The 72089-nt window shown below is 30.9% G+C and overlaps 3 protein-coding genes across 3 annotated transcripts; all 3 read right to left on the bottom strand.

The window, feature by feature from the left end:
* Positions 1-3216: 3216 nt before the first annotated feature.
* Positions 3217-6738, bottom strand: LOC112637395. The gene is made up of 5 exons (XM_025407125.1): positions 6506-6738; positions 4084-4323; positions 3840-4002; positions 3641-3726; positions 3217-3399 (listed from the first exon to the last, which is right to left on the bottom strand). Exons 1-4 carry the CDS (start codon positions 6661-6663, stop codon positions 3688-3690), a joined length of 600 nt encoding a protein of 199 aa, XP_025262910.1. The 5' UTR covers positions 6664-6738; the 3' UTR covers positions 3217-3399; positions 3641-3687.
* A 16187-nt stretch (positions 6739-22925) lies between these two features.
* On the bottom strand, positions 22926-28633 carry LOC112637398 (histone-lysine N-methyltransferase SETMAR-like). The gene is made up of 2 exons (XM_025407127.1): positions 28570-28633; positions 22926-23656 (listed from the first exon to the last, which is right to left on the bottom strand). Exons 1-2 carry the CDS (start codon positions 28631-28633, stop codon positions 22926-22928), a joined length of 795 nt encoding a protein of 264 aa, XP_025262912.1.
* A 27095-nt stretch (positions 28634-55728) lies between these two features.
* Positions 55729-57516, bottom strand: LOC112637399. The gene is made up of 5 exons (XM_025407128.1): positions 57163-57516; positions 56819-56909; positions 56475-56643; positions 55994-56159; positions 55729-55907 (listed from the first exon to the last, which is right to left on the bottom strand). The coding sequence occupies exons 1-5, from the start codon at positions 57470-57472 to the stop codon at positions 55729-55731; spliced, it is 915 nt and encodes a 304-aa protein (XP_025262913.1). The 5' UTR covers positions 57473-57516.
* Positions 57517-72089: the final 14573 nt, after the last annotated feature.

Raw genomic sequence — 72089 nt, forward strand, 5'->3', positions numbered from 1 at the left:
TTTAAAAAATTAATTTATTAATTTATTATTAATTTATTATTAATTGATTTATAATAACGTTATTAGTAGAAATAAATTTTTAAATAAAACGCACACACGAAAATATTAAAATTATATTTTTGCGTAATATAGATGATATTTCGAATACTCCTGGAATAACAGAAACAAAATATTATAAATATTATCTACCATTGATGTTAAGTTTTATCGTTATAGTTACTATAATCTGCGTCTACTGCTTTTATCGTTGTAAGTATTGTATATTTTACTTAGATATCAACCTCTGAATTGTAGATTATACATGTATATCTGATATAATATCTAAAAATTTCCTGAAAATAATAATTTACTTATATAACTAAACAAATAAATTTACTAAAAAACACCGTAAATTTTATAATACATATTATTACATAATTAAGTCGAATTTTATAACAGTGTATCGTCAACGCAGAGGTCATAATGAACAATTTTTGTCTTCAACAATGAACGATACAGAATTGGCAATTGTACATGAAGTACCTTGCCGAAACACTCAATTCAATATGATTTACAGTCCTATGTTACATTATAACCCGGATGAATGTGCGATAACTGAAGTCGCACGTAAACAAATTACATTTACAAAACTTCTTGGTAGCGGCGCATTCGGAAAGGTAAAAATTAATTTTTTCAAGCCATGTTTCAAATTAATTTATGGATCATCAAAACAGAGATGTATTTGCTAATAAAGTTATAAATTACATGAATTTTTATAATAAATTATAAGTAATGTAAAATTTAGATGAGACGACAAACATGTACTTTATTATACATTTTTCGTTGAATTATTTAATATGAAGTAAAATATAATATTACTTACATTAAACTACACACATTAAACACTACATACAGACATTAAACTATATACATTTTTTAATGAAGTATGCATGTAAAATATTTCGCAGGTGTTTCAAGGAAATGATAAGATTAATTATTCGCGAAAATTAGAACGTGCACAAGGTATATGCATATATTTTACTTGGTGCATTTACCAAGATATAGATTCTCATTTTTGAAAATTCTATATAAAAATCCCTCTTTACCTGCCTGAAGAGATGTAGATGAGAAAAATATCGGGACGAAGTCGCTGAATCGGGAATAGAATCCGAGTTTTTCGCTTGCCGAGCGACTGCTCTTACAACTGAGCTATTCAGCCCCACATCATTTAATCATCGGTTGAGTAAGATACATGTGGTCGAAAACAATGTGGGATAATAGTAATTTGCTTCTCTAAAAGCAGCTTTTCCTTTGGCATGTATATAAATTTGATTTGCTTGTACGCTAACCGATACTGTTTTAACCATTGATAAATTAGGCCGAAATAGTATTCAGGTGTAAAATTGGAATCGTGTCTGAAAAAAGAATTTATATATTAATTGTAATATTTACATTAATTTATAATGTTAGTGGCAATTTGGTTTATTAAATTTTACCATGATAATTGTCCAGAAATAATTCTATATCATCGAGAACAAAACTATAAATTATAGAATAAATTGTAGAATGTTTAGCTATAGAAAACAGAAATCAATTCAATTCCATTTTTTTGATATTCTGTAAGTTATTGTAAGATTACATTAGTTACACATAATACGATAGTGCTGCCTTACATTTTACACATGCTTCTAAACAGTTAACAAATGTCTCCAATTTGTCTTTGTGCTGTATTCTTTTCGACAAAGAAACGCTAAAATGAAAGGAATATTTTGCAAAAATGTGTTAAACAACAAACATCAGCAATAAATTATAGACAAAATTTATTTTTCAAAATAAACACATATATCGTATTTCTTAATTACATATATACAGGGTGTGTTATTTTAATTATGCACCCTGATTAACATCGCAGAAAGTGGTCCGATGAAAAAATATTTCAGACAAAATTTGCAAAATTCGGAGGGGGACATCTGATGGTGACATTGGTTTGATTTTGAGTGAATGTGTCGAGGTCATGTGCAATTGAACTTTGTTTTATTAAATCGAACTCTATATTTTTTATTACATATTCTTGCATCTATCTCGAAAGCTCTTTCCAAAACACTAGAATAAATTATTTTTTCATTAAGTATTTTTCGAGTTATGAGACTTGAAATAATTTTTTAATTTTACATAAACCATAAAATATATCGTAAAATATTAATTTTTCGATCATCTAACCTCAATATTTTTACGCACAAAATAATGTGAGAAATTAATTGGTGTAAAAAAATACATATTGGTGTAAAAAAATACATAATTGTTTTTAAATATATGCAATTTGAAATTAACAATTACGTATTTAAAAAAAAATTATGTTTTCTTTGCACTAATTGATTCTCTTATTACTTGTGCACAAGTACTAAAATAAGATAATCAAAAAAATAAATATTTTACGAGATATTTTATAGTTTATGTAAAATAAAGAAAATATTTCTCTCATGCCCCAAAACTCGAAAAGTACTTAACAAAAAATATTTTATTATAATGTTTTGGAACACTCTTGAGATGAGCTACAAAAATATGAATTGAAAAATAGAGAACAAGGTCATTTCAGGAGTTTTCTGGACCCAAACAAAATTTACTCTTATTGTTAAAGAGGATTCTCAAGATTCTCAAGAAATTTATCAAGATTCTCCTTGAATTGGTAAAATATTTTAGAATAAAATAATATTTGATTTTTACAATCTACAAATAGATAAAATTGATAGCATATGGTTAGGCTTAATAATATTGTAAAAACCATAAAATTTGAAGAGAAAATTTTAAGAAAAAAATTCATTGTAATATTATGAAATCCACTCCAAAATATTCAATTTATGAAAATTAATTAGAATTATATAAATAAATATTGAAAAATTAATTAGAATTATATAAATAAATATTGAATAAATATAATGAATGTAAAAAAAATATCTTTATAAAATTCTTTAAAATATCTTTATAAATGTTATAGATGTTGACAAACATTGAGCAATCACGTTATTACAAATTTTAATATTAAAATATGAAAAATTGTGACAGTATTTTTATTTAATTTCGTTTCATATATGTTTTCATATATGTTACAAAATAGAGTTCTTCTTAATTACATAATAAGTAAATTTTAAAACATTACAACACAACAAATTTAAAAAAAAATTACGGACACGTAAATAAACTATACTTCTAAACATATGTTTTTAATAATTTAAAATGATCCAAGTTAAAATATATTTTTAGCGTGCTAAAACTGAAGACAATAATAAAAGAAAAAAATATGATTATAATTTAATAATAAGGTGTATGCAAAGAAACGACGACATTTGTAAGATACTTCCCTCGTGGATCGGTGCAAGAATTTATCAATTTATAGAGATCAAACATCAGATTTCGTATTTGCTGAAAAATGATATATATATATATATAAGCAATATTTCAATCACAGAAAAAAAATAAAGGAAAATTAAATTTTATTTATTGCTTATAGAATATATTGATTCATTGACTAACGTATTATTTGTAAGACATATAATTGATTATTATCTTCATTAAATACCTCCTACTAAGATTAGTAAAAAAAACCTCTATGTAAAAAATTGCTTAATAAGTTATATAACAGATCAAGAATACGTAATCCAACCTATTATTCTTTCAATGTTCCAGAAATATCGTCGCACCGGTTTCGCCTTATAAAAATATTGTGTCAGCTGATGATCTTCCGTACAACTAAAAATATTAAAAAATATATATTTGCACATGTATATATATATATATGTATATATATATATATATATATATATATATATATATAGCCACGTATCAATGATTGAGTAAGATACACTTGGTTGAAAATGTTGTGCGATAATAATAATTTGCTTTTTTAAAGGTTGCTTTTCCTTTGGCTTCGGTATAAATTTGATTTGCTTGTACGCTAACCGATACTGTTTTAACAAATGATAAATTCGGTTGAAATAATATTTAAATGTACAATTCCAATTGTGACTGAAAATAAAATTTATATATTAATTGTAATATTTACATTAATTTATAATGTTACCGAAAATTTGATTTATTAAATTTTACCATGATAATGATTGTGCAGAAATAATTCTATTTATATCATGTAAGACAAAACGATAAATTGTAGAATGTTGAGCTATGGAACACAGAAGTCCATTCAATTCCATTTCTTTGATATCCTGTATGTTATTAGAAGACATTAGTGACACATAACGCCGTAGTTCTTCGATATATTTTAGACTTGCTTCCAAATGGTTTTTCTTCAATCTCTTTTTATTATGTATTCTTTTCGTCATGGGAAATCTAAAATTCAAAAGTATGTTTATTGAAAATACATTTGTATTGTTAAACAATATCAACAATAAATATCAACAATAAATATAAATATTGTAGACAATTTTTGTTTTTCAAAGTAAACACATATATTCTATTTTTAATTATACATACATATAGGATGTATTATAATTGTGCACCCCGATTTACATCTCAGAAAGTTATCGGACGAAAAAATATTTTACATAAAAGTTGTAGGGTTTGCAGGAGTACATCAGATTAGTTTATATTTTTTATTACACATTTTTGCACATATATAGAGAGTTCTTTCCAAAACAATATAATAAAAAATTTTTTGTTAAATATTTTTTGAGTTATGAGACTTGTAATTTCTTAATTTTATATAAATCATAAAATATCTCGTAAATTATTCATTTTTCAATTTTCTCACCTCAATACCTTTATGCACAAAATAATATGAGAAATCAATTAGTGTAAAGAAAAGACACAATTAATAATACTTTATTATAATATTTAGGAAAGCTGTCGAGATGAACTACAAGAATATGAAATGAAAAGTAGAGAGCAAGGTCATTTAGCGAGTTTTTTGGCCCCTGTAAAATTTTCAAGAAACAAGATTGAGCTCAATATGATCTTGTCACGTTCATTTAAGGTGATTATCAAATGTCCCCTTCTGAATCCTACAACTTTTATCGAAAATATATTTAATAATATTTAATTTAATGATTTTTTGGCACCATATATATAATTTTAATCCTTGCTAACAATAAGAATAATTTTGTTTTGTCTTGCAAAGTACATGCGTGAACACAGTGGGTTCCGCCCTCTCCCTCCTTTACGTAGACTCTATTTCAGGAAGGTATAAAATCAACTCAAATTTATTTCTAATTAAAAGCTACAATTCGGTTTGAATTACGTTATAGAACCGTTGTATGCCGTAAAATTATTAAACTCTTTTTGTTGATAACTTAATAAACAACTAACGCGAGCTAAAACCGTTATAACATTACTCAGAGTATTGACAACATATGTGAAAAGTATTGAAATCGAAAATGACTCTTTATATCTGCATAATTATCACCTTGTAATATCGAGATGCACGTGCTGCGATAAAATCTTGCATTATTTAATTTTAATTTATTTTATATCATGTTTAAATGAGAAATCAAATGGAAAATAATTGTATAGAGATATTTAGATCTACACAAGCCATTAAGGTAAAAATAAAAATTGATAAAATATTTTAGAATAACACAGTATTGTATTTTTACAATCTACAAATAGATAAAATTGATTACATATGGCTAGGTTTTATAATATTCTCAAAACTATAAAGTTTGAATAAAAAATTTTAAAAATAAAATTCTTAAAATATTATGAGATCCATTATGAATTCCACTCTAAAATATTCCATTTATGAAAATTAATTAGAATATTATATAAATAAATATTGAAGTATACAAGAAGTACTTGAAATAAAAGAATGTAAAAGAAATATCTTTATAAATATTGATATTGACATACACTGATTAATCACGTTATTACAAATTTTAATATTAAAATATGAAAAATTGTGACAGTACTTTATTTAATTTCGTTTTATATATGTTTTATGATATAAAATAGAGTTTTTTTTAATTACATAATAAGATAATTTTAAAATATTAAAAAAATTACTAAACACGTAAATAGACTATATTTCTAAACATATGTTTTTAATAATTTGAAATGATTCAAGTCAAAATATATTTTTAGCGTGGTATAACTGAAGACGATAATAAAAGAAGAGAACCTGATTATAATTTAATAATAAAGTCTATGCAAGGAAATGATGTAATTATAATCTGCGGTAAGAATGAGTCATATATTTCGAATAATAGTAAACTATCATTATCAATACAGTAACTTGAAAATGATTAATAAAATATATTATAACTTGTAGATCCTCTAGACGTAAAATTTTGGCTTTACTAAATTTAGATCCTTTATTACGATCGACTTAAATTGTAACATTAGAAGCTCAATATACAAAAAAGCAACAAACGCGATATAAATTAATAAGATAACAAAGTAATAACTTTAATTTTACTTTTTCATTATTACTTTCACGAAAGTTCGTTGATCGAAGAAATTCGTCCAAATATGAAATAAACACATAAAAAAATTAATAAAAAAATATTTAAAATCATACCTCTGAAAAAGTTTTTTTTCCCAAAATTTGGTGCTAAATGTTATATGCTGCAATCTCTTACATGTGGATTTAAGATTTATGATATCCTCCATGCTAATATTCTTATTTTCCAAAATTGTAGCAATTATTTCATCTGGCAAATATGTTACCGTAGCCATCGTAAAAAATTCAATGGTTCACAAAATATCTTGCAACCGATATTATTTATTTTCGCACCATTAATTTCGTTTATATACTTATATACGATATATATACGAATATGTGCGCACAAATTTTGCTCCTACTTATAACACGTCTATGCACGTCGCATGCATTTCGTTGAATGTTGCACGTTCAGGTTCAGACTAAAGGTGCGTTTTCTTTAGAAATGATTCACATTATGTGCTTTACCAATCAGAACAAAAAGGACATCTCCGTCTTGATTCCTGGTCAAAAAAGGTAGGCCATAGCAGCAGGTACGTATGACAAATTCTTTGGAAAGAATTTCTGGACAACCTTTCTTCCCTTTTTGAGATGTATAATTTTACGGTCTTATTCCAATGTTATTTTAATGAAATTTTTTGCCTTTTTCATCGTTATTTATATATATGCGCTGAACAAAAACGAGAGAGAGAGTGAGAGAGAGAGAGATCATATTTTTCTTATTAGAGTTATAATCGTATGGACATTTTTTGGCTCTTAATTTTATTATTTTTATATTTGTTACAGTATTATATTATATTTATTATAATTAAATATTTAAGAAAAATTAGATAAACTAATAAATCGTATATGATCGCGAAATTTGCAAGGAACTGCGAAGAACCGTCGAAGTAAATTAATATCAGTATTCGAAGGCTTTGCACAGTATAAACTATACCATAGTATAAACTATACCATAAAAATTTTTAATTTTAATTTATGAATATAATAAAACTTTTTTTGAAATCTATATTCAATCTTCTTATATGATTTCTTATATCATTCTTTATATATCGTTTTTCTCTTCAATATGAAGTGAAAACAACTTTATCTTTTTTATATACAAATACTTTGTTTATTTATAGATTTTGAAATATATTATTTTCTTAATTTTAATCATAATTGTTTCCGGCAACTGTAATCACACCGACACGCATTTTAATATTTGCGATCGATCAACGGGCATTATCGCCTTCTAACACACGCATTCACCCTTGTACAATTACGTACACTGCGCACATTTATAAAATCATACACATGCACGTATTACTCATTCACACACGCACTTATACACACTTGTAAATTTAAACATACACACACACATCAAAGGATGTATATAATTTTAGTTTATTTTGATACCAAACAAATCGCGTTTTCTTTCATTGCTGTTTTCCTGAGACCTGATTCCGATTGCGGTTATCCGATTGGGCAGATTTTTATACTTCATTTCGTTTATTTATTTGATAAAAATTAAACTAACTAATAAATGAATCATTTTCGATCGCAAAAATGGAAAAAACTTAATATGAATATTAAATGAATATTATTATCCGAATATTAATATAATTATAATGTTGCCGAATAAATTTTACGATCTAAATATTCAATTTTAACTTAAGAATATATTCGAAAATTTAATTCTTGATTTTATCGATCTTCTCCTTAATTAAGATAAGAAAAAAATCTGATCTTCTTTAATTGTAATTTGAAGTAATATTTGCCATAAAATTAATTTTACATTTACAGAAACATTATACACTGATTTTTTTCCATAAAATTAAAGTGCATTTTATTTTTATCCAGATAGATTTGTTTTTAAAAAAAGTTTAATTAATTTTTGCATGATAAATATTTTGTATAATATATAAAATATCATTATTATGTTATAGGTTTTCTTGCAAATAGTAAATTATAACTTTATTTAACCTTTAATGCGCCATCAATTGCTAATTTTGTATTTAAAACTGTTCTATGCTAAATTGATCGAAATATTTACAATTTTTTGTTTTGAAATTAGACCCTGGACTAAACGAGTTAAGACTGTAGTGACAAATAAAAATTTGGCGTGCCTGGGTCGCATTATAACTCATAAATTTTTATATTATTTATATCAAAAAATACCTTACAAAGGTAAAATAAATACGCTAAGTACATAAATATATTCCACCTTATATGCAATAAAACGTTTAATTAAAAAATATCCTTATAATAAATAATTTATAAAAAAAAAAAATTTTCCCTCAAAAAATATATATAATTTTCCTAAAAAAAATCAGAACTAAATGAAATCAATAATTAATTAGTCAAGTACATTGAAGCAATTGAGAGGGATTTATAATTTGAAATATTTGTCACAAATTCAATCTTGCATTTATGTATTAGATTCTCGACAAAATAAAAATGATTTTCAAAATAAGTTCCAAATAAATTTGGAACTAAAAAAAATTAAGACCAAAACGACTTACAAAAACTTGACGTGCTCGAGTCGGTCACATTATAATACATATAATTTTACAAAGTTTGCAAATTATATACCTGTAATTAATTTTAATTATAGAAATATGTGAATTATAATACGATCCTCTCTCTCTTAATTCCCTCTCTCCTCTAATCCATCCCTCGCGTGCGATCACGAAGTGTGAAAAAATATATCTATTCTATATTTTATATTATATATTTTCATAAATAATTATCTTTATCAAGAATTTATTGTGTAAAATAATGAAAACTTCCAAACATATCGTCCAAACATATCGTCCAAACATATCGTATTATTTGAAATAATTATATTTCCTATTTGACACTAATTTGTATGCAAATTAATATATGAATTTTATTCAATTTGTTTGATGCAATTGAAAAGATTTATGTTCTTCCAAATAATTAATTCCAAAAAATTAATTCTAAATTAATTGAGTTCGAGGATGTTATTCATCTTCGTGATAATATATAATTGCTAATCGATAGATTCATTATGTGTTGTTTACATCAATCGATTAGTTATTATAATGTACAATCGATTAATTATTATAATGTAAAGCAACATACATTAAATAAAAATGAATAAAATATTGATTATTAAGTAGAAAACATCCCACAATTTTAAAGCATTTCTCCCCCCCCTTCCAATTCTACAATTTTCCGTATATAGTTTTTCAAAATAATTCAATTATTTTATGTGAGTTTGTTTGTGTTATGTGATTTTATTTTATACAACAACATTTCGATAATCTAATTTTATTTTAACTTAATATATAAAAATCTATTTTGATTAAAAACTGCCTTAAACAATTATAATTTGCGATTTGGTTCGAGATATAATTACATATGTAATTTTATATTTATAACTTTTTTTGTTATTTAAAATACAAAGAAGTAAAAATATACATATATCCAAATTGAGAATATACATATATATGTATGTTAAACGCATAATTTGAGACATCTTTTATTTTTATCGTAATTGTATACAATATAATTATAATAATACATCTACAATTACCAAATTTTTTATAAGGCAATTATTCTGAAATTACATAACTTTTAATATACAATGCATATTTTGGAGACTTTTATATATATGTAATAAGTAAATACTTCGGGGACAGGTCTCGCATTATACAATTCATATAAATAATAGAAATTTTTACCTTGTCCCCAAAGCATGCGTTTAAATTTGAGGTCTTCCTTATAATAAGCGCATACTTTGAAGACCCTTTTATATATGTAATAAGTAAATACTTCGGGGACAGGTCTCGCATTATACAATTCATATAAATAATAGAAATTTTTACCTTGTCCCCAAAGCATGCGTTTAAATTTGAAGTCTTCCTTATAATAAGCGCATACTTTGAAGACCCTTTTATATATGTAATAAATAAATACTTCGGGGGACAGCTCTCGAATTATACAATTTACATACACAATAGAAATTTTTACCTTGTCCTCAAATGCATTTAAATGCATGCATTTAAATTTAAAGTTTTTCTTATAGTAATTGCATCCTTTGAGGACTACTATGCTACGTTATATACTTTGAGAAATATATTGTATTTTATATATAATAATAATACGAATACGCATTCGAGGAGAGTTCCTGAATTACATAATTATACGATGAAAATATTTGCATTGTCTTCAATACATATTTAAATTGAAAGTTTCCTTATAGCAACCACATATTTACAGGATTATATACAGAATGTTTGATAAAAATTAGATCAATGCCCGTAAGTGGGACGCAATAAATTGGACAAAAATGTTTTTTACAATTTTGCAGTTTCTATAATGACTATTAAAATATAAATTAAAAAGTATCGGCAAGTAAGCACGCGTTTTGCATAGCTAAATGGGATATATATTCTCTAGATGTGCTAGCAATGAGTTGCACAATAATGAAAAAACAAGAGTCGAAAAATGCACGATGAAATTTTTCATGTGACATTTCCTGCTGACATATCTAGAGTCCTAGAAGACACATTCCACAGTCTAGGCACGCAAAACGCGCAATCATTCACTAATCTTTTTAATTAATATTTCAATTATTGCGAAAATTACAAAAAGGTAAAGGATTTTTCTGTTCAATTTTCTATGTTCTATACCCACTCATGAGCGTTGGTCCAATCTTTATCAAACATTCTGTATATAATCCTCTAAGTATGCGATTGCTATCAGAAAACTGTCAATTTAAACAAATATTTTAGAGACAATGTAAATATTTTCATCATATATGCGAATTATATAAACAACTCTCTCCGAAATATGGGTATTCGTTTATTATAATATAAAATACAATAGTATCCCCTCAAATCTATAATATAATATAATAGTCTTCAAAGTATGCGTTTATTATAAGGAAGATCTTAAATGTAAAAATTTCTATTGTATATATGAATTGTATAATTCGAGAACTGTCCCTGAAGTATTTATTATATATATATATATATATATATATATATATATATATATATGTGTATAACCTGTACAGTATAAATACTTCGGAAAGAACTCTTGAATGATATATTTTGCATATACAAAATTTTTACCTTGTTCTTAAAGCATGCGTTTAAATTTTGTATATAATAACTATATATTTTAAGAGCTTTTCTTTCTACACTATTAAAGTTGTCTTTATATTTTTAGTTTAATATTATATTACAAATAGCAATTAATTAATTAATGCTTAATTTCACTTTAAATAAAAATATATTTTAAGTATCTTCTTCGATTAGAACAAATAAAATTTTGAATTTCTTTTTTATTTACAGATCAAAGGTTAATGAAGTTGTAAGAAAAAATAATAATAAAAATTTGTAGTACCTTTATTCAGTATCTTGTATTTAAATTATATAGGAAAGCATTATAAGAAATACAAATGATTGAAACTTAAATTTAAATAATACACATAAGTGTTACGTATATCATTAAACTAACGCTGCGAAATTATTCGTCGTATTATAAATTTTTAAAATAAAAATATATTTAATTATGAAAAAAAATTTATCAATATTACATCAAATATTGCAGTTTTATAAATAAAAGTTAGTAGCATCTTCATAAATAAAAAATTAAAATTTTTTTTACAAATAATTAAAAATGAAACAAACTTTTAATATTCTAATGTATAATACCTAATGTATATAACATTATAAAATAATATAATATGTAAAATGTTCAGTATTGAAGCAAAATGTTGCAAAAACATGTTACAATATACCATATAAAACAATATGTAAATTTCATGCTGTTAGATTGTAATGTTATAAAAATATAACAACAAATTTGCTTGTATAAAAATAAATTTTTGCACTTAAAATATTTTTATATTTAATGTGAAAATATTTTATTTAGTTTAAATATACGTAAAATTAATTATTAAGTAAAAACTTTTCTCTGAGTATGTATATCATTTTCTTATTAATAAACTATTTAATAATTATATTTTTGAAGTTTTCTTAAAATTAATATAATTTGAGTACATTTTATAATGAATTAATCAGATGTTAGAATAGATATAATTTTGAGTAGATAAATAAAATAAATAAATATGCAAAAGTGTAAAATTGGAAAATAAAAATAAAGGGAAAGAAAATTTCATAAAAAGATGTAAAAGCAAAAATAAACACAAAAGGAAATACAAAAGAAAATTTTAAGAAGAGTAAGTATGGAAGAGCGGAAGAACATAAAATAGAAATAATAGAGAAATAGCGAGAGAGAGAGGGGGGGGGAGAGAGAGAGAGAGACAGAAAGAATGAGAGAAAAAAGTTTTAAAGTTTTAAAGTTTTAAAAGTTTAAAGTTTTATTAGAAAAAAATAAAAGAAAAAAAGTATAAAAATAATGAAAAAATGATATTAATAACGAAATATAATAAGTAACAGGACGCAAATATAAGATTATTTCTATCTTTTTGAAATTTGATATGCTTTATGACGATTTTCAGCTCTTCGTTGATTATCAATCCATGTTTTCACTTGTTGTGGTTGTCTCTTTCTTAAAATTTTATATTTATTAATTACATTTTGGCATTCTTGAAGAGATGGCAATTTTGATAATTCAAAAATGTTGCCAAAATGTTTAGAAATTGTTTGTTTTTCTTCTTCATTCCACCTAATACGTTTTGTTTTTCCATATGGAGAAGCTAAATTAAATTAAATTAAAAAATTAATATAATAAAAACTTAAAGTAAGAAATATATTTTAAAAAATTACAAAAATGAAATAAAATTCTATTATATAAATGCATATAATAAAACTTACTACTACGACGTTTAGGACTTATTTGTTCTTTTTCTTCATTATATTTTGTGTTCTCAAATTGAAAATCTAAATAAAATGAAAATATGAATCGATATTTAATTTGTTATAAATAAAAAATAAGTATTTTGAAATTAGAAAAATTAATATGAAATATATAACACATAAAACCTACTAAATATATATAATATAAATGAAAATTGTGTAAGGAAAAGCAAAAGACTCACTATTATGATGTTTAGAATGTGAATTATTTGTAGTGTGATTATCAGAAGAATGCTGTATAGTGTTGTCATCAAAATTATCATTATCGAAATCTGGAATATAATTATTTGTTTGCGCGATCTCTTCGGAGTTGTTGCTTATTTGCGATACACTGTCAGTATCTGAGACATTGTCACAATCTTCATTATCATTGTCATCTAAATCAGTTCCCATTGCAGCTTCCAATAACCGAGATACATCTGTCATTTCTTTTATAGGAATCGGCATTCGATAAATACTTTTGTGTATTTCTTTAGCATGTCCCATAAAATTAGCGAGATTATCAACTTGGACATCTTCAATATTCAACATTGCAGTATATGTAGCAATTTGTTTTCGAAGAGTAGTTCCGCGTAAAGAAGATGGAATGGTTGCACCACATTCGTGAGAAAATTTTCTTATAAGAGGACAGGCTCTTAAATATTTCTTTTTTAATTTATTTGCATTTGGGACGCTAAAGATGTATTCATTATTAGACTTTATTCCAGCTTTTTTTCGATATTTAAGAATTGTATCTATAGATTTTATTATAATTATATTAAGTAAAACAGGTACGGTTCTACCTAACTTGCCGCGAATAGTTATTCGTGCAAATTTTTTAGCATACTGTCGAGATTCTTCAGATAATTTTTCGTAAGGATTTACATTTTTGTCTAAAATTTCTTGATTTTTATAATCTGCTATTGTAAGTCTTTCGATTTCGCCTGCTCTTCTGCGATTAAATATTTGAACTAATATTAACGTACATTTAGTTAAGGTTTTCCACGCTGATAAATCAAAATTCTTTTCTAAAATATGGAGAGAAGCTTTACATTGTTTTTCCAAGTAATTGTATAGTAATTGTATAGTAATTGTATAGTAATTTAATGTCTTGTTTTGATGGAAGAATAATTTGTTTTTGTCTCTTATATTTTATTTGATCTTCAATAGCTTTTTTATTTATTAAAGTTGGAACTTCTTCATGCCATAAAATAAGAAAATCATCAATAGCCTGTTTTTTTTTATAATCTTGTTTTTTTATACACTCAGCTTGTAGTGTAGCAGCACATTTTTTTAATAAAGTAGTGAGTGCATTAGCAACCGCAGGTGTTTTAAACCACATTATAGTTGTATCCCATTTAGCAACAATTCTAAGTGCGTTGACAGCTGTATTAAAATGTTGAGGTTGAAAAATCAATTGAAAATCATCAATTTCTTTATTAATACTTTGAATAGCGAGCTTATAACGTCCCAACAATCTTAAGTGCGCTCTTATCATATCATGTTGATGATTATTTGTATATCTTTCACAAAGTTTATTGCCAAATATTATTAATAACTCATCATATTTAATACATCTTGTAACTGCATCATCTCTTAAAACAGGGAATATAATTTTACGAAGAATTTCATTAGCGGCGGTATGAATATATCCTGTCAATCGTTTACCCATAACAATAATTTCACGCACACCTTTCTTATGTATTGTTTTACATTTACTATAGTGAAGACGTATTGTAAGTTTTGAATAAAAACCTTTACAATTCGTGCAACAAATATAATCGTCTGCAGTTTTTTTATATTTAGCCTGACGCTGTCTAACTGTTATAAGTACACCTGTATTTAGTTCATGATGTGTATTATGTAATAAACTACCATGATTACGGATAGCTGCTATAATTTTTGCTCGTTCATGGGTTCCTTTTTTAATATGTATAAACTTCTGAACATCAATTTCTGTTTTATGTTTTAATTCAAGATGTCGAGCAAATTTTGTCTGTAACTTTTTGCAATATGGACAAAAATATTTTTTAATTGTTCTTCTTTCCGGAGAAGAGTCTTTTGAATATGGAATTTGTACATTACGAATATCAAGAGGTGGTATATTATGGAGAGAGGAATTTTTTGATGAATCTTCATTTGAATGAGATTGTGAAGTTCCATTGGTATTATTAGTACTATTGGTACTATTTTGATTTAGAGAGTAATCTCGTTTTTCTATTAATTCGTCGCTGTTTAAAGAATAATTTGGATCTTTTGCTAATTCGTCACTAGGATTACATATATTACTACTTTCTTGATTGTCATAATTATTATCATTATTATTATTAAGATCATTGTTATTATATTCATTTTCAATTGAAGATGTCATCCCATCATCCTCGAAAACATTTAAAATGTTTGTATTATTGATATTAATTTGAGTTAGAGAATAATTTGAGTCTTTCACTAACTCGGAGCTGTCCTTACATTTATTACTACTTTCTTGATTGTCATGATTATTATAATTGTTGTTATTAAGATGAGAATCATTATCATCATGTTTATTCTCAATTGAAAATGTCATCCAATCATCACCAATAGCATTTAAAATATTTGTAACACCACTAGGTACTGAGCTTTCAGATGTATTATTCTCAATTATATTATTCTTTGTTGCGCTCTTTTCTATAGTTTTAATAGCTTGATTATCAGTAGTATCATATTGTTCATTATTTAATATGCTTGATAATTCAATATCAGAATCATGCAATATTTTATTATTAATAATTTTATTATTAATCGGTGTAGAGGAAGATATTAATTGTACTGTATCTTTTTCTTTAGTAACATAGTGATGAGATTTTCTCCTCTTGACTTGATTTCGAAACGATTCAAATTCCATTTTTTCTTGGAGTTTTTTAAATTTGTTTTCTGATTCTAAAAACGTTAATATCATGTACAAGAATTATAAAGTAAATAAAATAACGAGAATGAGTTGCATGCATTAGTCCATATAAAGATTGTCATACAAATTTACAAAATATAAGGAATTAAAATAGTAAAATAATTAAAACGAATTATTACTGTTTATTACTTATTCAATACGAATAACAATTATAATAACAAATTGTAGTATTAATTATTTTATTGATAGATTTACTTATGATTTATGTTATTTATTGTAAATTTGTACACGATAGTCTTTAATATGCACTACCAATGATACATACTAGTGCATCCAACTAAATTTGCTAATAATAATTAAAATTATTGAAATATTTTAATTATATTTTACTAAAGTTAATATATTATCAATATATATATAAAATAAGAAAAATTTAAAATAATAAAATATAACATTAAAGAATAATAATAAATTTTTTAAAACAAATGTTTATAATGTACATTAAATAAAATTATAATTTATTATATAAACTTATATTTTAACATAATATATCATATTTTCTCCTTTTATATTAATACATACCAGAAATGTCAATTAAACAACCGCTATATTTTGCTCCATTTTTGTATTTAATAACACAGTTTTTTTCTTGGATAATTTTAACCCGTTTTGATGGTAACACATAATGTTCCCCACTATCAAACTTTACTAAAGAATACATTATTTCTGAAATAAAACTATTTTTCAATTATATATCAATATTTATAAAAAATAGAAATAAACATTTAAGTAATTAATATTAAAAATTCATTTTAAAAAAATCAAATAAGAAACAATAAATTAAACATAAGAAAACTAACTTTAAAATATTTTCTTTTTCTGATAATGTGTAATTACTTTCTAAAAAATATTGTGTATTTTATATTTAGTAAAAGTATTCTTTCAAAATTAATGATCAATTATCGATGATATATAAAATATATAATTTTTATCTATTTATATACCATATTATGTTTAACTTAAACAATAATCTCAATTGAGAAATAATATCATGTTATAAATACATCTTTTATAACATATAATAATTTAAACAATAAGCAATTTATCATGTAATAAATATTAGATATTTAAAAAAATATGAAAGCAACAAATAAATTCAAAACATCAATTAAAATTTATGATTTACTAATAATTCAATATAAAAATATATACTATTAAGAAATCTTTAATAATAAATGTTATTAGAAAATTTTAATAATAAATGTTATTATTAATTGTTATATTTGTTCCATTATTAAGTTTATTACCAATAATAATATTAATTTCAAACCAATATATTTCAATATGTTTATATATGATTTTGTACTATGTGTATAATTGTTTTTCTCACATGATGGAAAACTAAATTTTAAATATTATAATAGAATAATGTAAGCAGATAGCACAGAATCTTTTAACACTGTAACAACATTATAACAAGATTACAATCTTGCTGTAATACATTACCACAATGTAATTGAAAGGATCTTGTAATAGCAAGAGTTTTTGTAATAGCAAGAATTATTATGTACATACATTATTCTATTGCCTAATATTTTAAATTTATTTTTTCGTCATGAAGAAAAATAATTAAATATTTTATACAAAAACGTATATAAAAATTTATTAATATCTAACTTAGCTCCTTCTATTTCATCTAAAAGTTTTCATTATACTAGGTTAGGTTATATCTTATTTTTACAACATAAAACGAATACATAAAACCATACCATAAGTAATAATAATCTAATAAAAATGATTATTTGAGACCATATATTTGTGTGACTTTTATACTTTTACATTAATAAGTAAATATAGATAGATATTTAGGACAGATTTTTCTTCCGCATGTATATAACGTCACAGTGCCACTGGTTTGGACATGCTCGTGAAACTGAGGCTACGGCGCACAATGATGCCAGATTTCGGAGCAGATCCGGTAGCATGCGGTATCATGTTTCACAAGCGTATACATACTCATGCGCTCGAGATTTCGGGCATCGTCGGCCAGTGGAAAAACACATCTTTTGTCTTTTTCTTTCTCGAGTTGTATGCGAGATTCGAAATCTCGAACTGGCGAATTGGCGATGCGACGTGAAATATTTACTATTAATCTTTCTCTTATAAACTACTATATATTGTACAACATAGTAACATATGCAAAAATAATTTTTACACAAATAAATAGATTTGATTTTATAATAAAATATTTAAAATTGAAATAAAATATATTTTAAATATGAATTAAATAATTGAAAATAATAATTAATTAAAAGAATGAATAATTTCTTTTTAGCATATTAAATATATTTTTAAATATAAAATCGTACTCTTAGTCTAGCTAATGCTTTTTTTATGTCTTATTGAAATATATTTAAAAATTGTCCAACAAAAATAAAATAAAAGCAAGATTAAAATAATTTCTTTTCAATTAGATCAACATTCTCTCATCATTTTATTTTATAAATGTACGATACACATGTTGTTCGACGAAACCTCAAAAAGATGATAATCTCTTCTATTAAAAAGAAAATATAAAAAAATTGTTATTAATTCAACGTTATTATCTTACGTACACACATACATATACATGTATACATCACATGTATACGTCACATGTATATATCATGTAAACATACATATATTTAATCGTATAAATAATCTCTTTATATGCTTATATCTTATATAAACGAGGTGTTGAGCATCTTTTATAGGCATAGTGTTTTATAGACAGAATTTATTATTTTTTAAAAGAAGGGACTTTTTTTGTATGCTGTATTAATAACATTTGCAACATGTAGCCTTAAAATATTTTTATCAATATAAAATATTTTAGCTTTTTATATTTTATCTTTTTTTATAATAGCAGTAACGTATAATTTGCCCGCCGACATAATAAATAAATGTTTTTCATTAATTTTCATGTTTATAACTGTTTCGCTTCTCATATTCAACGCTGATTTTATCGAAGTAGCATTAATACATGTTGAAGGGCGTTTGTTGCGTTCTTTTTTAGATTTTAAATCAATTAATTAAAATCCAAAATGTTTTTCTTCCGATGTACACTTGAATTAGAAACTGAACAGCACTCATTGTCAGATCAGAATCTGAGGAGTATCTTAATAATGTAACGATGGAAGATTAGGTGAATACAATATATATTATAACTATTCAAAAGAATTGTTTACAATTTTATCTAACTACACAAAAAATACATAAAAGATTGTCCATTACAAATGATTTGTGGTTTGATAAAATTACAAGTTTTTGGACTATCTATATCTTTAGTCGATTATAGAGAAATATTATTATATATTAAATATTTTTTTTTTATTACGGGAATTCTGGATAGCTTCGATGAAGAAGAATTCTTAAAAAAATAATGGCTTATATTACAGCAGATTTAACTTTGGAAAAAAAACAAAATATCAAAATTAAATTTTAATGATATGTGAAAGGAATCTTTTGCAGCGCTAATTGTCAAATAATATAAATATTCCACTTTGAGAAATATATTGATTATTTCCTAATTCAAATGCACATCCAAAGAAGACAGTTTGGATTTTAACTGACTTAAAATCTGAAAAAAATTGCAATAAATTCTCTTTAACATATGTTAATGCCACTTCTTAATTCGATAAAATCAGCGTTGAAAATGAGAGGCGAAATAACTATAAACATGAAAATTAATGAAAAGCATTTATTTCTTATCGGCGGGCAAATTATATGTTACTGCTGCTTAAAAAAAGATAAAATATTTTAAGGCTACATTGTAAATTGTTGCAAATGTTATTGCTATAGCACACACACACGTACAGGTTCCTTCTCTTAAAAAGTAATTCTATTTGTAAAGAACACCATGCCTATAAAAGACATCAAAAACACGCTTATAAAAAATATAAGCGTGTAAAATGATTATCTATATGATTTTATACATATATATACATATAATATGTACATACATATATGTATATAAAGCAATAATATTGAATTAATAACAATTTTTTATATTTCCATCTTGATGGAAGAGGGAAATATAAAACCTACCATCATCTACTACATCATCACCTACCTATCATCTTCTTACGATTTCCATCAAACAATATGTACGTTATACATTTATAAAATAAAATAATGAGAATATTGATCTGATTAAAAAGAAACTATTTTAATCTTACTTTTATTTCATTTTTGTCAAACAATTTTTAAAACTATTTTAATAAGACATTTATTTAAAAAAAACGTTCACGTTAGCTAAATTAAGTGTAGAATTTCATATTTAAAAATATAATATATTAAAACGTAAATATTCATTCTTTTGATTAATAATAATTATTTTAAATTAATTATTATTTAATTAAAAATTAATTATCTAAGAGTTATATTTATTTTTAACTTTTTGTTATCAAATCAAATCTATTTATTTAAAACTTATTTTTGCATATACTACTATGTTGTACAATATATAGTAGTTTATAAGATAAAGATTTATAATAAACATTGCACGTCTCATCGCCAATTCATCTGTTCGAGATTTCGGGATTTGCATAGCTACGTACAACTCGAGAAGGGGAGACAACCTTTTACTGGCCGATGTTGCCCAAAGTCTCGAACGCATACGTACGTGCTTGTGTGCGTCATGATACCGAATGCTATTATATCAGCGACCAGAATCTGACATTATTGACTGCGATCTGGGAAACGCTAGAGATGCTTCGAAGCATTGCGTAATCAAAATAATGAAACTTAAAAAATAATGAAACTTATTCTTTTCGTCCTAAATAAAGCGAACGCTAGACGACTGCTTCTTACAATATTCGGCCTCTAGCACGCACTTGGAATGAGAAAAACGCATCACATATAAAATAGACTGAACATCGCGATAGGCAAACACGCGCCAGCTGTAGAGAGAGAGATATATGATACATAAAAGGCACATGTAACATCTCATTGGTAATTTTCATCGATATAAAAAAAAGTTATCAAGAAGATGTTAGTAAAAGGGACAATATAGGCCCCTCTCTCTCTCTCTCTGCAGCGAGTGCGTATTTGTTTAATACAATGTTCCGTCCACATTTATATGTTGATGCGTTTTTCTCACTCCAGGTGCGTGCTAAAGGCCGAATATCGTAAGAAGTAATACACGTACACGCGATATCTTATAATAAAAATAAAAATTTTAATATTTTTCATTTTCTTTTGAAAATAATCTTAATAAATTAATAAAACTTTTACGATTAAAGTAATATTATGAATATGACATTATTTTCAGTTTTTAATAAAACTATATTGTTATGTATCTCACTGATAGTGAGAGAATATACTAGAATGTTTCAAAAGTAAACGAGACTGTGATTTCAATTAATATATTATACATTGCCCAAATAAAATATAAAATATACAAAATTCATTATCTCTCAAGTGTATGTGTTATATATTGCCTACAAAATAAATAATAATCGATTTAATGATTTCTTTTAAAATTTCTTGCACAAAACACTCTTGTTTAAAATTTAATGATACAATTTATGCATTCTTCAAACTATGCATTTTATACATATTACGATCTTAAAGTATGCAAGTTGCGTACTTTAAGGTCGTAATATATATAAAATGCATAGTTTGAAGCCATAAATTAATGTTTCAAAATTTGTTTATCAAAAAGTTTAAGAAATTTAAATTGTTTAAATCGATATCCTCTAAATATAAATGAAAATTTTATTTTACATATATAAAGTATAATTTGAGGTCTCTCTCCGTGTATCATTATAGTACTAATAGTGCCATTTATCGGTGAATTATATAGGGCTCAAATTATGCATTTAATATATTGGGTTGGGGAAAAAGTTTCTTCGTATTTTATTACAAAAATGAAACAAATTTTATTCATATTTGAAATGAAGCTTATGAAATTAAATATGTGCCGTTTTGTTCGACCACCTTTTGCCATCTTTGAGGTAAAACCATAATCCCGTCACTGTAGAACTTGTGTGATTTCTGGGCGAAAAACTGTGACAAGTGATTTTCACAGACCTCTCTTGAAGCCAACTTCGTACCATTAAGAGAGTTCTGTAGAGATCGAAATAAATCAGAGCTCGGCAAGAACTGCACATTTCGGCCGATTTTCAGCTGGCTCCGCCTAGCGCGTCCCCCCTTACCTCGCCGTCCCGCGCAAAGCCTACGAGCCGCTCGGCGCTCAGGAGCGGGCGTATGGCAATAGCTTTCCACGTCACCCATGAGGTACTATTGTTGACGCGTTTTTTTGAAGTGGTATCCTCAGTAGACCTAATCCACTGATGAAACGACCCTTTAACTAATTGCACGGAATTATAAATAATAATTGATATGATGAATATTTATGACTTTCGGGATTTTTTACAAGCGAGATCAGAAACATTTATTTGCATACGGCATGTAGCGAATCGCATAAGACGTGATAAACTTTATCGTCTTATGTAATTAGTTAAAGAGTCATTTTAGTCATCAGTGGATTAGGCCTACTGGGGATACCACTTAAAAAAAAACGCGTCGATAATAGTATGGGTGACGTGGAAAGCTATTGCCATACGCTCCTGAGCGCCGAGCGACTCGTAGGCTTTGCGCGGGACGGCGAGGTAAGGGGGGACGCGCTAGGCGGAGCCAGCTGAAAATCGGCCGAAATGTGCAGTTCTTGCCGAGCTCTGAAATAAATGGTAGTCTGATGGTGCAAGGTCAGGACTATAAGGTGGGTGCATCAAAACTTCCCAGCCAAGTTCTCTTAATTTTTGACACGTCGACGAGTCGCTATAGATACATGAGGTCTCGCGTTGTCGTGATGAAAGACGACGCCTTTCCTATTGATCAATTCTGGTCGCGTTTTCTCAATTGCCTGGCGTAATCTTTCCAGTTGTTGACAGTAAAGGTTAGAATCAATTGTTTGACCGGACGGCAGCAGCTCGTAGTGAACGATTCCTTTGTAATTCCACCACACACTCAGCATCACTTTTCTTGGCGTCAATTTTGGCTTTGCCACAGTTTGCGGAACTTCATTTCGCTTTGTCCACGATCTTTTTCGTACATTATTGTCATACGTGATCCATTTTTCATCGCCTATTATGAGCCGTTTCAAAAATGGTTCGATGTCGTTTCGTTTTAACAATGATTCGCAGATAGAAAATCGATCCATTAAATTTTTGACTGTTAAATCATGTGGCACCCAAACATCGAGCTTTTTTTTGTATCCAGCTTTCTGCAAATGGTTTAAAACTGTTTTGTGGTCGATGTTCAGTTGCTTACCGATTTCGTGACTGCTAATATGCCGGTCTTGTTCAATTATTTCCATAATTTCATCGACTTTTTCAGTGATCGGTCGACCAGAGCGAGGTGTATCTTTGACGTTAAAATTTCCAGATTGAAAACGCTTGAACCAGATTTGTGCAACACGTATTGATACAGCATCATGTCCATAAACATCACAAATTTTTTTAGCTGCCTGAGTTGCATTCTTCCCTTTTTTAAAATAAAATTTTAAAATGTATCGAATTTCTTCTTTCTCTTCACTCATTTTCAAGATGCAATAACTTTTAACTGAATAGATAAATATCACTACTTTTTTGCTACTTTTTCTTTATGATATGTCACCTTTCAAACGCACACAAAGTATTGACAGATCCGATTAATATTATCAAGGTTATGCGATTCTAATTCCATCTGCCGGAAAATACGAAGAAACTTTTTCCCCAACCCAATATACACATAATGTTCCCAAATCATACATTTGATATATGGATACTTTGAGTCTTGACCCTAAAGTATACAAAAGTCTCCAAAACATTCATTCGCCTGAAATTATGTCCCCGTTGTAAACGTTTAACATATATATATATATATATATATATATATATATATATATATATATATAGTTTATAATTTTATATATATACACGATAAAAAACATTTTGTATTTCTGTTAAAATTTTCTCGTGTAAAAATTTTTGTGTTAAATTTTTAACATAGTTTTATGTTAATGTAACATATTATCATTGCGTTATTTTGACATTTCTGCATTGAGTTAATATTCACCGTGTCTAAGAGTTGAAACAACACAATTAGTATGTAAATGCACGAATTTTTGATGAAATATGTTATATGTTAAAATGAACAGATAAGTTGTGTTATTTTTCTCTCTATAACAATTTTCATATGTTAAAACGATATATCTCTTCTGTTATTTATCGTAAAAATGTAAGAATAACATTTTGTTTTAATTAAATTTAACATTATAAATGTGTTAATTTAACATAAACTTTATTTCCAGATAAAGTTTAAGTGTTACACCTTTGTGTTAATTTTTAAACATATTACTTGTGTTATTTATTTAGATACTTGCCTTCTGTTAAATTAACATTAAAATTAGAATGGATAAATTGGGACATGTGAAATATGTTAAATTTAACACAAAATTTTTTACTGTGTATATACATATACAGGGTGTCCGTCAATTTTCGACCTTAATGAAATAAAGAAGTAGATTGGCTCGAATTAACAAGGAATGACCTGTATTGTTTTGGAATTGTCGCAATAATTAACGAAATATTAAATAAAAAAGATCGGCCAATCTGCGTGAGTAAAAGCGCGCGGCGACGAGAGTCGTCCCACCATAATCCGATACTACGAGCGCGGCGAAGAGGTGGGCGGGTCGCTCTCCGAGACATGATGGTGGTTTGCGATATATCGCAATACCGCGCCGAAAAATGATCCGTCCCCCCTTTTCGTGATGAGAAAATGATGCGCTATCATCTCCACACCACCTTGCGGTAGATAGCATGGTGCGCTTTTTTTATAGTGGTTTCCCCCATAGGCCTATTCCACTCTCAATTTAAAAATTATTCAAAATGCCATTCACTATACGCTGAATATATCGTAAATGTAAAAAATTAATGGACAGTACCTTTACAAAAATTGATTCGTGGTTAAAAATCCCTCGATAAAATGTATTGCACATGTTGATAATGTGATACGATGATAAAATTCTTCAAGAATCCTTTCTTCATCTCGTACACGAAGACGCATTGCTGGACCGGTTATCCCGATATTATGCACGACACTCAGTTTCACATAATTATTGCACAACACGTAAAATTGTACGGCCACTTGGTTTTTGTGCACGCCCGGGAAATCGTTCCGCGTAAATTGCGGCCGCGCGATGAGTATTTTCTTCCGCTAGCCCGTATGCCACAATCATGTCCGTATATTCCTGCGGAATATACTTCATTTTCACTGGTAATTAACTGCGCGAACATAAAATTTTTACTTAGCGTCTTAGCTCTCGCACGTTGTTGCCAGACTGCGTACGCCAGCAGCATGCAACTACAGTTGAGCGGACAGTGAGTGTAATCATAGTGCGCAGGCGTCGAACTCACACGTACGCTTACACTCACATGTCCGCTCAGCTGTCAGCTGTAGTTGCGTGCTGCTGGTGTACGCAGTCTGGTAACAGCGTGCGAGAGCTAGGACGTTTTAATAAAAATCTTGTGTTTGCGTAGTAAATTAACAGAGAAAATGAAGTGTACTCTGCAGGAATATACGAATATGATTGTGGCATACGGACTAGCGGGAGAAAATACTTATGGTGCGGCCGCAATTTACATGGAATCATTTCTCGGGCGTGCACGAAAACCAAGTGGCCGTACAATTTTACGTGTTGTGCAATAATTATGTGAAACTGAGTGTCGTGCATAATATCGGGATAACCGGTCCAGCAGTGCGTCTTCGTGTACGAGATGAAGAATGGATTCTTGAAGAATTTTATCATCGTATCACATTATCAACGTGTGCAATACATTTTATCGAGGGATTTTCAACCACGAATCAATTTTTGTAAAGGTACTGTCCATTAATTTTTTACATTTACGATATATTCAGCGTATAGTAAATGGCATTTTGAATAATTTTTAAATTGAGAGTGGAATAGGCCCCTGGGGGAAACCACTATAAAAAAAGCGCACCATGCTATCTACCAAGTTGGTGTGGAAATGATAGCGCATCATTTTCTCACCACGAAAAGGGGGGACGGGTCATTTTTCGGCGCGGTATTGCGATATATCGCAAACCACCATCATGTCTCGGAGAGCGACCCGCCCACCGCTTCGTCGCGCTCGTAGTATCGGATTACGGTGGGACGACTCTCGTCGCCGCGCGCTTTTACTCACGCAGATTGGCCGATCTTTTTTATTTAATATTTCGTTAATTATTGCGACAATCCCAAAACAATACAGGTCATTCCTTCTTAATTCGAGCCAATCTATTTCTTTATTTCATTAAGGTCGAAAATTAACGGACACCCTGTATATTATTTATTTATATATATTTATATTAATATATTATTACATTACAATATATAGTTTATAATATTAATATATAGTTTATATTTAATATGCATATATGTATGTATAATATAATTATAATAAAGGATTACGTAAATATAATTAATTATATCTATATAAATATTAAATCTGTATTACAAAGAAAGCCAATGCATAATGTGAAAATTACAGTTATATGAAAATAATGATTAATTATATATATATCAATTTAAAAATCTTATCTCAAATATTCATGCTGTATCTTCGACTTCTAAGTAGAGCGACGCATAATATATATCTTTAGATTTTTAATCGATAAAAGAATGAAAATATTCTATCTGTCTTTTGATCTCTGACCAACGAATTTGTATCTTGCGTTCAAAATAATATTCGAACATCAGTTGATACTCTTTTCTAAGGAAGTCTGTTGATACTCTTTTCTAAGGAAGTCTGTAAAGGAGATTATTTTAACAATTAATATCAATAAATGATTTTGTCGCATTATGATACAGACACAATTTTATTACTGACAGAATGTTAGAAAGACAAAATAATTCTATATGAAATGTCGAAAATTATATGTAAAACATATAATATGTACAAATTGTTTCATTCAATATTATAAATTTCTATAGTAGATATAGAGAGGCTAAAATTAAGTATTTTTTGACAATAAATTTAGATTCGCAAATTTGTAGTTTTAACGCGACTGTCTAGAAATGATAGACTTCCATATAGTGGACACACACAACCCCTCTACCTATCATAAAAATTTGTAACATTCGACTATAAAACACCATATATTTAAAAAAATAAACTATAATAGAAATTTAACAAATAAGTACGAAACTTTTTTATTCATGAAAATTACCTCGTCCAACTGTCCCTTAGAATACACATTGTTAATTATGACAATTATTGCTACAATCTCATTGACTTTCCTATTTCAACAAAACAATACATATAGAATTAATTAATATTTGTAATTAATAAGAACAATAAATTTTTGAATCTCTGTATATATTTTTATGAAATAATATCGTTACCCATGTACAATATATTTGAAATTATATAATATGCTTAGAAGTATATTCGTATTTCTCGCAAGAGTAAAAAAGACAATATGAGCAGTTAAGGCATAGCTCGCTCTGTTGGTTTAGAAGTTGTATAAAATATAAACTCAAATAATTGTGTTCGCAAATAATGCATTAGTATTCTATAATCCTCAACATAAGCTAGACATTCTAAAATCATAGGATCAATTTTTTTCATGTTACTAATAACTTGATTCCATGTATTATTATCTGCGAATTTCAAACCATTACAGTATGTCTCTTCCATCCAGGCGACAATCTACAAAAGACAGTCCAAAAAAAAAGTAAAAATTTTCTATCGAAAAATAATGTTATAAGGTTTTTTAGTGTTTTAATAATAAATAATTTTTAATATATATAATAAATAATGTCTCAAAAATATATATATATATATATATATATATATATATATATATACATATTGTTATAGTCCGAGAGACTATAACTTATTATGTCATTATAATAGAATATATAATAGAATATTCGCGAACCGTGCAAAATCGCCATCTCAGCAAACCACGCGTGAAAACGCTCGCCGGAAACGCGAAAGACGCTAACGAAGGGATTCGACTTTGAACCTCCTTCGCTTGCATTTGGACTTTGGACGCCACGAAGAATCCCCATGACCATACATGGTCATGTCGCTAGGCGATCCCCTCCAAAACACCCCCGAAACCGAGGAAATAAAAGCCGTCCACCGCGAATCCGCGGCGGACAGTCGTTAATTATAAATCAAACAACTAGTGCGAGAGGCTAACCATTATATAGTACGACGAAATATCCGACGAAATTGATAAACATCCTAAATCTGAGAACGAAGCGATTTAGAAAAGGACGACGAAGAGAGGGCTCGAAAGAAACTGACTAATGTCGAATAAATGAATATATTTGTATAAAAGAAATTTATAATAAAAGTTGCACAAAAAATCCAGGAATTAACTTGAAATTCCCGGCTACCCCACACCCTGTGCCGCGTCCGGCACAACATTTCTGGTGGCAGCGGTGGGATAGCCGAGATCGAGGACCATCCTGGATCCTTAACGCCTGCAACAAAAAGAAAATACAAAATTAATAAACTGGAGAGAGCACCTGCTACATTAAAGCAGATAGTCTCAACCAGCACGCAACACACACGGACGACAGTGATAAAGAAATCACGGCCAAGCAGCTGAAAGCTGAAGGGAAACACCAGCGCTCAAGGACCAACGTCGATCCACGGCCAAGGCAACGCAACGCAGACGGACAACGCATCGCCGACGGATAGCGCACCAACACGGGACAACGACCCACCAGCAGCATCAACAGTCGAGCGATACGATAAGCGACCCGATAAGTTACGACCATGCGAATCACCGTACTACTACTGTAAGTCGAACTTTATTTAAATGTCAGCACCGTCAAAACAAGTAAAATTTAAGAGTCCGCGATTTCTGAGCGTGCCAGCACGATTGGCGAATAGATTCGGAACTGTAACTCCGATACGAGTAGCAGAAGAGGCTGCTCGCGATATTCGTAGAAGCGTGCGAAAAAATTTAGAAAAACATTATTCGAGTTCTAATTCGTCTGAAGAACACGAACCGAGTAATAACGATAATTCGGTACAAGTCGCGTTACAGTACGGAGAAATTATTCACCGATATCAGTTGATATTAGTTTATTCGAGCCACGTGCGCAAGTGAATATGGAAAACGAAGCCGTCGATAGAGAAATCGAGCGCATGCGAGCGCAACAGGCCGAACTAAACGCAGCCGCGGCCTATGAGGACGCAGGTCAGCCGGCCGAAGGAACGAGTAACGTATTACTCGCCGAATTCGTACACAGTTTCCGCGAAATGCAAACCGAAATGCAGTACATGCGCGAACAAATGCGAGATATACAAATCGCACAAGCAAATTTAAACGAAACGCGAGTAAATGCAAACACTGTCCCACTCGACGTAACGTACGGACGCACTCAACGCGATATACGAAACCGACATAGCGCAGCCCCGCACTATGTATCATTAAAAGAAGCGCGAACAATGATTCCCGAGTTTGATGGGACGACGCGACATAGATTACAGGAATTCTTAAACGCTTGTACGTACGCGGTACAAAATATTAATCCCGCGGACGAAGAATCGTTAATACAAGCAATCTTATATACTAAATTAAGAGGTAAAGCCATGCAAGATTTCGAAACGCGAAATATCCAGACATTTGAAGAATTAAAAACAACTCGAAACTTGCTATCAAGCGAAGCAAAGTACAACACACTTACAGATAGAATTTAATTCTTTAAAACAAAAGTCAAGCGAAACCGCCCATGCATTCGGCCAACGTCGATACGTTAGCCATGAAACTATATGAGTCCATGGTGGAAGGAGAAGAACGGCCTCCTTCATTTAAACAAGCAATACAAGAAACCATTAAAAAAACAAGCGCTAATAAATTTTCAAATCGGATTACGCGATGAATTAAAAAATTCTTGTGCGATCACAAAGATATACTTCGCTCCAAGAAGCGATAAATGGCGCGAGCGCGGAGGAGAAGCTTATCGGCCCGTCTGTAACACGAGCATCCGGCTTCTCCTATAAAAATAAATTCGACATTAAAACGCGACCAACTCGAGATACTAACATACAATGTTATAAATGCGGAAAATCTGGACACTACGGACGCGATTGTCGAAGCAGTAATAAATATACATTACCAAAACCGGAAAAATCCACGCGAATAAATACTTTGAATAAATTTTGTAAATATTGTAAAAAGACAGGACACACCCGCGAGGAATGCTGGAGCCTGAACGGACGTCCTAAAATAAATAACACTAATAATAACCATAATTCTAAGCCGGTTAATCAAATAAAACATAAAGAAAGCGAGCGTGAGCAAAGGACTCCGCATAGACAGAGAAAAAAGAGCACCGACTCCCCAAGTGATAGCGAAGAAGAAGAAGAGGAGGAAGCGAGAAGGAAACAACCGCGACCTGCCTTAGAGTATTGCGTGACGCATATAAAAAACACGCACACAGCCAAAGACGAGCTACTGCAGATATCATTACCAATCCGTGAAGTAAAAGGCGAAACGATAAATATGCTGTACGATTCCGGATCAACAATTTCCCTAATTAAATTGAAAAATCTAAAGGACGATACACCTGTATACGAAAAGAAAATTGCACTCACAGGAATCAGTGGACATAAATTATACACACTAGGGAAAGTGTACGCGACAATTATACTCAACAAATGTGCTATCAAGCATGCATTTTATGTCGTAAAGGATGACATAGCAATAGAGCATGAAGGAATTTTAGGAATAGATTTCCTTAAAAAACAAACAGCAGCCTGCGATTACAAACGAAACCAAATAAAAATAAAGGATAGTATATTGAAATTACATCCATGCAGAAAAATAATTCTGAAACCTCGCAGCGAGACCATCATTAAAGCAGCCGTAAATCAGAATCATATAGGAATAGTCGGAACAAGCGAAGCAGCCCCAGGAGTATATATTGGAAACGGCCTGGTGGAACCAAACAATTTTTCATGTCCTGTGAGTATGATAAACACGACAGACAAAGAGATCGAAATGCCCACTCCAATAGTCACACTAGAAGACATGGAGGAAGATACAGAGCACATAAATAAAATAGAAACAAAAGGGAAGGCTAAAAATGCTATTTCTCGTAAACAACAAATTTGACAACTACTGCGAACTCAACATTTAAATAAAGAAGAAAAACGAACACTGTTAGAAATCTGTGAAGAATACAATGAAATATTCCATCTGGAAGGAGAACCACTGACATGCACCGCGACGGTCGAGCATGAGATAAGCACGCGTGCCGACACCGCGCCGGTGAATGTAAAACCATACCGATTACCCGAGAAACATAAGGCGGAAGTAAATTGGCAAGTACAAAAAATGCTGCAAAATGAAATTATCAGGACAAGCACGAGTCAATGGAACGCACCATTATTAGTAGTGCCAAAGAAAGCAGATGCATCAGGAAAACCGAAACTCCGAGTAGTCATAGACTTCCGGAAATTAAATGAATTAACCATAGGCGACTCATTCCCGTTGCCTAATATTACTGATATTCTAGACCAACTGGGAAATGCAAAATATTTCAGTACATTAGATCTAGTGTCAGGATATCACCAAATCCCAATGGCTGAAAAAGATAAAAATAAAACAGCTTTCTCAACTCCCTACGGACATTACGAATTCAATCGAATGCCGTTTGGATTAAAGAATGCACCAGCGACTTTTCAAAGGCTGATGAATTCAGTGCTAATGGGAATACAAGGACTTAGATGCCTGGTCTACCTTGATGACATCGTCATATACGGATCAAGTTTACAAGAGAACAACAAGCGATTAAAAGAAGTTATGCAAAGACTGCGAAAAACTCACTTAAAATTACAGCCAGACAAATGCGAATTTTTACGCAAGAAGGTAATATATTTGGGTCATATTATTTCCGAAAACGGAATATCTCCAGACCCATCGAAGTTAACAGCAATAAAAGAATTTCCGACGCCGAAAAAAGTCAAGGATATTCAATCCTTCATAGGATTAGCTGGATATTACAGAAAATTCATCGAGAATTTTTCAAAGATCGCAAAACCGCTAACAAAATTAACTAAAAAATCGGAAAAATTTATTTGGACAATGGAACAGCAAGCAGCATTTGAAACATTAAAAGAGAAACTAATGACTGCACCAGTGCTGAAATATCCTGATTTTACAGAAGAATTTATTGTGACCACTGATGCCTCCGACTATGCGATCGGAGCAGTGCTATCACAAGGAGAGGTAGGCAACGACCGACCGATTGCTTACGCCAGCAGAATATTAACAAAGGCGGAGCAAAATTATAACACTACGGAAAAAGAATTATTGGCAATTGTATGGGCTGTTAAACATTTTAGACCATACATATATGGAACAAAATTTAAGATTATCACGGACCATAAACCTTTAATATGGTTGTTCAATGTAAACGACCCCGGATCGAGATTAATCCGATGGAGATTAAAACTCGAAGAATATGATTACGAAATCATACACAAGGCTGGAAGAGCAAACGCAAATGCCGACGCCTTAAGTCGCAACGCGATACCGGGACCATCGCTAGAAAAGGATAAAGAAATTCTAAAGATAGAAGAAGAAGAAACAGATACTGATAATATAACAACATACACAGAAGAAGAGAAAAAACAGATATTATCAGAGTATCATGATGCACCTATAGGAGGGCATCAAGGAATTGAACGAACGATTAAAAGAATCCGCTTACAACATAATTGGAGAGGATTAACTAAAGACGTAGAACAATATATCGCGAAATGCGAATCGTGTCAAAAAAATAAATTATCAAGAAAAAATAAAGTTCCTTTAATAATTACCGACACGCCTAATAAACCATTTGAAAAATGCGCGCTAGATATAGTCGGACCGCTAACTATTACTAATAATGGAAATAAATATTTATTAACCTTCCAAGACAATTTAACTAAATTTAGTAATGCTATTCCGATCCCAAATCAAGAAGCGAATACTATCAGCAAGGAATTTGTTACAAAGATAATTCTTGAACACGGAATACCGGAAAAAATTTTGACAGACCAAGGAACTAATTTCATGAGCGAGATCTTTAAAAACACGTGCAAACTATTAAAAATAAACAAAATACAAACAACCGCGTATCACCCAGAGAGTAATGGCGCGTTAGAACGATCGCATCGAACGCTAGCAGAATATTTAAGACACTATATAAATGAGGACCAAACAGACTGGGACGAATGGATACCGTTCGCGATGTTCACGTATAATACGACGCCGCACACTACTACAGGATATACACCCTTCGAATTGATGTACGGACATCAAGCCGAAATTCCGACAGCGTTAACAAAACCGCCTAAACCAACATATAATTATGATGACTATGCGCAAGAACTAAAAGAAAGACTACGCGCAACAAACCAACTCGCAAAAGAACATATAAAAGAAGAAAAATGTAAAGCCAAGAAACAATATGATAAAAACACAAAAGAAGCACAATTTAAAATAGGGGATAAAGTGTTAGTATACGACGAGACATTACGACGCGGAAGATCAAAAAAGTTAGAATCGTTATGGACAGGACCGTATACGATTTTAGAAAAGAACTCCGACGTAAATTATACAATAAAAAAGGGAAGGAAAATGATACGCATGCACACCAACAAATTGAAACTATTTATAGAACACTATAATATAGAAACTATTAATAAACACAAAAATAAATACACACTAATAATAAATAAACTCACTTACCCATGTGGGCGATCATGTCCACGGCCTGCGGGGGGCAATCGCTCCGGTAAACGCAATGCCGCAGCAAGAGCCCTCCCCCTGGGCACCACGTTCTGGCCACCCCGGCCCAAGCCACCATCCCGGCCCAAACGCAGGAGACGCTCCACACGCTGATGCGCCCGCATAGCGCCCAGATCCTCAAAATTTCGGGCCTCCTCCGCACGAAAGATTTCTAAGAAATCCCATTCCCACTCAAGAGACTCACGAGCGAGAGGAACCATCTCCTCAACTACACGCACGCCGGAGTCAAAATTTACGGTGACCCGTAAAAATAACGGGCCACGCAAATACACCCGCACACAGGCCTGTTCGAACCGGTCGCGCGGTAAAGGCAAGCCACCGGATAAATCCCGCATTCGAGGCAAATCGGCCTCGCAAACCTCAATGTCGTCACACGGAACTTCTTCTGACGAAGATGGATAAGACGACATTACAAAAAATTTTTTTTTTCTAACAAACTGTCCAACGACTAGCGAGAGACTGAAGCTCGCGAAGGGACATAATACATAGCAGAGCTAAGTTGAGAAAGATTAAAACTAATCCCACACTGATAAAATTAGCAAGAAATAAAAAATATGATACTCACAGAGTGTATAATGCAATACCTAACATATATTCTTACAGAGCACTGATATGGGAAATCAGCCCCGTTCTCACTAGGGAAGACGAGAACCGTCTTCCGTTCGAGATCCTAGAATTCAAACACAACCCGGGGATCTACTATGAAAAACTCGGACATCTATATCAAACCGAGCAAACCTGGAAATTAGTCATCAAATTCGACATAACGGAATTAAATGATCGAACCTGGCAAATCAACCAATATATTAAACAAACTAACGAAATGTGCAAAGAAATAAAACCAGAAAATAGCATAAAACAAACGTGCGATAATTTACAAAATATTATTAATAATGATTCAAATAATCTAGATAAAATAATAACATTAATAAATACATTATATAAAGTTAAGTCAGATAAACGTAGAGGCTTAATCAATGGCGTAGGCTCTATCACAAAAATCCTATTTGGAATAATGGATGAAAATGACAGAAAATTAATAAACGAACAAATAGGATTATTAGAAAACAAACAACAAATCTTAGAACACGTCGCAAAAAACCAAATTAAAATTTTAAACTCCACCATAATACATCTAAACAAATTGGAAAATATATTAGATTATAATGGAAAACTAATTAATCACTATATTAGAGATTATACTACACGAGAAGAAATAGACGAACATTTTACGGTAATAATAGCAATGATAAATAATTTAATAAGAGATGCGAAAGATATCTTGGAATATCTAACATATATACGTCAGGGTAAAATGCATCCATTACTAACACCCATAACTGACATTATAAACCAACTAAAGGAAGCCGTACTTCAATTACCACGAGGCTCATATTTCCCCTTTGAAATTAATCAAAATGAATGGGTAAAATTTATAAAATAAGATAGAAAATTTTATAAAAATAAATGCGTATTGCGAAAAATCGAAAATATATACAATATTAAAATTCCCCATCATTACGCAACCTATGTACGAAATTTTTAATGTCATTCCGTTACCAACAACGGACTATAAAAACAAATTTGCTTATATAGAAATAGAGAATAAGCTAATGATTGTAAATAAAGAAATGCGTACCTATTTAAGTTTAACAAAACAAGATCTAACTAATTGTATAAATAAAAATAAACAATACATATGCGAAAGCAATCATCCGATATATCACCTAAATATAAATACGCCGTGCGAAATAAAAATATATGTATACGAAACAGATTATCGAGAATATTGTAACGTAAAACACATAACAGTAAACCATACGATATGGATTGACTTACGTCAACCACACTCCTGGCTATACTCGACAGCATCCGAACAGCAAGCCACAATAAAATGCAATAAGCACCCTGATTATAAGAAAATAATCAGAAATACAGGTCGAATTACCCTACGTGACAATTGTAAATTGACGTCAACCGACATAATATTACAGACTAAAACAATTACATATACTTCAGAAATCGAAGAATTTTAACCCGAATATAATATAACAATCTTTAAAGATAACAACTATACAAACGACACACAAAAACTTAAAAACATAATAAATAATCCAACAGAGCTAAAAGAACTAAATAACAAGTTAGAAAAGATAAATAAAGATTTAAATAATAACGAAAATAACTTCTTTAAACAAAAAACATTTATATATCCAATGGTTTCCAGTGGAATAACCACTATAATTATTATAATAGTAATAATATGGATAATTATCCAATATAAAAAGAAGAAATCTAAAAAACCGACTGTTACAATAATAGACGAAACTGACAAAACATACGGAATGCCTAGACCAATATTAAAACGAACTAAGAGCACACGATTTTAGAATAAATAAGTTTAATTTAAGAAACGATTATAATGAACATTGTACACGCGAAATATATTGTATTTAAAATAAGGATAGGCATATACACATTTAGAAGATAGAAAAACTTCGTTTGCAACCTCCGTTTTTCTTTTCCAACGGGGGAGGGATGTTATAGTCCGAGAGATTATAACTTATTATGTCATTATAATAGAATATTCGCGAACCGTGCAAAATCGCCATCTCAGCAAACCACGCGTGAGAACGCTCGCCGGAAACGCGAAAGACGCTAACGAAGGGATTCGACTTTGAACCTCCTTCGCTTGCATTTGGACTTTGGACGCCACGAAGAATCCCCATGACCATACATGGTCATGTCGCTAGGCGATCCCCTCCAAAACACCCCCGAAACCGAGGAAATAAAAGCCGTCCACCGCGAATCCGCGGCGGACAGTCGTTAATTATAAATCAAACAACTAGTGCGAGACCGAGGGCTAACCATTATATAGTACGACGAAACATCCGACGAAATTGATAAACATCCTTAATCTGAGAACGAAGCAATTTAGAAAAGGACGACGAAGAGAGGGCTCGAAAGAAACTAACTAATGTCGAATAAATGAATATATTTGTATAAAAGAAATTTATAATAAAAGTTGCACAAAAAATCCAGGAATTAACTTGAAATTCCCGGCTACCCCACACCCTGTGCCGCGTTCGGCACAACAATATATATCTTCTTAATAAAATATTCTTAATTAATATATGTCTATATTTTTCTAAAATATTCCTATAAAGAGAATTACTTGTTTTTTTCAGGATTTATCAGATGCTCTTGCAATCGATTATAGGCTAGTGTTTTACATGAATCATCATCCGCAATACATTTCCACTTTGCAACTTCTTGGTTTAAACATTCAATATGATCATTATGTTTTCTAAATAGATTCCACAATGTTAAAAATTCCATTTGTTTTAGCACTTTCTAGTATTAAAATAAGAAATATAGTATATCTCTTTATTTAATCCTTTCACATTTAAAGAATAGATATTATATATATGTGCAAAACAAAAACACATTTTTACTAGAATTTTATTTTAATAAATTCATGACGTTATAGCCTCAATTATTATTATGTTATATACAACTATTTTGTATTAATCAAATTAGCCGATCTTATTTAAATAATTGTATACGTATTTTATATCCAAATGTATCTACATTCTTAATACATATATTTCAGTCTATATATCACTCGCTCAAATATCAAGTGGTATAAGTCAGAAAAATAAAAGTTTGAGAAATAAAGACTTTTGTATTTTCTTTTATACATATATAGGTATGCATAGATATAAATGATAGATTTGATTCACTTTAAATGTAATTACATGATGCAATAGATCGTATTATCTACATCTAAAATTTAGTATAATCTAATATTTAGTATTACTAAAATCAAGTTTAGATAGTCTTGTATCACTTAGTATCTGAACTATATCTCATATATCGATGACTAAAGTCTCTTATATATCGACGAATTAACTATATTATAATCAATTATTTTCTTAATTTGAATCTATTGCATATATCAAATATCGATTTTAAATTTCAAATCTGTAAAATATCTCAATTATTATAAAACAAATATTTACAAATGGATTATTACAAGCTATACAATGTTACAAAATTATCTAAAAATTATAAGCCAATTTTCGTCAAATGTTTACAAATTTTTAATATTTGTCGTAAACATTCTACTGCGCAAAAAATTGATATAAAGTAGATAATTGTTACCGTATTTTATAATACTCTAAAATTGAATATAAATTATACACACACACACACACACACACACACAATATTGAATATAATATAAATCCAAAAGTTCTAGTATTTTAGGAAAATAACAACATAAAAATTTCTAAATTTATAAAACATGACTATTTAAAAAGGAAAACGTACAAATCATTTCAAATTTTTGATATTTGATACATAAATAAAGTTAAGTAAAAGCATATAATTAAATTGTTTCCTTTTTATTTAAATCATTTAATATATTTTCAAACATATATATGTTTAGTATTTTTATAAAGTCACTACATACCTATTTTTCAATTATTTCACTGCTGTGATATGAAATCGTTGTATTAAATTATAATTAATTAGCTTAGTAGGTAATTTCTTGATAAAATTTATTATGTTTACCTGGAATTGCGGATAATAGTATGAGAATACGAAAATATTCGACATAAATTCAAAAGCTTTGATCATAGGATACCATGCTATGTAATCACTTTCTTTTGACAAATATTTCGCAATTTCACAAAATACTGAGAATTTAAGTTTCTTCTCTACCACAAAATGGAATGCATCATCGATGATTTGTGCTCGATTGAGAACATGTATATTCTCATATTCTTTAGAATTCAAGTATCGCCCAATTTTTTGCCAATTTTCAGTATCATAATAGACGCGATAGTACCCTATTATACAACAAATTTTTGTCGGTTATTAGATTCTTATAATTGATTTATGTTGATTAAATATATTTCGAAATATTTTCTTTCTCATATTTATCATTTATGATAAATATGAGAAAGAAGATATTTCGAAATATATTTAACAATACGGTAAAATTGCGTATCATAGTAAGACATAAAAATATATCGATTATATTGCATTTGATGAAATTTTAGTATTATCATAGTATATTTTCTCATATCATATATGATATATGATAATTGAGTTAGAAGCTCGTATCTTTAAGGAATTTTGTATAAATTCAAAAATTAATATTGGCTACAAACATAATGTGTACATTATGTTTAATATATATGTAGAAAATATAAGTGTTTATTTAATATTTACCAACTTGTTGTAAATTGAAAATATATAGAAAATATAAATATTTATTTAATATTTATCAACTTGTCGTAAATTGAAAATAATCCACTGATCTTCTTCAAAAAAGAATTTAATTTCTTGAGGATGCCATGGTGTTAGCCAAGTAATATTTGTCCAAGTTATAGTAAAATTGAGTTCTGACTCCGTGGTGTAAGTAACAGGTATATAATATTGTTCCTCTTTCAATTTGTTATGAAATCGTATAGATGTAATTGAAGTATTGCTAGAATAATTTCGCATTACTTCCAATACGAAAGAATACCTCTGTGTAGCCCTTGAATCTATCATGGTTTTTATATTAAACTCTAACTTGTAATTTAATGCGTTTATTACAGATTGCATAGCGCTCCATAAATGACTGGAAGTTGTTGCATTAGCTTCACTGAATCTATAGGATTTAATATGGCATAACTTTTTATAATTATTAAATCTAAGAAAAAGCTTATAAAGGTAAAAAAAGTACGCCAAGTACATAAAAAATATTACACCTTGTATACCAAAAATTTATATTTAATATATTTTATAAAAATATCCCTAAAAATAATTTACAGAAATTTTCCCTAAAAAAATAGTTCTCGTAAAAGAAAAACAAAACTAAATGTGAAATCAACAATTAACTAGTCAAGTACATTGAAGCAATTCATAGAGATTTGTAGTTTGAAATATTTGTCACAAATTCAATCTTACATTTATGTATTATAAATTTTCGACAAAATATTAAAATAATTTTCAAAATAAGATTTCAATGCTTTATATGATATATAAAAATATATTATTATGATCCAAATTCAAATAAATATTTGTAGAATATATAAAATAGCACTAATATATTGCGAATTTTATCATAAACATAAATAATAAATCATAAAATTACTTAATCTTTATTTTACCTTTAATAACGTTGATTACATTAATTGGCAATTTTAAATTTAAAAGTGTCTCGTGAAAAACTAATCGATTTGTTTTAAGATCATCAAGTTTTACCAAGTAAATCCGGAACTAAAGAAACTAAGAAAAGTTACATAAAAAAACTTGATTCGAATAGCATTATAATATATTTATTATTAATAAACATTTAATTTCGAAATTAAACCTAAGTTTTACCAAGTAAGCTTGCAATTAAAATAGTTAAAATCAAAATAACAAAAACTTGGCGCGCTCTCCTCGTAATATTCATATTGTTATAATTAGTAAATATTATAATTACAGATATATAATTAACAATTGCAGAAATATAACTTGCGAATCTTAATTTTAAATATTTACTAAAATAAAATTATGTGAATTATGTGATATGAGGAGAGCACGCCAAGTTTTTGTTATTTTGATTAATGTAATCAACGTTATTAAAGGTAAAATAAAGGTTAAGTAATTTCATGACTTATTATTTATGTTTATGATAAAATTCGCAATATTAGTGCTATTGTGTTTATGATAAAATTCGCAATATTAGTGCTATTTCATATATTGTACAAATATTTATTTGAATTTGGATCATAATAATATATTTTTATATATCATATAAAGCATTGAAATCTTATTTTGAAAATTATTTTAATATTTTGTCGAAAATTTATAATACATAAATGTAAGATTGAATTTGTGACAAATATTTCAAACTACAAATCTCTATGAATTGCTTCAATATACTTGGCTAGTTAATTGTTGATTTCATACTTAGTTTTGTTTTTCTTTTACGAGAACTATTTTTTTAAGGAAAATTTCTGTAAATTATTTTTAGGGATATTTTTATAAAATATATTAAATATAAATTTGTTGTGGTTGATGTTTATTAAGATAGAAATATAATCGAGAATACACGTTGAAGCACAGTGTTACAACAAGACGTACAGTAACTCAAGCACGAGAGAGCGAGTCAAGCAAGTCGAGACAACTACCCTTTTTGTCCGTTCTTAAGTACGCGACATCTGTCGAAAGGACCACAGAAAAAACTAGACCTAATATGGCCGCAACCGGCATAGATATATATGTAGGCATAGATATATATGAGAGATGATTGCACACTCCCAACACCCCCTCTTGCAATCAGCTTATTTTAGATTCAATAGTTCGCAACAGTTTTTGAGTTTAACACTAGGGAGGGGTTTGGTAAACATGTCTGCAGGATTTTCCAGTCCTGAGACATGTTTCAGCAGTTCCATCCTTGACAGCTTCTCTGAGGAAATGAAATCTGACGTTCACATGTTTGGTACGTTTCTTGTGATCTTCAGAGTTTGATAGCTTCACTGCTGCCTGATTGTCGCATCAAATCGTAGTTGGTCCTTCTAGTATAGATAACTCGCCAATCAAATCTCGTAACCAGATTGATAGCTTCGTGGCTTCGAAAGCAGCCTGATATTCAGCCACTGTAGTTGAGTCTGCTACGATGTTGCTCTTCCTTGATTCCCAAGCAACTGCTCCATTATTGAATAGGAAGACATTACCGTATGTACTTTTAGCAGTTTCATAGCAACCAGCGTAGTTAGAGTCGTAGAATCCTTCTAATATTAGCTTGCCATCTCCTATCTTTAAACGAGTGTTCAATGTTCCTTTAATGTAGCGCATAATATGTTTTACAGCTACTACATCCTCATGGCTTGGATTTTGAACTTTTCTTGCAGCTTTTCCAACTTGAAACGCAATGTCTGGTCTAGTCATCATAACGGCGTATAGTAAAGAACCAATAGCTTGTTGATAAGGAAAACTGACTTCATTTATTGTTTTCTTGGTTTCATCAGTCTTCTTTAATGACTTTTCTTCTCCTAGGGTTGATGACTGATTGCAATTACTCATGTTGAAGCGTTCCAATACCTTTCTCAAGTATCCGATTTGACTTAAGCTGATCGTCTTGTTAGCACGATCTCGCTCCAGCTCAAAACCAACAAAGCAATTCGGTTCGAATACCTTGATTTCGAATTCATTCTTTAGATGATCAACTATTTCATTGATCACCTTGTTGTTACTGCCAGCTATCAATAGATCATCTACGTAAAGAGCAACTAGTATTCTCCCCCTCTTATCATGAGAATAGTAGATGCATGGATCTGCCAGTGATCGTATCAGTCCAAATTTCTTCAGGAAATAATCGAACTTGGTGTTCCAGCATCGCGGTGACTGTTTCAATCCGTATAGCGACTTCTCAAGTTTCCAAACTTTTGTGTCTTCCAATTCGATGCCTTCAGGTGGTCTAACATAGATTTCATCCTCCAGATCTCCATAAAGAAATGCCGTCATTACGTCACATTGAACCATAGCTAGATCTTCATATGCAACAATTCCTAAAAGTACTCGAACAGATGCACTTCGTACAACAGGTGCATATGTTTCATTATAGTCCAGTCCTGACTTCTGTGCGTAGCCTTTGGCAACAATTCTGGCCTTTAGCCGATCTATGGTTCCATCAGGATTCCTCTTGGTTTTTAAAACCCAACCAGTTTGCAACGGCTTCTTATCTTTCGGCAATTTGGTCACTTTAAATACCTTATTGTTGACTAGTGAATCTAACTCATCTTGCATTGCAGATAGCCATTCATTATTCTGATCACTGTCAAGTGCATCTTCAAATGTTGTTGGCCCGTCCATTGCCATATATATAATGTTGTCATTCTCTTGACCATTATTGATTTCTTGATCTGATTCTTCAGTAGTCTCAGATGTACCTCGATTTCGAAGCGACATTGACAATGGTACTATGGAGTATTTCTTAGTCTTTGATCCCTTCGGACGACCTGGCTTCCTTACTACTGCCTTTTGTCCATCTTCAGATAACTCTTCATTGATGATCGTTGATGTGTTCTCTTCAATGTCATCATCGTAAACATTTACTTCATCTTCAGCGTAGATCACACGATTTTTCTTCTCATTTACTTCGTTAAATTTTACGTCACGGACGACTTCAACTCTTTGTCGTTGAGGATCATAGATACGATACATTTTATCACTTGGTCCGTAGCCAATCAAGATTCCTTTCCAAGCCTTAGTATCAAACTTGGCCCTCTTTTGTCTAGGCACATGTACGTACGCTTGACATGCAAAAGACTTCAAATGTTCAATGGAAGCAGGCTTTTTATGCCATAGTTCAAAACTTGTTACTGATCCATCAGCTCTAGGCAATCTATTTGACAAGTAGGCGCTTGTATATACACATTCGGCCCAGAGTGATTTATGTAATCCTGCGTCCAAGATCATGGCTCTTGCCTTCTCTGTCAGAGTCCGAATCGATTTCTCGGCAAGACCATTCGATTGAGGGGTATACTCAACACTCATTTCGTGAGTGATGCCATTTTCTAGTAAAAATTTCTTGAATTCTTTACTGATGAATTCTCCTTGTTCCTTGATCAGTTCTCAAGATTTCAACTCGGTTTCCAGTTTCGACTTTGACTTCCTGAACAACTTTCTTGAATGCATTTAGCACTTCATTCTTCTTCTTAATGAATGCGACTTTTATAAAGCCAGTGCTCTCATCAGTAAAAGATACAAAGTATTGACAACCAGACATAGATGGCGTAGAGATTTTTCCACTTGTATCCGCATGGATTCGTGTCCCAGGTTTACATTCTTCTTTCCGAATACTTTTGTAAGGTCCTTTCGATATTTTTCCATAAACGCAAGCTTTACAGAAGAATTTCTCACTGCCTGTAGCTGTAATTCCTTTAGACCTTAGCACAGCCTTGACTTGTTTGAGGCACGCGTGGCCTAATCGTTGATGCCAAAGTTGCCAAGTAACTTGTCCATCTTGAGCTGAATGAACTTCACCACTAATTCTCAGTTTGATCATCAATTTGTATGTCGTTGAACTTTTCTTGACACCGACGATTCGCACACCACCATTTGGTCCTCTAACGACCACGCCATTCTTTGTGAACAATGTTTCATGTCCATACTCTGCGGCAGCACCAATACTAAATAAGTTAGCCGATCCAAAATTAGGACAATAACGTACTTCCTTTAGGATTTTTGCCTGCCATTTATTGCCATCATATGCCCATATATCAATGGTGCCCTTAGCAGTTGCATCTAGATATTCATCATCGCCGATTCTGACCTTTTCGGGTGGATTGAGTGACTTCAATTCTGAGAACCATTCCTTTCTTTTTGTGATATGGCGATAAGCGGCTGAATCGGCCATCCAGCACTCGTTATCATCATCACTTAGGGAGGACACGAAGGCTTCTTGGTCAGCTGAAAATTCTTTATTGTTGCCTTTCTTCATATCTTTGCCGGATTTTTTATCTGATGGACAATCTCTAGCAAAATGTCCTATACCATCACAATTGTGGCATTTGAAAACTTTCTTACTCTTAGACTGACTTTGCTGTTTACCTTGCTGTTTACCTTTTGACTTGATTTTCCATTGCTTTTCCTTGGACATCAATGCATCCCCGGGATTGCTTTTGACGATCTGCTCTTTGCCAGACTCATTTTCGATGTCCATGAGCTTTCCCTGTAATTCAGCAATTGTTAAATTCGGATTCGGTGCAATCCGCCATACCTCTCGGAAACTGTTGAACTGTTCAGGCAAACCACGGACGATTTTCGCGATCATAGTTTCCCTACTGACCGTCTCACCAAGGCTTCTCAATCGTTGCACAACTTCGGTTAGGCCCGCAATGTACGTCGATACGTTCATACCTTCTAACCAACGGTAGCCATGAAAATCCTCATTGACTAACAGCTTTGTAGTCGCCGACACATCTTCATATAATGCTGTCAGACGAGTCCACATATCTCTCGCTGTAGTGCATGTTGAGATAACCTTAAAATGATCTTCATCAAGAGTTTTTGAAATCAGCGATTTTGCCAACGCATTGTTCTTCCGCCATGTTGCTTTCGTAGTTTCGTCAGCAGTTTCTGCAGGTTCCGTCCTTGTTCCATCAATTAAGCCTTCAACTGATTTCGATTCCAGAAGTGCCATCATCTCAAATTTCCATCGCGTGCATGAAGCTCGCGTGAGCTGTGTCACTAGCTGTTGACGATCTTCCATCGTTGTTATTCTCTTAACGCAGTGGAAGTCACTCTGGGCCCATAACCTGTTGTGGTTGATGTTTATTAAGATAGAAATATAATCGAAAATACACGTTGAAGCACAGTGTTACAACAAGACGTACAGTAACTCAAGCACGAGAGAGCGAGTCAAGCAAGTCGAGACAACTACCCTTTTTGTCCGTTCTTAAGTACGCGACATCTGTCGAAAGGACCACAGAAAAAACTAGACCTAATATGGCCGCAACCGGCATAGATATATATGTATGAGAGATGATTGCACACTCCCAACAAAATTTTTGCTATACAAGGTGTAATATTTTTTATGTACTTGGCGTACTTTTTTTACCTTTATAAGGTCTTTTTAGAGAGATATCACACCTTTTTGTAAAAATTATATTTTTTCTGCAAAAAGTATATATGCATTTTTAGCACTTCGAGGCCAACTACACTTTTGTACTACTAAATCATTTATTAATTGCCATTCAGTACCTTTAGCACGTAATGTTTGTGTAATGTCTATCAAGTATATTTTTACCTTCATGAAAAATTCCACTAATGATTTTATATGTATTTCCACCAATATATATCTTTTCCGTAGGTACAACTTTAATTTTTAAATCTGTTATTTTAATAATTTTTATATCATTGATTTTAAATAATGGCAACTGTAAGATAATAATACTTTTTGTCCCTATTATATTAGTCTTTTTAAGCAAAGAAATAGCATTACAATTGGTACATATTTTTTCAACATTATTCCAACGTAAAACAATATTGTATTAATTCTTGTAGAGTATATGATTTCTTTACATTTTCAGGTAATTGAAGTAATAATATATAATTTGTATGCTTTTTTATATTTGTATAATTGCATACCTTACATTGTGAAGTTATGTTTAATTGGTTTTCAACTACATTCTTTATATTATCTATGCTATTAATTAAATCTATAATAAACTCACTAACATCTTGCTGAAATTTTTCAATATATTTATATCCTGCTAATTGACGTATTGCCATTATATTAATAGTTTTATCGTCTGATACGTAAGAATTAATAAATTTTTTTATAATATTTGAATGTTCAAGATGAAGTAACAATTTTCTGAAAATAGGAGAATGAAGCAAATATTGAATTGAAACATTAGCATAACAAGATATGTTATCGACATTTGGTAGTCCTTTTACATACCATAAAGTACAATCATTAATATTCTTATCATCAATTTGACATTCTGAAATATTCTTTGATAACATCCAAATAATAGCACGAACCTTGCAGACACGTTGTTTCGAAATATTAATATTTAAAAGATTTGGCCGATATTGTTTTCGCTATTCTTATTGTTTTCGCTTTAATCTATTATATTCTATTATAGCTAATTCATTTGCTTTAACAGAGGAAAGATCAAAATTTATAAGATGCAACCCACTCAGCGTAGTTACTCGTGAAAGAGCGACATATATTTGTCCACAACTAAATATAAAATTTCCAGCTTCTACAACAGCATGTTTTAAACTCAGACCTTGACTTTTGTGAATAGTCATAGCATAACTTAGACATATAGGAAATTGTTTTCTTATAACAAATGCTTTATCTATTACTTCGAATTTAACGCTTATGCGTTCTATAATATGCTCTATTCCTGATGACACTGTTATTTTTATTTTTTCTACTTCATTGTCTAATGCATTACGCATAATTGATGTAATTGTATCAATTCTACCATTTACAAGACCTAAACTAACATCGATATTTCTTCTAATCATTATACGTGCTCCTAATTTTATAGTTATAATTCTCGCTAAGCCAGCTGTTCGAGAACTATCTTCATCATCTTTATTTAATATCTTCATAACTTTTTTTTTAAATATGTTGCACATTCTGCTAGATCTTGAGCAACGAGTTCAATCTCATCCGAAGAAATACGATTTAACATCGCAGTATTCAAAACATCACATAATGCACAAGTTGAAATTAAACAAACTGTATCCATTGGTAAGCTTTGCAAATAATCACATAATTCTTGTAATCGACCATCACAATTAATTTTTTTAAAATTTATTTTCCTTGTTTCTAAAATAGTTATATCTGAATCTGTTACTGTTCCAACACGAATTCTCGTTAATATATCTCGATAAGAATTATCACCTTGTTGTCGCACGTTAATTTGTAATTCATCATAACTAAATAAAGACCATAAATTTACAGCTCCCATTGCACCAATATACTTCTCAATTTTTAGTTTAGATAATTCAATAAATGGCGAATCCTCATGCACAGGTGGAAGTTGTAATAAATCTTCAAAAAGAAGTATATGTTTTTTGCCGAACCATTCATTATCACAATCGGTGGTATTAAATATTTCTGTTAATCGAAAATGTATATACATTAAAGTGATATTTGAAATCATTGAAACTTCATCGATAATTATTTACACAACATTCTTAAGTTCATCTCGTATAATTTTAAGTACTATATCAGAAAGTTGTTTATACTTGGTAGTATGACCATGTTCTACCGGTAATTGAAACAATCTGTGAATAGTAAGTCCATCAATATTAAAAGCTGGTATAGTGCCGGTTAGTGCAGTTATTGCCGTGTCCTTTCCCATATACTTTTTGATCCAAAATCTAATAGTTTTTATCAAGAAACTCTTTCCAGTACCACCTTCACCGCTTACGTAAAGTCTAAAAACTTCACTATTTTCATCAAATATACTACTAGTAATTGTATCAAAGATTCGTTTTTGATCAATATTTAATTGCATTATCATTTCTTCGACGTTAACTTCATTAAATTTATTGCCAATATCTTTAAAGTCTTTCATAGCTCTTTCGATTTCGACAGGAACACATTCTAATACATCAAGATAGTTGTTTTCATCTTCATCTTTTGTAACTTCTGATATTTTTTTTCAATTAATTCTTGGATATTATCCATACCTTACTTAATGTCGGTTATTCTTTCATGATATTGAAGAGCATCTTTCAATTTAAATTGTATTAAAGAAAATGCTTCTGCATAACTATCACATCTATTCTTTAATTCACTAATATCTCTCCAAGGCTGAAATAATAACAATAATGAAAAATAATAACGTTCTGGTTGAGTATGAACATTGTATTTGTAATGATTGATAAGGTATCCACGTTTACGTTTCGTTAAATATAGAGATTCACCAAGCATGTAATACTTTCTTGTCTTAGAAATTGGTTTAGTTTTTGTATTATCATACCATTTTGCATAATCATATAAATTAGTAGATTCTAATTCTTTAGGTCTGCTTGGATAATATGTATCAATTAAAGAAGGATAAAAAATATCCACAGATTCAGAATCTAACATTTCAATCTCTTTGTGAGATTTAAGTTTTCTACTCCTAATCATATTTACATCTAACCATCTTATAGTCGTTTCCTTGTCAGTACCATATAATGATATTCCTAGCAATGTATCAGCAGCTTCAAGAGTTCCACATTCTCTATGATTCAACATACGCATTCCAATATTCCAACTTCTTAACGATTTTGTTTAATTTATCTTTTCAAATGTATTTTCTGCGTTATTACTCTTCTCTGCTTTAGAAACATATTTCGTAGTATACCAAGTCAATAACGTAGATTTTTCACCTACAAACTGAATATCCATGTTTCCTTCCCAAGCAGTAAGAATAGCTGGATTATAATCATTAATATTAATTTCCTCTTTAGATCGTGGCAAATCGTACAGTCTGCTTTTTGTTTTCAATCTTTTTCTATCCGCTATTGAAACAACAACGTCTCTAAGTTTCAAAGTGTCTGTTACGGGTCGTGAAAAGCCAAATCTGCATACTTTCGAAAAACCTATTTTAGTTTTTTTGGTACGCAAACAGTAATTATTATATTTATGTCGTTGATGTGTATTTACACGTCGATGTAATTCAGGTGATAACTTTTCATTTGGCATTCTACAAGTAGCATATTTTAAGATAAAAGATGAAATATCTTCATTAGATGATGTACCAATTATCGGGGCATCTTTTATCCAAATTAACAAATGAAAATGTTACATACTTCTACCTTGATATTCACGGCGCCAAAAGTAATGAGTGACCTCTCCGATTGGATTATCAGGTGAACAAATAAAATCAAGCATAGCTTTAAATTTATTATCTACGAATCTCGAAGTTGATACAGGATCGAGAGCAATAAGCTCGTTCGCAGATTTTTGATTGGCAATTGGTTCATTTATCTCTTGAAGATATTCTATCAAATCTGTCCATAACCACTCACATGGACTGAGAGTAAGAAACCAAGTAGCAGGTCCATAATTACATATCATGCAATGCAAATTACTTCTAGGTATTTTCCAATATTGTTCTGTATTCTGTAACTTGGAAAATATAGTACTTAAGTTAGACTCATTTTAATTTAATAATTAAAATTTTTTTAATTACGAGCTACATGAATCAACTGTTCATCGTTGAAGAAATCGGGATTCTAACTTTTACGACAAAAATGTAATAATTTTCGACGAAAATATAAACATAATTTTTCTTCATCTAATTATTTATCAGCAGTCAATCACATCTAACACACACACACACAAACACACACAACAGACACACAAACACACACACAGACAGACAGACAGACAGACACACACACACACACACACAGAGAGACAGACAGACACACACACACACACATACACTTACACACACACACACACACACACACACACACACACACACACACACTGTTGATAAACATAAAATAAAATCGCACTCTTTTATTCTCGACGTAATTTTCTATTTAAATATATCATTAATTTTTGTAGATAGTTATGACAACTATTTTACACAATTTTTTTTAATACAGCAATTTTTTATTAAAATAATTTTTTGTAAAATAGTTTTATACATAATTTTTATTATAATGTTTTACTACTGAGATGACTCGACTTCTTTTTTTTACCATTTTTTGAAAAGGTAATTTTTTTAGGATATCACTAATTTTTGTAGACAATTAAGAAATAACTATTTTGCACATTAACTTTGTTTAATGTAACATTTTTGTAGTTTAAATAATACTATGTCTTGTGCATAAAACAGTTTTTTACAATAACATAAAATTTTTTACAATTTAATACTTACACATGATTAACTTTTTTATACTTTTTAAAAAAGTAATTTTTGAGAATATGTTAAATATCCAAATAAATAAGCAAAGAATCTGCCACCAGCCCCGTCATTTTATTAAAATATGACGATCTTCTCTACTTAAGGGGTAATATCACCTTGTGTTCACTAAATCAAGGGTCATTTTCTTGAAACGATTTAAAATAAATGGAAAGATTTATTAAATTCTGATTTTCTCTACAATAAAGTACAGGTCTTAAGGTATAAAAAAAAATTTTTTTTATATTTTTAAAAATCAAAATGGCGGCACTGTAGCTCTTTGAAAAAAATCCATTTTTCGTCGTTGACCTTGCTGACCGTACCTCTACAGATCACAATTCTGCATCTGGAACAAAAATTCAAAATTTTTCTGAAAATATGGTCCAAGACCTAGTGAATGGCGTAGGATTTTTTTTATTAATCGATTTAAAAAAAATGGCGTCGATTTGAAGCAAAAGTTTTTTTTCTTTCGAAAAATTCAATCGAAAATCGGCCATAAAATCGGTAATTTTTAATTAATTAAAAAAATCCTACGCCGTTCGTTGGACAATGTTATTGTAAAGCTACAGTTAAATTTTGAAGTCAATCGGCTGAAAATTGAAGGCGCTAGTGATACGGCCAGCTCGAAAAACATGGTTTCGAGATAAACGCGTTTAAAGTTTTAAGTAGTAAAATTTAAATGAAATTTTTGATTTACCTCTAATCTGCGATGCCTGCACCATACAATTGGCCTTCTAGTTGAAGATTCTCATGGTCGTCATCCTTTCTTGAAGATATTGCGGCCTTGCGAGCTTCTTTAGCTTCTTAAGAAAGGGAGCGCTCAGATAGCTTGATTTGATAGCTATAATTCGCCGATTTATTTCGTACGCCTTATTTTCAATTTTAGAGCAACTGTCTATGTGTATACCGGAGCACAGTCATCACAAGTCACTACAATTTTAAAACTTAAGTCTTGCTTACTGGCTTCCGTAAATTTTACTTTTTTATGACAAGTGGAACATACTAAAACTTCAGATAAAATAGAAAAAACTGAGGCGAATTGCAGTATGCGATATCCAAATGTACTATCATAATCGATATCATAATTGTTTTCAAACAATTTTATTTTTTTCGCTGACGTGCCGACGCTCTCATCTTGCTCCTCCAGTAAGTATCGATTTTGCACTTTCCACTTGCCGGAATTTCTTTTTCTCTGTATTTTCTGGCTTGTTTTAGTCCCTTTACGGGAAGCACAATATACTTTACTCATTTTCTAAATAAAGACAAGATAGATTGATAAACTCACTACAACAACAAGAAACACGTGTGGCTCACGAGTAAGCAAAACGCCATGTTTTTCTCTCTCAACGGATATTTTCGCATCATATCCTTTTACAGTTCGTAAATTTGAATAGTAGAGACGTCTATTAGTCAAATTTTGAATCTTAAAACTATCGACAGTGATTAAGATAGAGAAAAAGACCACAACTGCGCCGCACTCGAGCGCGTTTGAATTACCCGCAAAACAGCGCTGCGGTTTTTTCCGAAAAATTGACTTTTTAAATTATTTAAAAAATCTCCTCTCCCATAAAACCTTTTGGATTTCATTTTTGGATAGTTTATCGAGCATTTAAGCCAATAAAAAAAAAACGAAAAAAAAAGTCAAAAAGGTGATATAACCCCTTAATATACTTTTTGCAAACTTCGTAAATTTAAAATATTAACAAAGCTACATTCTTCAATTATTATAATTCCAGGTGAAGTTCACTTTAATAAAATTTTAATTTTAGGTTTAGTTACAAACCTTCGACATTTTCAATGAAGAAAAATCGTCTCTAAATAACTTTAGAAATCTATTATTAATGTTACTAGATAGTGTGATAGTGCAGGAGACTGCATATAGGATGAGTTTTTCGTGTTCCAATTTTTTTATGTGAGGGATTACTGCCCAGGTAGCAAGCACACGTCATTTTGACGTCCAAACTAGTCATTTTTGGTCATATGTTGTCAAAATGACTGATTATTGTTACATGACTTTATATTGACGTCTTGCTGTAACATTATTTTGACGTCATTTTTCAGTCACGAAGTGACTATTATTTTATTATGAATGTCATTAGTTAGTACATCGATCCCATAAAAAAAATCTTTTAAAATTTTTTATATGACATGACTTATTTCGCGATCAGACTTTATATATATATATATATATATATATATATATATATTTATATATTTATTTATTTATATTTATATTTATTATATATTATATTTTTATATTTATTATATTATATTTATGAAATAGAGAGATGAATTGTAGTTTAATATTACTGGCAATAACGAAAGGAATATTACTGAGATATTACTGAAATAGTCAAAATTATTAACTGATTCTTTCTATAAAATATCACTGATTTACAGCGCTGTACTTATAATTACTGTAATCAGTGATTATTTACTGTTTTTCAGTGATAATACACTGATTCACTTTTAGAGAGTGCTTTATTCGACAACATTATTAAATATATTATTATGCTAAGAGAAAGACGTCAAAATGTGGTACATGTCATGATGTCATGATGTCAGGTCTGTGACATTAGATCGTCTTTTACGTTATAAAAACGTCAATTCGTGACGTCAAGAATAGTCAGTGAATGACCAATTTAAAACGTCAAAATGACGTGTGCTTGCTACCTGGGTGATTGCAATTGCAATAAATTAATCGATACATAGGTAGCAACTATTTGGATAAGTATTACATTCGATATGCATGGTCGATACAAATAATTGACATCTATAGGTACTTTCCGATTCACACATGATGCGCATAAAGTGACAGAAAATGTATAATATGCGTGACATGAACTATACATTTTCTGTCACTTCATGCGCATCATGCGTGAATCAGAAAGTATACTATGTACCGATCAATTCATTCCAATTACAGTCGTAATTTCTCGCATGATAAAAAAATTATACATCTCTCATCGTCACGAGAACACAGCGCCTCTTTCGTCAAACGTGCGAACCGTACAAGAAAAATATGTGAAAAATGTAGCCACGACCACGACGGTGACGTTTCTTAATTAAAAAGTTTCACATTGAAACTTTTGCATTGTTATATTTCTGCTTATAGAGCACATAGAGCAAAAATAAAGACACTTTCCTGATATAAATTGAACCCAAGCAATTGATTAAATGTAATAAGAATTTGATCAATTCAGCGGTTATTGAGAACCGATAATATGCATTACTCGCAACTTAGCCTTTCGCGTAAAGATACACGGTGTGTCTTGCGCCTGAGTGATGATGACTCGACTTCAAGACACTACTGTGTGTTTTGATTCATTACCGTATGTGCTCTTTGCACAATTTGTAATGCTTTTGCTCGTTGTATAAGAATTCGTTCGTATTCATTTAATTTTGTTATTTCTTTTGGTACTGGTAGAATTTCGAGTTTATTGGTTCTACATGTTGGCGGCAGTTTGTTCTTTTTAAAATATTGATCCCAAAATTTGCAAATAACACAATTTTCATTTATTTCTAATCTTACATCATTAATAAAATTATTCCAAACTGTTTTACCATTTTTTTTGTCAACTTTTATCATGAGAATATCTCTTTTGAAACAATATTTTGTACAAGAAATACAGGCATATTTTGGAACATCTTGTGATCGTTTTGTAAATGCTTTGAAAGCTAAGTAATATTGAGACTGAATTTCATCTTCATTTAAATTAATTTCCGTAGTCACCTGTGTAAAAGTATTTGCTTTTTGTTGAGCCTCACTTACAATATCTTGAAGTGTATTTACATCAACATCATTTAATGCTTTATGTAATTTATTCAGTTTTTTATTAAGATTGATTAAATTATATATTAATCTTTTAATATATCGTATCATCGGATAATGAGAAGATACTATTTCAATAAGTAAAAACCGTGATTTATATACTTTATAATCAATATAACAGATATGAGAATGGCCTAATTTGTCTTGATTTATCTGATTGGAACAATTATAACATAAAATTTTTTTACGAAGAGTTTGTAATGTACAATTTAAAAATTCTTCAAAGTAGCATTTCATATCGTTAATAATATTGTTTTCTATTTTACAAAGAGAATTATAGTGCCATGATTTTTTAGTTTTATGTTTTGATTCTATTAAGGATAAAATATTAATTGTTTTACCTTCGGATTTCATTATAATAGGTTTAGAAAGATCAAAAGACACGGTAGTGTCTTGAAGTCGAGTCATCATCACTCAGGCGCAAGACACACCGTGTATCTTTACGCGAAAGGCTAAGTTACAAGTAATGCATATTATCGGTTCTCAATAACCGCTGAATCGATCAAATTCTTATTACATTTAATCAATTGCTTGGTTCGATTTATATCAGGAAAGTGTCTTTATTTTTGCTCTATGTGCTCTATAAGCAGAAATATAACGATGCAAAGTTTCAATGTGAAACTTTTTAATTAAGAAACGTCACCGTCGTGGTCGTGGCTACATTTTTCACATATTTTTCTTGTACGGTTCGCACGTTTGACGAAAGAGACGCTGTGTTCTCGTGACGATGAGAGATGTATAATTTTTTTATCATGAAAAAATTACCGACTGTAATTGGAATGAATTGATCGGTACATAATATACTTTCCGATTCACGCATGATGCGCATGAAGTGACAGAAAATGTATAGTTCATGTTACGCATATTATTATACATTTTCTGTCACTTTATGCGCATCATGTGTGAATCGGAAAGTACCTATAGATGTCAATTATTTGAATCGACCATGCATATAGAATGTAATGCTTATCCCAACAGATAGCACACCATCGTACAAATATCAAACTAAAAATATGTTACACGTAGATGGTCACAATCGTCCACTGTATGTCCGTCACAGCTCACAAGTATTATTATATTGTAATAAACAATCTATCACATGTAGCAAAGGTGAATGTAGCTGTATTTAATATCAGCTACATATAAGCTTAATTTATAACAAACATAGCACTAATTATATCACGTTGCCTATATATTTACTGTAGAATATATGTAATACAATTTAATATCTGCTACCTATAAGTCTACTTTAGAATTAAGATAGCACTATACAAATTGTGCTACATATACGTCTATTGTAGAACATACGTATCTTTATATATAAGCCACTTTTATGTTTATATACTTTTTAGTTATTTTTTATAAATATTATATTATTAATTTACTAATATTAATAATAACACAATATTAATCTAAATCAATATTTTATTGATATTCTTTCTTCTTACATTTTATTAATTTTATTTATTAATTATTTTATTTTATATTAATTAATTTTATTAGCGTTCGTATCTAGCCAGGATTGCCCTTTCTTTTTCAATTGAATCCTTAACTCTCGGTGGACGTCCAATTGTTATCATGTAATGCCGTTGAGAGGCGTTTTTTATCGCTATTTTTATTTCTTCCGAATATTTTTTTAAAGTAACATCGACGAGACTCGCTATATTTTTGGTAGCTCCTGTAATAAAATGCAGATTAATTAATATTATACTTACCTAAACATGCGATAAAAAATACAACAAAAAATATAATGTAATGATTTACCATAAAAGGCCACACTTATCGCAGACTCCCTGAAATGTAATTTTTCTGCTTTTCCTCGCCTCCATGTAAGGTTTTTCGCAACGAATTCATCAGTGAATGTTGCTTTCATAAATTCGTTAAGGGTGTCGCGTAAATTAATTCCTCCCAAAGATTGCATATATCCCTGCTATATTAAAAGATTACATAATAAATTAAATTATATATCTACATAATTGATAAAATTTAAGATGCAAATATTTCAAAAGTTATTTTTCTAGACAACTAAGATTATTAATATGACTATGCAGGTGTGTTGTTAATATTTTATCATATCGGGTACATATGTAACAAATAAAATATAATATGCATATAGTAAAGTTTCCAGTATAATAGACTGCTATTATTATTAAAATGTATAAATTATTATAAAATACTGCATAATACTTTTTTATTTCAAAATCCCGTTGAAAAAATTCTATGAAAGTATACTTTATGCACTTACTATTGCAGCTATTTTTTCTTTGTCTGCATCTATCGCCATGTAAGCCTGCCTGTTCGATATCGGTAACCCTATTTCATTTATAGCTGTTCGGAAATCAGTTTGTAAGTTAAATTTTCTTTCAAGTCTGTCGACACTTGCTTTTATATAACAAACATTTTCCTGTAACGTTCTGCAAATAATTAATATTAATATATGGCATTTTTATTTACATTTATAATAAAGATATTAAACAAATTATTTCATCACTGTAATGATATTTATATGTATTTACATGTTTATATTTATATATAATAGTTATATTTCTATGTAAGGATAATATAATGGTGTATTTGTTTAATACATACTGTAAAGATTTTCTTATTGTCTTCATATCATCAGATGATGTACATATTCTATTTGCGTTATCCATAACGTTACAATTTTCGTCAGATTCATCTACGTACAAATATAATTAATTATATTAACAGGCCGAGGAATTGAAATATTACTATAAAATACTATAAAATACCAAATTACTGAAAGAAATATATCATAATAGCTTCTCGTTATACGAAAATTTATCCAATATGTTATTTATACAATGTTTATTAAAAAACTACTATTTTTTGTAAATAATATTATATAATAGATGTTTCAATATATACGTATAACATTTCTTTAAGGCCACACTACAAAATTTACAACGTACCTTGTTCTACTGAAGAATTGTCACTACTGTTTCTTCGCAGTCGTTTTTCATTCGATAATTCAATGGTAGCATTTCTTTTCTTGTTTATGATGCCTATTTCTTCTATAACACTGCCATCAAGAGAAAATTGTGTATCTTTATGAGTGGCGTCAGTAGACTTCACTAATACCGCGCTGCATTGTTTTTGAGTATCGTTGAAATAATCATAACCTGTATTACTACATGTTGCTAATGGATAATTATTTTTCTCTAGATAAAAGTTGCCCACTTGATGAGAGGCACATGCGTTTTTATTATTTCCATTACTCATTATTCCGATTACACGTACACGAATTTCTCAACAAGGAAGTAAAATCTGAACTGTAAACTCGTTTCGACGTGCCGACGTGCGTGCGGTTTCTTCAATCTCTTTCTGCGAAGTTAACATGTGATGCTCGCTATCGAAGCGCCACGCGCCACGCGAATATATAGTTACATATATGTATATATGCATGCGAGGCGAGAATCGAAAACAGAACAAAACTCGTCACATTTGTTTGCGATTGGCGGTTTGATTTACTCTAATAAATTGATCCAAGTTATGCATAATTTGAATTTTAAGTATAAGTGCTAAAATTTTACAATTAACTTAACTTTTAGTACACATCACATTAAATTAATGATTAAATTAATTATTATTAAATTAATTATTAAATTAATTATTCGATGTTCAAAAACATTAAATTATAGTTAATATTTTTTTGTTTATTGACTCAAAATCTTATAAATTAAATACACAATATTACAATTCAGTGTAATGAAATTTATCTCGTGCTAATTTAATAATCACTGTTGTTCGAATAATTGTACTATTACATAAATCATTTTTTCAAAAAATCTCTCACAGTTACGCCAAAAAGGCATTTTAAAAGCCTTACACTTTATTTCTTCAAGCGGAATTATTATGGATTCTTCGGATAATTTTGAACACTTAAAAATTCCAATTTTTCGAGAATCTAAATCATCAACGTTATATAAAGAATCCACTTCCTGAAATTTCTGTACTTCCAAATGGTAATTATTTGTATCGTTTACATACAATATATTTTTCAATATGTACACATTACTATCAAATGAAATGCAACAATTGTTACGTTTATTTAAATCATACGTAAATCCTCGAAATTTTATACTCGAAAATTGTTTGGTAATTCTATGATCGGATGACTGTACAAGAGGGCCATTCCTTTTTGCATTAAATGCGTGTGCGACTTTTGTAGAAGAAATTTGTAATGATGGTTGTCTACATTTCTTTTCTTCAAATCTTTTATATATTTGTTGCAATTCTTGAGAAGGTTTTCGTACCATTTTCCGGAAAAAAGTCATATTATTTTCAAATGGAAAACATGAAAAATGATCTAAAGGTCCAAAATTACGAGCATCGTTTGTCAGATGCAAAAGACCATGCGTATTATACGATAAAAATCTTCTGCCGTATATATCAGCGCTTTCGGATACAAACTTTCGTAATATATCTTCGGCCATACCAATTTCACTCATCGATCTCTCATTGAAACTAATCAAAATTCGTATAGCGTAGTGTAATTTCAAAAAATGCTTAATTCGCTTATCCTCTCCAAATAAATCAAGCATAATAGTTGGTCCTGTATAGAGCAAAAATTGTCGATATTCTGTTGCCTTAAAACGATGTAAATAATTTAAACTTCTTGGTTTGCGAGAAAACTCTTTTGGACAATACTCAGCAAGAGTGATCAGGCGATCTGAAATTCGTAATATCACATCTGGCGATAATTTTTTAGATTGAAATTTTCCTTCTATTAATGCTTCAAATATCTTCTTCATAAGTCCCAAACACACCAAGTGCATGTAATCGTGAGGTGTTTGACTTACTGGTCCTAAAGGTAAACTATCTAATGCAGATTTACCGCGATGATGCTCGGGATTTTTAAGTTGTCGAAAATCGTTGTCATTTCTTGCTGGATAATTTTCTCCTTTGAAAATGACTGATGAATCAGTTTTGCGTCTTTCGCAAGGTATTTTACATTTATGACAACTGTTGAAGCCCGTATGTCCAACAATATTTAAGCAATCAGCCCTTGCGGGTGTGTCAGCTATAAAACATCTTACTTTTAGCTTGATTATTCTGTTTTTATAACATATTCCTTCTCTAATAAGATCTAATAATTCTTCATTGAAATCTTCTAAAAAGTCTGCAAAATTAGCAGGTTTCTTTTTTCCTGCGTATAATCCCGCAATCATAGGACTTCTATCAGGAATATTAAAAATTCTAAATTGTATAGGATAAATATCGTATTGAACATTTTTGTATATATTGGCTCCATCAGTACTGAAGTCAAATAAGATTGTTGATGGTATATCTGTATCTGCAGTTTTCGAAAGCATATTCAAAATATTAGGCTTTATTCCAATATGAATATATTCCCCGGGATTAACGATTCGAGGTAATATACGATGTCGTGGAGTTTTCAATAAACTTCTGGCATCCTTAGGCAATTTGACAAGACATTTATGTTGTCGCAAAACATATAGAATTGCATTAATTTGCACATGATTCATGTTGGTACGAGAACATGAATCTGCTAATTTTTCAGCAAAAGTCATTTCTTTTTCAGGCTTAGCAATAATATTTTCCTCCTCAATGAAAAAATCATTCCTGCCGCCGCTGTTATTGTCACTGAAATTATCGTTATCAATCATATTTGAATCAGAAGATGAAGTATAATAATTATTGTAAGACTGTTCATTATTATCGTCAACTGTATTCATTGATTCATTAGTTTCAAATAAGTATTCATCTACGGCGATATCGGTTGTTGGTTCGCTTTTATTGTTTTTAGAAATCGCAATTGCGTGTTCGTGATTCATGCGATCTTCCGATGAATGATCATTATTAAAATTATTGTTAGTAATAATATTCGTTTTAACAGTCTTGATTTGCATTTGACGACGTCGACGTTTTTGTCGCTCAGACAAATCATCTGCCTTTTTTCTTTTGTAGACTAACACTTTCTTATTCATTATTTACTTACTATTTCACCAATAACCTTTTTACTTACAAAGACGCAAGAGACGCCTCCTAGTCTTAGCTTCGCGCAAACTAGACTGAAACAATTGCCCATTTACCAATAACATTGATAATTGCTAACAATTTCCGAAAATATCATTCTAGAGAAGTTTAATTTCATTACCTATACATTTTCCCGAAAGTATTTGATTGATTGTGATATTATGCTAGATTCTTCTAATATATCTTACATATCAGCTATATTAGCATGTTTTAAGCATGTTTATGGTAGTTACTACTTATATAGCTATCAATGTAATGTAAGTTTTCTTCTATTGTAATGTATTATATTCTTTAATTATTTAATGTCTATCATTTCACGTAAGAATATCTAAGATATCAGTAAAGAATAATATACTTATAATTTTTTCTATCTATCGTTAAAGATAGAATACTACGAAATAACTAATAGTAGCTTATTGCTAAGTCTATTAAATAGGTGGAAAATATGAAACATGTTGTTTCTTATAATAGTAAATCTATATAAAGCTTGCAATTAAATATATATTATCTCGATATTGTTAACTACTAAGTTAGTTTATCCTACCTGTGCTATCTGGGTAATAATTGCTACCTATGTATCGATTAATTTATTGCAATTGCAATCACCCAGGTAGCAAGCACACGTCATTTTGATGTTTCAAATTGGTCATTCACTGATTATTCTTGACATCACGAATTGACGTTTTTAAGACGTAAAAGTGACGATCTAATGTCACTGATTCCTGACATCATGACATGTACCGCATTTTGACGTCTTTTTCTTAGCATAATAATATATTTAATAATGTTGTTGAATAAAGCACTCTCTAAAAGTGAATCAGTGTATTATCACTGAAAAACAGTAAATAATCACTGTAAATAATCACTGATTACAGTAATTATTATATAAGTACAGCGCTGTAAATCAGTAATATTTTATAGAAAGAATCAGTTAATAATTTTGACTATTTCAGTAATATCTCAGTAATATTCCTTTTGTTATTGCCAGTAATATTAAACTTTTCAATTCATCTCTCTATTTCATAAATATAATATAATAAATATGAAAACATAATATATAATAAATATAAATATAAATAAATAAATATATAAATATAAATATATATATATATATATATATATATATATATATATAAATATATAAAAAGTCTGATCGCGAAATAAGTCATGTCATATAAAAAATTTTAAAAGATTTTTTTTATGGGATCGATGTACTAACTAATGACACTCATAATAAAATAATCGTCACTTCATGACTGAAAAATGACGTCAAAATAATGTTATAGTGTTGTGCCGGCGCGGCACAGGGTGTGGCGTAGCCGGGAGAGGAAAATAATCGTTCCAATTGTTTAACAATAGAAATTTATTACACAGAATATACTTATTTATCCCTTATCTTTAGTCGGCTTTCTCAAGCCTTAATGTCGTCCTTTCCTGGATCCTTTCGTGGTTAGTTATTATGTCGGGGACTTCGTAGCTCGGTTTGCAGCTAGCCCTCGGATTCGCACTATGTCTTATCAACGGTTGTTCTCGTTGCACAATTTAATGATTAGTCTTCGCGCACTACTCTGACTATAGATTCACTGTTTATGACTGTCCGCCGCGGATCCGCGGTGGACGGCTTTTATTCCCTCAATTTTGGGGATTTTTGGAGGGGATCGCCCAGCGACATGACCATGTATGGTCATGGAGGTTTTTCCGGGTCGTCCAAAGTCCAAGTGCTAACGAAGGAAGTTCAAAGTTGAATTCCTTCGTTAGCGTTTTCGCACTTCCGGGTGAACGTTCTTACGCTTGGATCGCTGAGGCAGCGATTCTATCAGGCTGCCGCATTTCCCAACAATATTTCATGCTGACACTTATTTTAATTATATATAGGTACTAATATTTAAATAGGTTATAGTCTGCGAGGCTATAACATCCCTCCCCCGTTAAAAAAGAAAACGGAGGTTTAAACGAAGTTTTTCTATAATACAAATTGAATAATATAATGTTTTTTCCTGTTTTACAATGTGATTACAATCGTTTCTTATATCTAGCTTATACTCTTTTTATTTTTAAAACCGTGTGCTTCTATTTCTTTTCAATATTGATTTAGGCATTCTATACGATTTGTCAATTTCGTCTACTAAGGTAATAACAGCTGGTTGTTTAGGTTTTCTTTTCCTATGTTGAATAATTATCCATGCTATTAATGCTATAATTATTAAAATAGTTATTCCACTAGAGGCTGTTGTATAAATGAATTGCTTTTGTTTGAAAAAGTTACTGTCGTTATTATTTAAGTTGTCATTAATTTCTTCTAGTTTTTTACTTAGTCCTTTTAATTCTAATGGATTATTTATAATTTTTTTTAAATTCGTAATCGCGATTTTGTGTGTCGTTAATTTCTTTGATCGTTATATTAAATTCTGGTAAAAATGTTTCTATATTTGTATTATACGTAATCGTTTCTGTCTATATCGTCATGTCTGTAGTAGTTAGTTTACAGTTATCATATAACGTAATTCGACCTGTGTTTTTTATTATCTTTTTATATTCAGGATGATCATTACATTTTATTGTAATATGCTGCTCGAATGCAGTCGAATATAACCAAGAGTGCGGCTGTTGTAATGTGATCCATATTGTGTGAGTCGCTTTCTTATGACCTATATTACATTGATTTCGATAGTTTTGTGTTTGTACATAAATTTTTGCTTCGCACGGTGTATTTTCGTTAACATGATAGATCGGTTGATTCTTTTCGCATATACAGGGTGAGTCATTTTAATCAATACACTCGAATATCTCGAAAACAGCACTCTTCAGAAAGAAATGTTTCAAACAAAAATTGTAGGGTGTGAAGGGGGACATAAGATGGTAGCATTGGTTTGACCTTGGAAAGTCATTTGAAGGTCACATAAAAGTCACCTTCAATTTCTTAAATTGAACCCAATATTTTTCATTACATATTCTTGTAGCTTATCAATCAAAAAGTGCATTGCAAATTACACATTTTTTATTATAAACAATCATACGTTTTCTTTGCACCAATAGTTTTGTCTCATTATCCTATGCATAAAGGTATTAGGGTAAGACTACCGAAAACTAAATATTTTACGAGATATTTTGCATTTTATATCGAAGTACTGCAAACTTTGAAGCCTTATAACTCAAAAAGTACTTAATGAAAAAACATTTGTCTGTAGTGTTTTGGAAAGCTCTCAAGATAAGCTACAAGAATATGTAATGAAAAATAGTGGGTTCAATTTAAGAAATTGAAGGTGACTTTTATGTGACCTTGAAATGACTTTCCAATGTCAAACCAATGCTACCATCTTATGTCCCCCTTCACACCCTACAATTTTTGTTTGAAACATTTCTTTCTGAAGAGTGCTGTTTTCGAGATATTCGAGTGTATTGATTAAAATGACTCACCCTGTATATAAATTATTATTATTTGTACACTCGTTTAAATCTTGTTTTTTTAGAATTAGATAGGTATGTGTTTCTTTATTTACAGCAATCAACTTATTAGCTACTTCCGTATGTATAAAATTATTTTCGTAGTTAGGTGTCGGTAACGGAATTACATTTAAGATTGTGTATATGCTTGTTTTCTCGCAATACGCGCTTACTTTTATATAATTTTCGATCGTTAGCCATTCGTCATTTTTTATTTGAAAAGGAAAATATGCTCCTTGCGGTAACTGTACTATCGCTTCTTTTAGATGTAGAATAATTTCATTTATCATTTATTTATATTATTTGGAAAAGTTTATTAACGAGGAGTGCCTGTTAGAGTTTATCGAACTGACGTCGCGAGTGCCCGCTGATGAAAGGGTATCACTTCCTGAGCCCTTTGGTCAAGCTTGTGACCGTGTATATTCACGGGGACCATATGGTTTGTGCGGGTGGATTTATCCACCGGCACTCGATAGGTCCGTTTGAAGGTGTCCTGGGAACCATTGGATCTTCCTGGGCTGTGGGCGCCGCGCAGGCCGTAGCGGTGTGCTGCAGCCTCCTTCTCGGTAAGTTTTATTCATTTTTTCCTTTAATTTTCTATGAATAATTTTAATTTATTTATGTGCATGCGCACGGTTTTTCTTCCTTTTTTTACGGTGTAATTCACGTCCGAATTTTTCTCTAAGATCGTATATGGCCCAGTCCATAATGATTCTAATTTCTTTGATCTTCCTCGTCGCAGAGTTTCGTCGTAAATCAATACTTTGTCGCCTATCTTAAAATGTGCTTCCCTTGTATTTTTATCATACTGCTTTTTTGCTTTAAATTTTTCTTCTTTTAAATGTTCTTTCGCAAGCTGATTAGTTGCACGTAGTCTTTCTTTTAATTCTTGCGCGTAATCATCGTAATCCTTGTACGTCGGTTTAGGCGGTTTAGTTAGCGCTGTCGGAATTTCTGCTTGATGTCCGTATATTAATTCGAAGGGTGTATACCCTGTAGCGGTGTGCGGCGTTGTGTTATATGTGAACATTGCGAACGGTATCCATTCGTCCCAATCAGTTTGGTCCTCATTTATATAATGTCTTAGATACTCTGTTAATGTTCGATGCGATCGTTCTAACGCGCCGTTACTTTCCGGGTGATACGCGGTTGTTTGTATTTTATTTATTTTCAATAGTTTACAAGTATTCTTAAATATTTCGCTAAGGAAATTCGTTCCTTGATCTGTTAAAATTTTTTCCGGTATCCCGTGTTCGAGTATTATTTTTGTAACAAATTCTTTACTAATGGTGTTTGCTTCTTGGTTCGGAATCGAAATTGCTTTACTAAATTTAGTTAAATTGTCTTGGAAAGTCAATAAATATTTATTTCCATTATTAGTGACGGTTAATGGTCCGACTATATCTAATGCGCATTTTCGAATGGTTTACTTGGCGTGTCAGTAATTATTAAAGGGACCTTGTTTTTCCTCGATAATTTATTTTTTTGACAAGATTCGCACTTTGCGATGTATTGTTCAACATCTTTTGTTAAACCTTTCCAATTGTGTTTTAATCGGATTCTTTTAATTGTTCGTTCGATTCCCTGATGCCCTCCTACAGGTGCATCATGATATTCTGATAATATTTGTTGCTTCTCTTCCTCTGTATATATTTTTATATTATCAGTATCTCCTTCTTCTTCTTCCTCTTCTATTTTTAGAATTTCTTCATCCTTTTCTATGGATGTTTCGGGTATCGCGTTGCGACTTAGCGTGTCGGCGTTTGCGTTCGCTCGTCCGGCTTTATGGATTATTTCATAATCATATTCTTCAAGTTTCAATCTCCATCGGATCAATCTAGATCCGGGGTCGTTTACATTAAATAACCATATTAATGGTTTGTGATCGGTTACAATTTTAAATTTCGTTCCATATATGTATGGTCTAAAATGTTTAACAGCCCATACAATTGCTAATAATTCCTTTTCTGTAGTATTATAATTTTGTTCCGCCTTTGCCAGTATTCTGCTGGCGTAAGCAATCGGTTGGTCATTGCCCACTTCTCCTTGTGATAACACTGCTCCGATCGCATAGTCGGATGCATCGGTGGTCACAATAAATTCTTCCGCAAAATCAGGATATTTCAGCACTGATGCAGTCATCAATTTTTCTTTTAATGTTTCGAATGCTGCTTGCTGTTCCATTGTCCACTCGAATTTCTCTGTCTTTTTTGTTAATTTCGTGAGTGGCTTAGCGATTCGCGAGAAGTTTTCAATAAATTTCCTATAGTATCCTGCTAGTCCTATAAAGGATTGAATATCCTTGATTTTTTTCGGCGTCGGAAATTCTCTTATTGCTGTTAATTTCGAAGGGTCTGGAGCTATTCCGTTTTCAGAAATAATATGTCCCAAGTAAATTACTTCTTTGCGAAAAAATTCGCATTTATCTGGCTGTAGCTTTAAATTAAATTTTCGCAGTCGTTGCAGCACTTCTTTAAGTCGCTTGTTATGATCGTCTAGACTCGATCCGTATATCACGATATCGTCGAGATAAACTAAGCATCTGAGTCCTTGTATTCCTGTTAGGAATTTATTAATCTTTGAAATGTTGCTGGCGCATTTTTTAATCCGAACGGCATTCGATTAAATTCGTAATGACCGTAGGGAGTGGAAAAAGCTGTTTTCATTTTATCTCGTTCAATCATCGGAATTTGATGATATCCGGATGCTAAATCTAATGTAGTAAAATATTTCGCATTTCCTAGCTGATCCAGAATGTCAGTTATGTTTGGCAAAGGAAATGAATCGCCTATCGTTAGCTCATTTAGCTTCCGGAAATCTATTACCACTCGGAGTTTCGGTTTTCCAGATGCGTCCATCTTTTTCGGTACTACTAGCAGTGGTGCATTCCATTGACTTGTGCTAGTCCGAATGATTTCATTTTTCAACATTTCATTTATTTGCTGATTGACCTCTGTCTTATGTTTTTCTGGCAAGCGATATGGTCTCACGTTCACCGGTGCGGTATCAGCACGTGTGTTTATTTCATGCTCTACCGTCGCGGTGCATGTCAGTGGTTCTCCCTCTAAGTTGAAAACGTCACTGTATTCCTCGCAGATTTTAAAGAGTGTCTGCCTCTCTTCTGCGTTTAGATGCTGCGTTCTCAATAACTGTCAAATTTGCTGCTTATATACCATATAGGGATATAGCATTTTTCATTTTTCTTCCCGTCTCTATGGTGTTTATCTCTTTTATGTTTTCCTCCATGTCCTCCAGTGTAACTATGGGGGTTGCCAATTCAATGGTATTGTCCGTTGTGTTCATTATACTTACAGGACATGCAAAATTGTTTGGTTCTACCAGGCAGCTTCCGATATATACTCCTGGCGCTGTTTCGCTTGTACGGACTATTCCTATTTGATTCTGGTTTACAGCTGCTTTGATAATTGTTTCGCTACGTGGTTTCAGAGTTATTTTTCTGCATGGATGCAATTTTAATATGCTATCCTTTATTTTTATTTGATTTCGTTTATAATCGCAGGTTGCCGTTTGTTTTTTAAGAAAATCTATTCCTAAAATTCCTTCATGCTCTATTGCTGTCATCCTTTACGACATAAAATGCATGCTTGATGACACGTTTGTTGATTATAATTGTCGTGTACATTTTCCCTAGTGTATATATCCTATGTCCACTGATTCCTGTGAGCGCAATTTTCTTTTCATATATAGGTGTATTGTCCTTCAAATTTTTTAATTTAATTAGAGAAATTGTTGATCCGGAATCGTACAGCATGTTTATCGTTTCGCCCTTTGCTTCACGGATCGGTAATGATACTTGCAGCAGCTCATCTTTGGCTGACGTGTGCGTATTTTTAACATGTGTTATGCGATATTTTGAGGCAGGTCGCGGTTGTTTCTTTCTCTCTTCCTCTTCTTCTCCTTCGCTATCGCTTGAGGAGTCAGTGCTCTTTTTTCTCTGTCTATGCGGAGTTTTTTGCTCACGCATGCTTTCTTTATGCTTTATTTTATTAATTGGCTTGGAATCACGGTTTTTAGTGTTATTTACTTTAGGATGTCCGTTCAAATTCCAACATTCCTCACGGGTGTGTCCTGACTTTTTACAATGCTTGCAAAATTTATTCACGGTATTTACTCGCGAATTTTTTTCTGGTTTTGGTAACGTAAATTTACTGTTTCGACAGTCGCGTCCGTAATGTCCATTTTTTCCGCATTTAAAGCATTGAATATTCGAATCTCTATTTGCGCGTTGGTTTTTTGTCATTTTTATTTTTATTTGCGAAACCATAAGCTCGGGTGCCTGTTGGTCCAATAAGTTTTTCTTCCATGCTCGCGCCGTTTATAGCTTCCTGGAGCGTGGTATACCTTTGTGAACGTACGAGAGTCTTTAATTCTTCTCGCAGTCCAATTTGATAATTTATTAAAGCTTGTTTTTTAATCGTTTCCTGGATTGCCCTTTTAAAGATAGAGGATCGTTCCTCTCCTTCCACCATGGATTCGTATAATTTCATGGCTACTAAATCGACACGCTGTCCGAAAGCGTAAGCACTTTCACTTGATTTTTGTTTCAAAGAGTTGAACTCGATCTGTAAGTGCATCGTGCTTTGTTTCGCCTGATAGCAAGCTTAGAGTTGTTGCTTCAATTCTTCGAAGGTTTGTACGTCTCGCGTTTCAAAATCTTGCATAGCTTTTCCTTTTAGTTTAGTATACAGAATTGCTTGTATCAATGACTCTTCATCCGCGGGATTAATGTTTTGTACCGCGTATGTACAAGCGTTAAGAAATTCTTGTAATTTATGTCGCGATGTTCCGTCAAACTCGGGAATCATTATTCGCGCTTCTTTTAATGGTAAGTAGTGCGGGGCGGCGCTACGCCTATTTCTTATATCTCTTTCAGTGCGGCCGTATGTTATATCGAGGGGGACGTCGTCTGAATTTACTCGTGTTTCATTTATATTTCCTCGATTAGTAAGCATATTGTGCATTTGTTCGCGTAGGTTTATTATTTCTACCTGCATTTCGCGGAAGTTTTGGATGAGTTCGGCTAACAAGATATTACTTGTGCCCTCGGCCGGGTGGACGCCGGCATCCTCATGGGTCGCGGCGGCACCTTGTTCGGCTTGTTGCGCTCGCATGCGCTCGATTTCTCTTTCAACAGCTTCGTGGTTCATATTTCTTCCCGGATTTAAAATACTAAGGTCGACGGATAATGGCGAATAATTTCTTCGGAATGTTACTTGATTAACGCGTGATCCGTTTTGTTCGGAAGTGTCAATATTACGCGCTTCGGGTGACTCAGAACTCGGATAATAATTTTCTAAATTTTTTCGCACGCTATCTCGTATGTCACGGACAGCTTCTTCCGCTACTTGTATCGGTAATACAAGTCCTGACCTATTTTTTAATCGCGTTGGCTCGCTCAGAAATCGCGGGTTTTGAAACCTAACTCGCTTTGTTGGCTCCGACATTTAATTGTAAATTTTGACTTACATTAGTAGTACAATGGCTCGCATGGTCGCGTATCGGGTTGCTATTCGGATCGCTCGACTGCTGACGCTGCTCGATCGTTGTTGTCCCGCGTTGGTGCGTTGTCCGTCGGCGATGCGTTGTCCGTCCACGTTGCGTTGCCTTAACCGTGGATCGACGCTGGTCCTTGGGCGCTGATGTTTCCTTTCAGCTACTTGGCCGTGATTTCTTTTTTATCACTGTCGTCCGTATATGTTACGTGTTGCCGTGTTTAAGTCTATCTACTTTAGTTTAGCAGTGGCTCTATTTGATTTAATAATTCTGTGTTTTCTTTTCTGTTGCAGGAGTTAAGGAGTTTTCGACAGTCCTTAATCTCGGCTATCCCACCGCTGCCACCAAAAATGTTGTGCCCGGCGCGGCACAGGGTGTGGGGTAGCCGGGAGAGGAAAATAATCGCTCCAATTGTTTAACAATAGAAATTTATTACACAGAATATACTTATTTATCCCTTATCTTTAGTCGGCTTTCTCAAGCCTTAATGTCGTCCTTTTCTGGATCCTTTCGTGGTTAGTTATTATGTCGGGGGCTTCGTAGCTCGGTTTGGCGGCTAGCCCTCGGATTCGCTCTATGTCTTATCAACGGTTGTTCTCGTTGCACAATTTAATGATTAGTCTTCGCGCACTACTCTGACTATAGATTCACCGTTTATGACTGTCCGCCGCGGATCCGCGGTGGACGGCTTTTATTCCCTCAATTTTGGGGATTTTTGGAGGGGATCGCCCAGCGACATGACCATGTATGGTCATGGAGGTTTTTCCGGGTCGTCCAAAGTCCAAGTGCTAACGAAGGAAGTTCAAAGTTGAATTCCTTCGTTAGTGTTTTCGCGCTTCCGGGTGAACATTCTTACGCTTGGATCGCTGAGGCAGCGATTCTATCAGGCTGCCGCATTTCCCAACAATATTTCATGCTGACACTTATTTTAATTATATATAGGTACTAATATTTAAATAGGTTGTAGTCTGCGAGGCTATAACAATAGCAAGACGTCAATATAAAGTCATGTAACAATAATCAGTCATTTTGACAACATATGACCAAAAATGACTAGATTGGAACGTCAAAATGACGTGTGCTTGCTACCTGGGCAGTAATCCCTTGCATAAAAAAAATTGGTAATAAAACTCATCCTATATGCAGTCTCCTGCACTATTACACTATCTAGTAACATTAATAACAGATTTCTAAAGTTATTTAGAGACAATTTTTCTTCATTGAAAATGTCGAAGGTTTGTAACTAAACCTAAAATTAAAATTTTATTAAAGTGAACTTCACCTGGAATTCATTGAAGAATGTAGCTTTGTTAATATTTTAACTTTACGAAGTTTGCAAAAAGTATTAAGTAGAGAAGATCGTCATATTTTAATGAAATGACAGGGCTGGTGGTAGATTCTTTGCTTATTTATTTGGATATTTAACATATTCTCAAAAATTACTTTTTTAAAAAGTATAAAAAAGTTAATCATGTGTAAGTATTAAATTGTAAAAAACTTTATGTCATTGTAAAAAACTGTCTTATGCACAAGACATAGTATTATATAAACTACAAAAATGTTACATTAAACAAAGTTAATGTGCAAAATAGTTATTTCTTAATTGTCTACAAAAATTAGTGATATCCTAAAAAAATTACCTTTTCAAAAAAAGGTAAAAAAAAGAAGTCAATCTCAGTAGTAAAATATTATTGTATAAAACTATTTTACAAAAAATTATTTTAATAAAAAATTGCTGTATTAAAAAAAATTGTATAAAACAGTTGTCATAATTATCTACAAAAATTAATGATATATTTAAATAGAAAATTTCGTCGAGAATAGAAGAGTGCGATTTTATTTTGTTTATCAGCAGTGTGTGTGTGTGTGTTAGATGTGATTGACTGCTGATAAATAATTAGATGAAGAAAAATTATGTTTATATTTTCGTCGAAAGTTATTACATCTTTGTCGTAAAAGTCAGAATCCCGATTTCTTCAACGATGAACAGTTGATTCATGTAGCTCGTAATTTAAAAAAATTTTAATTATTAAAAAACTCGACGCTGCTGAATAATATATAAATAAATTTGGCAGCGTGGAGTTTTTTAATAATTAAAATTTTTTAAATTACGAGCTAGATGAATCAACTGTTCATCGTTGAAGAAATCGGGATTCTGACTTTTACGACAAAGATGTAATAACTTTCGACGAAAATATAAACATAATTTTTCTTCATCTAATTATTTATCAGCAGTCAATCACATCCAACACACACGCGCGCACACACACACACACACACACACACACACACACACACACACACACACACACACACACACACACACACACACACACACACACACACACACACACACACACACACACACACACACACACACACACACACACACACACAACACACACACACACACCACACACACACACACACACACACACACACACACACACACACACACACACACACACACACACACACACACACACACACACACACACCACAACACACACACACACACACACACACACACACACACACACACACACACACACACACACACACACACACACACACACACACACACACACACACACACACACACACACACACACACACTGTTGATAAACATAAAATAAAATTGCACTCTTTTATTCTCGACGTAATTTTCTATTTAAATATATCATTAACTTTTGTAGATAGTTATGACAACTATTTTATACAATTTTTTTTAATACAGCAATTTTTTATTAAAATAATTTTTTGTAAAATAGTTCTATATAATAATGTTTTACTACTGAGATGACTCGGCTTCTTTTTTTTACCTTTTTTTGAAAAGGTAATTTTTTTAGGATTATATTTACGATAAATACTTTTTGCAAAA

Source organism: Camponotus floridanus, unplaced genomic scaffold, assembly GCF_003227725.1.
Source record: "Camponotus floridanus strain SB8 unplaced genomic scaffold, Cflo_v7.5 scaffold161, whole genome shotgun sequence".
Classification (NCBI taxonomy): domain Eukaryota; kingdom Metazoa; phylum Arthropoda; class Insecta; order Hymenoptera; family Formicidae; genus Camponotus; species Camponotus floridanus.

What these genes read in the sequence shown, in the direction of transcription:
- LOC112637395 (XM_025407125.1), bottom strand. Translation starts at nt 6,663, where the DNA reads ATGGCTACGGTAACATATTTGCCAGATGAAATAATTGCTACAATTTTG. An exon ending in GAAAAAAAACTTTTTCAGAG is followed by an intron (nt 4,324 to 6,505) that starts GTATGATTTTAA and finishes TTTGAATTTTAG; the next exon opens with ATTTCCCATGACGAAAAGAA. An exon ending in TCTGCACAATCATTATCATG is followed by an intron (nt 4,003 to 4,083) that starts GTAAAATTTAAT and finishes TTTTATTTTCAG; the next exon opens with TCACAATTGGAATTGTACAT.
- LOC112637398 (XM_025407127.1), bottom strand. Translation starts at nt 28,633, where the DNA reads ATGGTCCTCGATCTCGGCTATCCCACCGCTGCCACCAGAAATGTTGTG. An exon ending in TGTGCCGGACGCGGCACAGG is followed by an intron (nt 23,657 to 28,569) that starts GTGTGGGGTAGC and finishes ATTTTAAAAAAG; the next exon opens with GGAAGAATGCAACTCAGGCA.
- LOC112637399 (XM_025407128.1), bottom strand. Translation starts at nt 57,472, where the DNA reads ATGAGTAATGGAAATAATAAAAACGCATGTGCCTCTCATCAAGTGGGC. An exon ending in CAATTCTTCAGTAGAACAAG is followed by an intron (nt 56,910 to 57,162) that starts GTACGTTGTAAA and finishes ATTTGTACGTAG; the next exon opens with ATGAATCTGACGAAAATTGT. An exon ending in ACAATAAGAAAATCTTTACA is followed by an intron (nt 56,644 to 56,818) that starts GTATGTATTAAA and finishes AATTATTTGCAG; the next exon opens with AACGTTACAGGAAAATGTTT.